Source organism: Schistocerca piceifrons, chromosome 7 (assembly GCF_021461385.2).
Source record: "Schistocerca piceifrons isolate TAMUIC-IGC-003096 chromosome 7, iqSchPice1.1, whole genome shotgun sequence".
NCBI lineage: Eukaryota > Metazoa > Arthropoda > Insecta > Orthoptera > Acrididae > Schistocerca > Schistocerca piceifrons.
Window position 1 is genome coordinate 291,808,994 of NC_060144.1, and position 72,089 is coordinate 291,881,082.

Below are 72,089 nucleotides of genomic sequence, written 5' to 3' on the forward strand. Positions count from 1 at the left end.
AGCAGCCCAGTGCGGTTGTGTGATGTAGGCGGTCGGCAACACTGGTCAAGATGGTGGATAAGGTATACTGTTAATTAATATAATCATTAGATAATGAAAAATTTTATTTATTGTAATTATTGTCCAACAAGTCCCCCAATAATAATTTTTATTTCAAAAGCATTTTTTCAAAAAATTAATTTTTATTGAACTAAAGATTTCGTTGCACTTCCCATTTCACTCCACTTCTTTTGAAGAAAAATTTCACTAAAATCAAAAAAAAAAAAAAAAAAGGAATATTATCATTTGCAATGCAGTTCCTCCAAGCGGTGCGCAACAACAAGAGCAGAAATGTGACATCCATTTATTCTGAGGTAAGACTTTAATTCTGATTGTTTTGCACAGGGCCAAAGACCGATATTTCGGTTTAATTGAATTTTCTTGTCACTGAATGGACTTTAATTTTTTTTAATGAAAAACTTATACTTAAGTCAGATTGCGATTCTCACTTTTATTGTCATTAAATTTAATTGCTAGGGGAGGTTACACTTGGGTCCCATTCATTATTATTTCTGTCTTAAAATTTCAGTGGAGAGGTTACACATAGAGCAATGTCCATTAGCATTCATAATTAAATATTGTCGTGTTTCTTTCTTTCAAATTTTTGTGGGGAGGTTACACTCGGCTCCCATTTCTATATAATATTGACATTTCAGTTCTTTTAAATTTCGGTGGGGAGGTTACACGCTTGAAGGCTATCGGTTTTGCGACGATGAATATGTCAGTATGCACTTCAGTGGGAGAGGAATGGACATTTGTAGAACAGGCAACCAGAGAAGTAGTAAAGAAAAATGACGGTACAAGAAGGTAACTGGAAAGAAACGATGGGTCACAGAAGAAATACTTCAGTTAATCGGCAAAAAAAGTACGTACAAAAATGTTGAGAGAGTAACTTAACGAAAGGAATTTGTAAGAAGTGCAGGGTAGTAAGATAAAACGGCTGCATGGAAAATGTGAAGAATTCGAAAAATAAATGATTGTCGGAAGGACTGACACAGCATACTGAAAAGTCAACACAACGTTCAGTGAAATTAAATACAACGGCGGTAACATTAACAGTACAATGGGATTTCCACTGTTAAGTGCAAAGAAACGTGCATATAGGTGGAAAGAGTACACTGTAGACCTCTATGAGGAGAGGATTTTCTCCGACATGAGAGAAGAGACAGGAGTCGAAAGGGAAGAGATGTGGTATCCACTATTAGATTCAGAATTTAAAGGAACTTCGGAAGATTTATGATCAAATAAAGCAGAAGGGAGAGATGACATTCCATCAGAGTTTCTAAAATCATTCGCCTATGTGGCAACGAAACGATTATTCAAGTAGGTGTGTAGAATTATGAAGCAGGTGACATGCCATCAGACTTTCGGAAAAAACGTCATCCGTACAATTCAGAAGAGAGCAGAAGCAGCAAGTGCGAGAATTATGGGACAGCTAACTGTTCACGAATCCAATCTGCTGACAAGACTACCAGACAGAAGAACGATAAAGAAAACTGAGGCTCTCTTATATAACGATTATTTTGGGTTTAGAAAAACTAAAGGCAGCCCAGAAGTTGTTGGTAATGGATTCAAAACTAAAGAAACATCAAGACACTTTCATCGAATCTGTCGATCTTGGTGAGAGATGTTCTAAATTCTGAGAAAAGTAGGGGTAAACTATAGGGAATGACGGGTTATATCCATTTTGTACAAGAAAGAAGAAGAAACTATAAGCTTGGGAGACCAAGAACGAAGTGCTCGGATTGGAAAGGGTGTACATCAGGGATACAGTTCAACCAGTACTTTGGAGACGCATTGTTGGAAATAAAAGAAAGATTCCAGAGTGTGATTAAAATTCAAGGTGACAAAATATCAATGATAAGATTAGCTAATGACATTGCTATCCCCAATGAAAGTGAAAAAGAATTACAGAACCTCCTTAATGGAATTAACATTCTAATGAGTACAGAGTACTGACTGAGAGTTAATAGAAGGAAGACGAAAGCGATGAGAAGTAGCAAAAATAATGAGAAAGAGCACAAATGATAACAGCGAGGAACTGAACATCTGAACGGGTGATCACAAAGCAGATGAAGGTATGAATTTCTGCTACTTAGGTATGGTTAGACAGAGGCTCCGAAATCAGATAATGGATTGTAAGGCGTACCAGGAGCAGATATTGACTCAGATCACAATGCAGTAGTGATGAAGAGTAGGCTGAAGTTTAAGAGACTAGTCAGCAAGAACAAATACACAAATAACTGGGATACAGAAATGGAAAGGAATGATGAGATACACTCGAAGCTCTGTAATATTATATATACAGCCATAAGGAATAGCTCAGTACGCCGTACCGTTGAAGAGGAATGGACATCTCTATAAAGGATAGTCACAGAAGTTAGAAACAGAACATAGGTACAAAGAAGGTAACTGCGAAGAGACTATGGGTAACAGAAGAAATACTTCTGTCAAGCGACGAAAGAAAGAAGTACAAAAAAATTCAGGGAAATTCAGGAATACAGAAACAACAGTCACTTAGGAATGAAATAAACAGGAAGTGCAGGGAAGTTAAGACGAAATAGGTGGGTGAAAGATGTGAAGAAATCGAAATAGAAGAGACTGTCGAAAACAATGACTCAGCACGTAGGAAAGTGAAATTAAAAGGAAGGGCGTTAACATTCAGAGTGCAGCGGGAATTCCACTGCTGAATGCAGAGGACAGAGTGGATAGGTGTAACGAGTACATTAAGGCCTCTACGGGGGAGAAGATTTGTCTGATGTGATAGAAGAAGACACAGGAGTCTATATAAAAGAGATGGGGAATCTAATATTAGAATCAGAATTTAAAAGAGCCAGATGTGCGTCGAGTCCAGATGCCGATAACACGGAAGCAAAACTTCTTTTTCGTCTCCATTTAAATAGGAGCAATTCAAAAGATGCGTCTTACAACTCAAATTGTTCTAAGATGGTACCAGCGTCGCATTGCTACTGTACTAAGCACGCCATACACGATATGTCATCCTTTATGTAGTGGTTTGTGGAACGCTCTGCCTAAGCATCCCTCCCTCCAACAAATTTTGGTGAAACGCGGCGGGGGATAGGAGCAGCGGCAGGTCTAGATATGCTTGCAACAGTATGGAACAAGCTTGAACGTCGTCCGAATGTTTGTCTTGCAAACAGTGGAGCGTACACTGAAAATTCAAGAATGACAACTGAAGCCATTGCTCCTAAACGCAATTAAATTTTTTCTAAATGCAACAACAGTCCTTCTTTCATATATTTATTTATTCAATTACCGGTTTCGATCTCCATACAATAGTATGTGTGTTAGCTATAAAAATTACATAATGGAATCCGGTTTCGATCTCCATACAATAGGGTGTGTGTTAGCTATAAAAATTACATAATGGAAGGGAATCAACTGTCATAAACAGTATCGTAATATACATAGACCGGAAAGTTCACAGAAAAGCTAGCAAAGCATACCTGCCTTCACAAAATTATCAACAAAATCAATTGAAATTTGTAGCCGTTAAGTGACATTCTCACACGCATTAAAACCGTTGTAAAATAATGACCACTCATGGCCATTAATGTCCGGTCATCGCTTCCGTACTGCGATTACAATGCCGGTGTAAACAGCCAAGGAGGTGTGGCGGCTAGAGGTCGTTGGCCAAATATAGTGTGCAACATCATGATACAAAGTTAGATAACATACCGTTGTAAAATAATGACCACTCATGGCCATTAATGTCCGGTCATCGCTTCCGTACTGCGATTACAATGCCGGTGTAAACAGCCAAGGAGGTGTGGCGGCTAGAGGTCGTTGGCCAAATATAGTGTGCAACATCATGATACAAAGTTAGATAACATGCCGTCACATTAGAAATGTGTCCAAACTTTGCATTATGCCGTTGCAAACTAAACACATCAAAACAAGTTGTGTATCACCCTGGTTCCCAGAACTGTGGATATTCTATCACAGACGCAGTCCCTTTGACTGTTCAGAGATGTCATGCATTAGATGGAGGGGGTCCGACAGCTAATCAGTTCCAGTCATTCCACCAGGAAGGAAGTACAAAATCGTGTTGTCTGTAGTTCAACCATGCCTAGACCTCATTACCACGGTTCGATAGCGCCCACATTCTTACTTTGCACCAGGAAAGGCTCTCAATAAGGGAAGTGTCCATGCGTCTCGAAGTGAACCGAAGCGATGTTGTTCGGACAGGTTGATGGCATGCCTTGCTGAGGCCGCCCGAGAGCTACTACTGCAGTGGGTGACCGCAACCTACGGATTATAACTGACAGTAAAGCCACCATGTTGAATAATGCCTTTCGTGCAGCCATAGGATGTCGTGTTACGACTCAAACAGTGCACAACAACCTGCAACTTAATGGTGAGGTCTATCATTGCAGTCACGATACCATGCAGCGCGATAAGGATGGACTGCTCAGGATTGACATCACGTTGTCTTCACCGATCAGTGTCGCACATGCCTTCAACCAGACAAGCGTCGTAGACGTGTTTGGAAGGCAACCCTCTCAGGCTGAACGGCTTACACACACTGTTTAGCGACTTCAGCAATGTGGAGGTTCCCTGATGTTTAGAGGTGACATTATGTGGGATCGACGAACGCCGCTGTTGGTAATGGAAGACGCCATAACGGCTGTAAGAAACGTAAATTCCATCCTCCGATCGCTAGTGCAACCATATCGGCAGCATATTGGCGAGGCCTTCCACTTCATGGACGACAATTTGGTCCCCCATTGTGAACCTCTTTTGAATGACTTCTTTCAGGATAATAACATTGCTCGACTAGAGTGGCCAGCATGTTCTCCAGACATGAACCCTATTGGACGTGTCTGCGATAGAAAAGGTCTGTTTATGTACGAAGTTACCCACCAACCACTCTGAGGGATTCACGCCAAATCACCGTTGAGGAGTTGGACAATCTGGACCAACAGTGCCTTGATGAACTTGTGGATAGTGTGCCACAACGTATATAAATGCGTCAACGAAGGAGGACGTGCTGTTGGGTATTAGTGGTATCGGTGTGTATAGCAATCCGGACCACCACCTCTGAATGTCTCGCTGTATGGTGGTACAACATGTGTGGTTTTCATGAGCAATGAAAGGGGCGGTAATGATGTTTATGTTGATCTCTATTCCAGTTTTCTGTACATGTTCCAGAACTCTCGGAACGAGGTGATGCAAAATTATTGTTGATGTGTGTATATTCTGACAACGATATCTAGCAGCCACGGCCCTTCAGCTGTTTTCTGTGGTACTATAAGCACAGTACGCAACCGACGACCGGACATTATGGGACAGGTGTAGTTAGTATTTTATCATGATTTTAATGCATGTGTCAATCCCATTTACGCATCCATATTTTAATTGCTTTCTCTGTAAACTTGAAGAAGACAGGTGTGCTTTGTTAGCTTTTCGGTATATCTATATCACGACACTATTTGTCACAGTTCATAGCCTAGCCGCGCGGGCTTAGCCGAGCGGTCTGGACGCTGCAGTCAGGGACTGTGCGGCTGGTCCCGGCGGAGGTTCGAGTCCTCCCTTAGGCATGGGTGTGTGTGTTTGTCCTTAGGATAATTTAGGTTAAGTAGTGTCTAAGCTTAGGGACTGATGACCTTAGCAGTTAAGTCCCATAAGATTTCACACACATTTGAACATTCATAGCCTAGTGTTACGTACATTTCTTATAACATATGCACGTTTCTGTAGTGAAATCAATTTGAAGATGATCAAACGATCGAGATGATAACTGAATAAAGATATATTTTTTGCGATCAATGACTGTTGTTCCATTTTTAAACAAATTGTAACAACGAAACATTGTCACCTTCACCATGAGTTAGTCACGCCTTATTTAAAGCTAGCTGTTAAAAGTAACACCCACTTTTCCCTAATTTCCCGGCTTCGATTCCCGGCGGGGTCAGGGTTTTTCTCTGCCTTGTGATGACTGGGTGTTGTGTGATGTCCCTAGGTTAGTTAGGTTTAAGTAGGGGACTGATGACCATAGATGTTAAGTCCCCTAGTGCTCAGAGCCATTTGAACCATTTTTTCCCTAATTGTAGAATAGATAGTTACGGCTTAATATATATCCAAACTGTTTTCATTCATGTAGAACAATACTTCTTAAAGTGTTAATCACCACTTGAGGGGTAAAACTAAAATATCTCAGGATAAATACAAAATGGGTTCGACAAAGGTTAAGTAACCACTCCAAATTAATTTGTTCAAAACAAGATTCCAGTTTACTCTAATACAGTTGTATTCTTCCAAAAGTATGGTTCGTTACTTTTGGTAGAGTACGTAAATGACGTCGTAAACAGCAGAATTAGCTGTGGTATTGGTAGCATTGCTAGTGGAAGAGACTTAATAAATCTATACGAGTAAAGTATTGGTAGCATTACTAGGGGAAGAGACTTAATAAATCTATGCGAGTAAAACAGAGAGCCGATTTCTTCTCTTTGTTTTTTGTTGTTTGTTTTTCCCATAGTTAGAATGGTACATCACTCTGTATTAGTCTATTGTGTATTTTATATCCATACAAAATGTAAATTGAATTTCTTAAGTAACAAAAATTAGTTGAACACTTACCTACTACGCTTTTACGTAACCGAAGCAATTACTTTCCACGCAAGTACAGTCTACATATGCGTACGTTAAAAGAATGTATATAATTATTGTTGTTATTTTGTACTCAATGGAATGTTCTTCATCATCATCAAAGGCAAGTATTTCCCATTATTACTGATAAGAGGGAAAGTTGGTTATGAATAACAGAAACACGTTTCATATAAGCTCGACAAAATATGAAGTGATGCCTGATATTTTTGTTTTGTGTTTTTTTAGTTTTACATTTTTGTTGAGGAAATTGCGTTTTCAAGTTTTACATATTAAATCTGTATCGCTTTGTGTTATTTTGGCTACAATAAGTCCGTTTCACATTAAATATTAGCAATTTTCGACTAAAACCCTTAATAAAACATTGAAAATTCCTATTGTGCTATAAATAATATTTATTTTTGAGTAAGATAAGAAGGATAACTAAGTAGAACAGAAATGTTCTCTAGGTTATGTGTTATATCTTCACTCAGTTTCTAGTCAGTTACTGCTGCCAGTCTCTTGGGTTATCTACTAAGATACTGGTCGCATACAGAAAGAAAAAGGTGGATCGAAATGAGGTTACACCTGATAAGTATGCAAAACACCTAACGTATAAGTAATGTAGTTATGATCTTTATTGACATGCTATTAGGAAATCTACTACAGTCTATGTTTACTTTTGATATTCTACGGTAGACTGCGGTAGTTTTTCAACTCCAATTCTAACATGTAACACCTTTCCACGATCGTCATCACCCATTAGATATCTGCTCAAAAAATGGTTCAAATGGCTCTGAGCACTATGGGACTTAACATCTATGGTCATCAGTCCCCTACTTAAACCTAACTAACCTAAGGACACCACAAAACACCCAGTCATCACGAGGCCGAGAAAATCCCTGACCCCGCTGGGAATCGAACCCGGGAAAGATATCTGCTGCTCATCTAGGCATTTCCATGCATAACAGTCTTCACCTAAATGAATCAATGTTGCTGCTGCATATCCTCCTATTGCACCTACACTTTTTTTACCTTCCATGATGTTCTCAGTCTTTTCTTATTTCTTGAAATGAAGAAAATATCTTGTTTGAGCCGTCTACCATCCAACTGCTGTGGTATCACCTAGTCCAACTCCATGTCTTCCATCACTATCATAGTTACATCTCCAAATTCAATCGGTGCCCAAATCAATTAATTTGATTTTCCACCTCTTCCAGTAAACCGCAACGTGTATCTCTCAAATGCCAGCCTCAAATTTTCATTGGTCTTCATGTTAAAAGACCACATACTACTGGCCAGCCGGGAGGGCAGAGCGGTTCTAGGCACTACAGTCTGGAACCACGCGACCGCTACGGTCCCAGGTTCGAATCCTGTCTCGGGCATGGATGTGTGTGATGTCCTTAAGTTAGTTAGGTTTAAGTAGTTCTAAGTTCTAGGGGACTGATGACCTCAGAAGTTAAGTCCCATAGGGCTCAGAGCCATTTGAACCCATTTGAACCCAAACTATTCATCTCATTATATTTTGGTTAAGTGAAAAACGTAGGAGACACATCGTTTTCAGTCGGTTGAACATTAACTATTATAAGTATTTAATCACATAAAACATAGAAGTGTTAATTTATTACAATTCAACGTACAATTAGCTCCCAAACTTTGTTCAAGGTATTGGGTGACATCTGATGTCGTTCAGGGGCAATAGTTCGAGAAATATTAAGGACCACAGATGTAGAAGATATGGACTTTTGATACCTTATGGCTCTTGTTTAAACGTTCCATATTTTCTGATCTGTTCACATCGTTTCGACTATGAGACAGGCTATGTCTCATCAGCTTCTTGTTCGATGAAGATCTCGCTTGGTACTTGACACGATATTTGCTCTCTTGCCAGTAGTATCGACCAAGAAGGCAAAATTTAACTTACCGGGGACAAAAAGAGTCATTGATTTTGCCTACGTTTCTCACTTAGTCGTATTAAATGCCGCTCAAATACCAAGCGTTCTCAAGCGTCTTCAATAAACCTAGGTTCACTTCTTTACCAGCATCTTGAGTGACATATGACAGTGGCACCCGCCGAGCGACATAGTTAACGCAATCGGCTGAAGAGGCAAGCTCGAATTCTGCCGGTACTGCATTGTGTGTCACATTAATTTCCTTCACTTTCTCCAGACGTCCACCAAACAGTTGGATCAATACAATCAATCATATTTTTTGAGAAAGGAAAAATGATATTTATACCCTCTGGACGGCGGTGTACAGTCGAGGAGCACAAGGAATCGAAACTGCAAAACTTGTCAGTGATAAATTTAAGAGTTTATGTCAATGTCCATTATTCACCGCAATGATTCTTTATAAAATATCCACAGATTCATGCCATTATCGAACGTTACAGAAAGCGGCTGTGCACTAGAGCAGCAGTGATTTAACTACTATACTTGGATGAATGTTGTTGTTGTTGTTTTGGTTTTTAATCCGAAATCTGGTTTGATGTAGCTCTCCACACTAGCCTATTCTGCGCAAGCCTCTTCATGTCCGAGTAACTGCTACAACTGACATCCTTGTCAATCCGCCTGCTGTATCATTTACTTGGTTTCCCTCTACAATTTTTTACCCCTCTCGCTATACTTTGCTCTATTACCGAACCTGAAGTCTTACGATGTATCCTGTCAAAAGATCCCTTCTTTTAGTCAAATTGTGTCATAATTCTCTTGTTTCCAGTTTACTAGATTTAGTATTTGGTTATTAGTTACTTGACCTATGCATTTAATTTTCAGCATTCTTCTATAGCACCACATTTCAAATGCTTCTACCCGTTCTTGTCTTAACTGTTTGTCGTCCACGTTTCACTTCTGTATGAGACTATACATCGACAAATACCTACAGAACGGCTTACTAACACCTAAATATTTATTACAAGAGGCAATCAAAACTTTTCTATTTAAGGGCGTTCTTGTATCTTAAATACAACGTAGCGTGAATCCTATGCGAGTATATAAACACCGACTTCAGGCAAGAGATTATTGTTTCATTCGTGTTTTCCGACGTGCGTGCATCCATCCCGACATTATTACCAAACGAATCAAAATAGCATCATCGTGCTGTTATTCTTTTCTTGGATGCCGAAGGACAAACAGCGGTAGACATCCATGGAAGAATGAAAAATGTGTATGGGACAGCATGTTATCGAAAACCACCGTTGGGGATGAAAAGTGAGCGAAGGGTTGCTGTGCTTCATGATAATGCACGACCCTGTATCGTAAATATCATTACGCAGTAGTTACGCCAACTCAAGTGGCGGACTCCCGGGCAGCCGCCCTATAGGCCTGATCTCTCCCCATGCGATTATGACGCCCTCACTCCTTTATAAAAGGCCTGGAAGGATCGACGATTTGTTGGACTAGGATGTGGAGCAGGCACTTACGGGCTTCTTCAGGCGGTAGCACACGTTGTCTTGCGAAACAGGTGTCCTCAACCTGATGGGTGGGTGGCTTGATTACTTCAGTGCTCGCGGGGATTATTTATGACTGTCATACCGATTCTGGACTGTGCGGCCCGTATGTATTTTGTATCTTCTCCGCTTTGGTCATCATCAGCTACATTCTGTCCAAACAGCAAATCCGATCTACCGCAGTTAATGTCCCATTTCTCAATCTACTATCCTAACCGTCGCACGATTTAATTAAGCTGCACTGTATTACCCTACCTATTCTTCTTCTTGGTTTTTATGTTACAGCTGTCCGCCCAATGGGGCGTCGAATGTATTAAAACCTGCACCAAGGCGGCCGGACCTGCCCCGCAAGGGGCCTCCCAGCCAATGACGCCAAACTCTCATTCCCATTTCCATGTTACAGCGTCTGTTGAAGACACTATCAATTCCGTTCAGCCGTTGTCATTTCCTCTTCCTGGACATTACGTACTGAATAACGTCGGAGATATTTATACAGATTGTAGCTCTGCTTTATCAATTACTACTTTATTTAAATGTCTTTCGACCATGTTACTGCAGCCCGGGTTCTTACAAGTTTTGTCCATGCTACCTTCAGAATTTGAAACAGAGTATTTGCGACAACATTTTCAAAACTTTTCTCCACATACGTAGGTTTGCCTCTCTTTATACTATCCGTTACACCCTGCGTATTACTAATGTGTTCTGTATTGCATTCCAACGGCGCCTGCTCATGATCTTTAGACCTTTGGACAGTCATCCTACATTTCTCCGGAACCGAAACTGATATTCCCCTAGGTCGCCTTCAAGCACTTCTTCCATTCATCTGTATATAATACGTGTCTTGCAACCGTGACGTTTTCCCTTTACGTAGCAATAATTCCATCACACGGAAGAGCGAGCTCGGGAGTGCAGCGGAGCGACACGCTGGCTGCAACTCCCTGGCGAGCGCGCCGGCCAGCCGGCGGTACTCATGCGCTAATTGGAATTCACGCCGGAAGCAGCCCTTTATTAAACACGGCTACACGGGAGAGAGCCGGGGTTTATTGATTGTCGACCCGCTTACCCCGGTAAACGTCCGCATCACAGGCGTGGCGGCGGGTGGCGTGGCGGCTGCGTCGACCCACATATCAGGCATCGCCCAGCAGTTTTCAACGCGTATTCAGCAAGGGGTGCTGCTGTCATCGCATCAGGCTGCGCCCACCATCCGAAAAGTGGCGGCCTTGTGTATCGGCCAGGCAAATGCTGATGCGAAAGTACTGTACGTAGAGCGCAGTAGCGACTCGTCGAAGGGCAACGTGTTAACACTCCAGGGAATCGGCCGGAAAACCCTAATAGAACAGTCACAGGAATTAGCAACAAATCTAAGATATTACGTGGGATTTGAGAATTTCGTGATGTATTCCTTAAAATGTCCAGAATTAGAACTCGAACTGGGATTGAGGTTTTACATGTTCCGTCTAAAGAAGTCTAATATGGTCCTCTGCCATGCACCTCCACTTCTAAACTCTAGTGACACTGGGTGAAGTCCAATAGGATTTGGTACAGTCCAGTGCACTACACATGGTACTTCGTGCAAATGGAAAGTTTTTACCTCTGTTCGATTAGCGAATTAAACGAGGAGTATGGTAACAGTTGGCAGTTACAAGAGTCGAGGGGCATGAAAGGGAATCAGTTGTTGGGAAGGGAGTGAGACAGGGTTGTAGCCTCTCCCCGATGTTATTCAGTCTGTATATTGAGCAAGCAGAAAAGGAAACGAAAGAAAAAATCGGAGTAGGAGTTAAAATCTGTGGTGTCACCGCCAGACACCACACTTGCTAGGTGGTAGCCTTTAAATCGGCCGCGGTCCGTTAGTATACGTCGGACCCGCGTGTCGCCACTATCAGTGATTGCAGACCGAGCGCCGCCACACGGCTGGTCTAGAGAGACGTCCTAGCACTCGCCCCAGTTGTACAGCCGACTTTGCTAGCGATGGTTCACTGACAAATTACGCTTTCACTTGCCGAGACGATAGTTAGCATAGCCTTCAGCTACGTCATTTACTACGACCTAGCAAGGCGCCATTATCATTTGCTATTTATCTTGTGATACATGTACCGTCAGACCGATGTTCACCAATTATGAATTAAAGTTAAGTAGTCCAGTAGTTACTTACGTTCTTTGCTACTATAAATTCCCTTATCTGTTCCAGACCTCACGCCAGCCTGCGTGAGCTTAAACGCGTACCTTTCGGCTACCCGTCATTGTGGATTGGCTGTCTTGCCAGTCCACAACAAAATCAACGGAGAAGAAAGAAAAAGATTGAGTTTCGCCGATGACATTGTAATTCTGTCAGAGACAGCAAAGGACTCGGAAGAGCAGTTGAATGGAATGGACAGTGTCTTGAAAGGTGGATAGAAGATGAACACCAACAAAAGCAAAACGAAGATAATGGAATGTAGTTGAATTAAGTAGGGTGCTGCTGGGGGAATTAGATTAGGACATGAGACACTTAAAGTACTAAAAGAGTTTTGCTATTTGGGTAGTAAAATAACAGATGATGGTCGAAGTAGAGTGGATATAAAATGTAGACTGGCAATGGCAAAGAAAGCGTTTCTGAAGAGGAGAAATTTGTTAACATCAAGTATAGATTTAAGTGTCAGGAAGTCGTTTCTGAAAGTATTTGTATGGAGTGTAGCCATGTATGGAAGTGAAACATGGACGATAAATAGTTTGGACAAGAAGAGAATAGAAGCTTTAGAAATGTGGTGCTACAGCAGAATGCTGAAGATTAGATGGGTAGATCACGTAACTAATGAGGAGGTATTGAATAGAATTGGGGAGAAGAGCAGTTTGTGGCACAACTTGATATGAAGGAGGGACCGGTTGGTAGGACATGTTCTGAGGCATCAGGGGATCACAAATTTAGCATTGGAGGGCAACGTCGAGGGTAAAAATCGTAAGGGAGACCAAGAGATGAATACACTAAGCAGATTGAAAAGGATGTAGGTTGCAGTAGGTACTGGGAGATGAAGAAACTTGCACAGGATAGAGTAGCGTGGAGAGCTGCATGTAACCAGTCTCAGGACTGAAGACCACAACAACAACAACAAGGTAACATACTCAAGGTTTTGAGTACACACGTAAGCAATTAATAAATTCATTTACTGGTATTTAGAAAACCTGTTTCCATACAAAACCCCAAGGGAAGTAACTCGTTACGCGCGGTGATCGTGGAGGCCAGGTGATGGGACCACCACGCCCCATCCATCCTCCCAGAAATGTTGTTTTCACAAAGGCACGAACAAATAACCATCAATGAAGTGATGCACTATTTTGTTGGCAAGTTAAGTCCAGAATATCTTGAATACGTATCACAACAAATAACTGCAACATATCGAGATAGGTGCTAGATCTAATTGTTGTTTCACTGAAGAGAAAAAAGTCTTATGATTCTGTTGTCCATAAGCCCGCACCACACTTCCAGCTTAGCACTGTCTGTGACGGTCTAAAACACGTGTATGGATTCTCCGACCGCCAGATCCTAGAGTTGTGTCGTTTGATAACATAGTTCAAATAAAATGTGACCTCATCTAAGAAAAGGGCACGTTTCAGACAATCATCATCTTCCTGAATCTCAGCTAACTTGGAGACAGCTAACGAGCACCGTAATCCGTTTTTTGGAGGGACTTTACGATTGGCGCATTATAGAGGTTGAGCAGTGACACGGCGCCCTGTGCTCGGCGGTGTGAATTTAAAGTCATTGTTACACCATCACAAAAATTCTTTGTAAGTGAACATGAAGGATATTAACGTGTTCATCAGCAAGGTTCTTTATAAAAACTATATATGTGTCACTGACTGGGTTGAAAATAAAATATTTTTTATGATGTATTTGTTTACATCACAGCTTTTATTACTATATTCCGACTGATTGCGGGCTGTTGCTGCTGCTGTCAACACCTCCACTTCCTGCTTCAGTTACAGATCTGCTAGCGCTGTAATAATGATAAAAATCCCTAAGTATAGCATCATACAAACTGAATAATAATAAAAATATAATAATAAAATAATAATGATAGTAATAATAATTGTTATAAATGGATGAATACTGAATGTACCCGCTGGTGTGTTGCGTGATGGGAGAATGGATAGACAAATCTGAAAATGCTATACAAGTCCAGCATATGCACTGTGCTACGTTGATGGACCCAATCAAAGTAAACATCTTCCCGTATTCTATTGTACTGCCATTATTTGTTGAAGAATATTCCTCTAGTTTACAGTCATACGCTATCGGTTATTGTGTTTTCTATTCTTGGCGTTGATAGCTGCGCGTAATATCTCCGTAAGACCTTTGCAACAATTAGACGTGGCACATTCCTCTTTGCTCAACTCATGTGTCTGATAAACTGACTCATGAGACATAAACATAAGTACAGACAGCTATGAAATGACGGCACTAACTTTGGAGTTACGTTTTTCGCATATTATTGTCATGGCGTTACACGCATAGGATGCTCGAAGTCACAGTTATCTACAACGCAGAGGTGGAAAAACTGAACTACATGCAACTGACTGACAGCACGATGACTTCTACAAGTGGGTGTGTAGGGATGCAAGGCCTGGGAACCCCGGGGAGAGATGTAGGGGACAGGGGTCGTTGGTTCGGAAGGCACTGTTGTGGCCATGATGTTAAGAGAGTGCAGATAATCACAGCAGCGAAATACAAGCACAGTCACCTGAGAACCGGTTACGATGATGTCATCACCTTGAAAATAAAAGAGTGGTTCAAAAATTAAACTTCCAGGCAGATTAAAACTGTGTACCCGACCGAGACTCGAACTGGTTCAAAAATGTTCAATTGTGTGTGAAGTCTTATGGGACTTGACTGCTAAGGTCACCAGTCCCTAGCTTACACACTAGTTAACCTAAATTATCTGTGGTGTGCGTACCCCCATGAACAATGGACCTTGCCGTTGGTGGGGAGGCTTGCGTGCCTCAGCGATACAGATGGCCGTACCGTAGGTGCAACCACAACGGAGGGGTATCTGTTGAGAGGCCATACAAACGTGTGGTTCCTGAAGAGGGGCAGCAGCCTTTTCAGTAGTTGCAGGGGCAACAGACTGGATGCTTGACAGATCTGGCCTTGTAACACTAGCCAAAAGGGCCTTGCTGTGCTGGTACTGCGAACGGCTGAAAGCAAGGGGAAACTATAGCCGTAATTTTTCCCGAGGGCATGCAGCTTTACTGTATGGTTAAATGATCATGTAGTCCTCTTGGGTAAAATATTCCGGAGGTAAAATAGTCCCCCATTCGGATCTCCGGGCGGGAACTACTCAAGAGGATGTAGTCATCAGCAGAAAGAAAACTGGCGTTCTGCGGATCGGAGCGTGGAATGTCAGATACCTTAATCGGGCAGGTAGGTTAGAAAATTTAAAAAGGGAAATGGATAGGTTTGAAGTTAGATATAGTGGGAATTAGTGAAGTTCGGTGGCAGGAGGAACAAGACATTTGGTCAGATGAATACAGGGTTATAAATACAAAATCAAATAGAGGTAATGCAGGAGTAGGTTTAATAATGAATAAAAAAATAGGAGTGCGGGTAAGCTACTACCAACAGCACAGTGAACGCATTATTGTGGCCAAGATAGACTCGAAGCTCACGCCTACTACAGTAGTACAAGTTTATATGCCAACTTGCTCTGCAGGTGATGAAGAAATTGATGAAATGTATGATGAGATAAAAGAAATTATTCAGGTAGTGAAGGGAGACGAAAATTTAATAGTCATGGGTGACTGCTATTCGAGAGTAGGAGAAGGGAGAGAAGGAAACATAGTGGGTAAATATGGATTGGGGGAGAGAAATGAAAGAGGAAGCTGTCTGGAAGAATTTTGCACAGAGCATAACTTAATCATAGCTAACACTTGGTTCAAGAATCATAAAAGAAGGTTGTATACATGGAAGAATCCTGCAGATACTAGAAGGTATCAGATAGATTATATAATGGTAAAACAGAGGCTTACGAACCTGGTTTTAAATTGTAAGACATTTCCAGGGGCAGATGTGGACTCTGACCACAATCTATTGGTTATGAACTGTAGATTAAAACTGAAGAAACTGCGAAAAGGTGGGAATTTAAGGAGATGGAACCCGGATGAACTGCCTAAATCAGAGGTTGTACAGAGTTTCAGGGAGAGCATAAGGGAACAATTAACAGGAATGGGGGAAAGAAATGCAGTAGAAGAAGAAGAATGGCTAGCTCTGAGGGATGAAGTAGTGAAGGCAGCAGAGGATCAAGCAGGTAAAAAGACGAGGGCTAGTAGAAATCCTTGGGTAACAGAAGAAACATTGAATTTAATTGATGAAAGGAGAAAATATAAAAACGCAGTAAATGAATCAGGCAAAAGCAAATACAAACGTCTCAAAAATGAGATCGACAGGAAGTGCAGAATGGCTAAGCAGGGATGGCTAGAGAACAAATGTAAGGATGTACAGGCTTATCTCACTAGGGGCAAGATAGAAACTGCCTACAGGAAAATTAAACAGACCTTTGGAGACAAGAGAGCCACTTGTATGAATATCACGAGCTCAGATGGAAACACAGTTCTAAGCAAAGAAGGGAAAGCAGAAAGGTGGAAGGAGTATATAGAGGGTCTATACAAGAACGATGTACTTGAGGACAATATTATGGAAATGGAAGAGGATGTAGATGAAGATGAAATGGGAGATACGATACTGCGTGAAGAATTTCACAGAGCACTGAAAGACCTGAGTCGTAACAAGGCCCCGGGAGTAGACAACATTCCATTGGAACTACTGATGGCCTTGGGAGAGCCAGTCCTGAAAAAACTCTACCATCTGGTGAGCAAGATGTATGACACAGGCGAAATACCCTCAGACTTCAAGAATAATATAATAATTCAATCCCAAAGAAAGCAGGTGGTGATAGATGTGAAAATTACCGAACTATCAGTTTAAAAAGTCACAGCTGCAAAATACTAACGCGAATTCTTTACAGACGAATGGAAAAACTGGTAGAAGCCGACGTCGGCGAAGATCAGTTTGGATTCCGCAGAAATGTAGGAACACGTGAGGCAATACTGACCCTATGAGGTATCTTAGAAAATAGATTAAGGAAAGGCAAACCTACATTTCTAGCATTTGTAGACTTAGAGAAAGCTTTTGACATTATTGACTGGAATACTCTCTTTCAAATTCTAAAGGTGGCAGGGGTAAAGTACAGGGAGTGAAAGACTATTTACAATTTGTACAGAAACCAGATGGCAGTTATAAGAGTCGAGGGGCCTGAAAGGGAATCAGCGGTTTGGGAGGGAGTGAGACAGGGTTGTAGCCTGTCCCCGATGTTATTCAATCTGTATATTTTTCAAGCAGAAAAGGAAACAAAAGAAAAATTCGGAGTAGGTATTAAAGTCCTTGGAGAAGAAATAAAAACGTTGAGGTTCGCCGATGACATTGTAATTCTGTCAGAGACAGCAAAGGACTCGGAAGAGCAGTTGAACGGATCGGACAGTGTCTTAGAAGGAGGATAGAAGATGAACACCAACAAAAGCAAAACGAGGATAATGGAATGTAGTCGAATTGAGTCAGGTGATGCTGAGGGAATTAGATTAGGACATGAGACACTTAAAGTAGTAAAGGAGTTTTGCTATTTGGGGAGCAAAATAACAGATGATGGTCGAAGTAGAGTGGATATAAAATGTAGACTGGCAATGGCAAAGAAAGCGTTGCTGAAGAAGAGAAATTTGTTAACATCGAGTATAGATTTAAGTGTCAGGAAGTCGTTTCTGAAAATATCTGTATGGAGTGTAGCCATGTATGGAAGTGAAACATGGACGATAAATAGTTTGGACAAGAAGAGAATAGAAGCTTTAAAAATGTGGTGCTACAGAAGAATGCTGAAGATTAGATGGCTAGATCACATAACTAATGAGGAGGTATTGCCGGCCATAGTGCCCGAGCGGTTAAGGGCGCTACAGTCTGGAACCGCACGACCGCTACGGTCGCAGGTTCGAATCCTGCCTCGGGCATGGATGTGTGTGATGTCCTTAGGATAGTTAGGTTTTAGTAGTTCTAAGTTCTAGGGGACTTATGACCATAGCAGTTGAGTCCCATAGTGCTCAGCGCCATTTGAACCATTTGAGGAGGTATTGAATAGAATTGGGGAGAAGAGGAGTTTGTGGAACAACGTGACAGAAAGAAGGGACCGGTTGGTAGGACATTTTCTAAGGCATCAAGGGATCACTAATTTAGCATTGGAGGGCAGCGTCGAGGGTAAAAATCGTAGAGGGAGACCAAGAGATGAATACACTAAGCAGATTGAGAAGGATGTAGGTTGCAGTAAGTACTGGGAGATGAAGTAGCTTGCACAGGATAGAGTAGCATGGACAGCTGCATCAAACCAGTGTCAGGACTGACGACAACCACAACAATAGCGTACTGTAAGACCATCAGATTGTTTGGCTTGTCGTTCTAACGAAGTAGGCGAGTGTCAGCAATATGTCTCGTGGTCTTATAGTGGCGTGTTTATCTTTTGCCGTTAGGTCTGACGATAGAAATGCCACTTGCATGCTTAGAGTAGCAGATTGACGGTGACCAACTTTAAACAGAACTTGATTAATTTTCAAACACATTAATTAAAATAATAAAAAGCATAGATATTACGTAACTTTATTGTGGATGCTGTTTACAATTGAGAATCTGAAGTTGTTTTGGTCTTCGTACGTTAATCTTATTCTCACACATCTCTGATACTTAACAAAGTGTCTATACGTTTCTCTTAATGGCTATGTACAGGAATATGGTAATCTTATGAGGCGCAGACTGAAACTTGACTACAGACTGCTACAGACAGGTGCAGATAAATGCAGACTAAAGCAGACTGACTAATCGGAGGTCTGTACACACGTAATAATACCTCGTGCGTTCAGGTATCACTGTGCGAGGTTGATCTGCAAGCAGTAAAGGTTCTACGTTAGCAGCAATCTCTTTGGCTGCATTACATATTAATACGCGGATCGGCGGCAGCAGAATTTGGTCGGTCTCTAAGGCAGCGCCATCTCGTAGTGCGGAGACGGACGAACGCTGCGCCTGCGCTGTTGTGCTTAGCGGGGTGCGCTCTAGTGGGAAAGTTGTGTACGCACTGACTACGAGGAACTATGTACGCAACATCATCCTAAGGACAATCACACACATCCATGCCCGAGGAAGGACCCGAACCTCTGCCGGGACCAGCCGCACAGTCCATGACTGCAGCGCCTCAGACCGCTCGGCCAATCCCGCTCGGCAAAAGAGTGGTGTTAGTTGCTGATTCCGATATGAGCGCACTTTGGTCGTCGTATCTTAGGTATGGTTCTTGTGTTAAGTGTAGTGGCTGGCATAACATGTCGCTAAAATTTAGTCTTTGAGTAATGAAGCACATGGTAGCAAGTGATTCTGGACAGACAATATTTCACGTTGAATTTTGTCTGACACTGTTACAGCTCTAGACCGTGTTAAGTCATATCTTAGAGAGCCGTTAGTGTTTCCTTGTTGAACTCTTGTTTTAATATCCCAAATATGTCCGTGCCATAAATCTTTCTTGAAAACATGAAGAAAAAATGAAGTTTTTCATAGTAACATGTAATTTAATTATTTATGTTTTTATCGTTGTACGCACATTTATCCGCGACGCTTGAGCATCAGTTGAAACAAGGTCGGTACTTTGGTGGTAGACATACACATACGTCTGGCACTGTCACGTTGCCGTTCTTGTATACTGTGTACATCAGGTAAAATCCAGCTGTTTCTAAGGGTGAGTCAGAACGGTCTACTGAACCACATTACATCAGTATTCATGTCATTTGAAGACCAATAATTGTAAAATGTAAACTTTCACGGCCGGAAGTGTCCCAATTATTAAATTATTCCGGGCTATTATGCCGTGGTCGAAGGGATTTCGCTTCATAACCCGACGTTTCGCCTCCATCTGCGGAGGATATTTTCAAAGGGGATCGTAGCTTTGTTGAACGTCCGAATGACACCCTGATTCGCTACTTATTGAGCCAGGGTATGAATCGGACTTTCAACGAAGCTACTATCCTCTTTGAAAAGTCCTCCGGAGATAAGGACGAAACGTCGGGTTTTAAAGTGAAATCCCGTCTAACACGGCATAATAGCACGGAATACTTAATTAACTGAGACCAATAATTACAGCTATTAGAAATCATACTTTTTTGTTAGTTGTTACCTCCAAATACATGAGGCAAGACGAAGATATTACTGCTTATTTTCCCGTGGGCAGCAGGTCAGGAGTTGGAATGAGGATACTTGGTCCCAAAATGTGTTAATCTACACACACAAGCGTAGTCCACTTTTTGGTGCAGTTACGACGGCGTAGAAAACATAATATGTTTGCTGGAAGACTGTTCGACGCAGAGAAAAAGCAACCAAAACCTTGATGTCGCTATATATTAAAATACCGCACATAAAACCCTTTGCGACCATATCCGTTACACTCTTTATATACTAATGTGTATATACTGCATTCCAACGGCACCTGCTCGTGATCTGTAGACCCTTGGAATGTCATCAACCAATGCACGCCCAATGGGGCCAGCTACATAAATCCTTCATGCCGTTTCTTCATCGGTTTTCGGCGCCGCCGTTGCTCGTCACTTGATATTTTAGGATTTTCAGATGGTTTTTGACGTAACTCTTTTCCTGATATGAGTTTTGTATAAATCTGTCTATACTGTATTTACGTATCGTTTAAGATTTAAGACGTCTTTCAATACTTTGTAATCTTCAGTTGAATGCCGATTATCATTCATATTGCAGAGAGTGTTTTTTTTTTTTTTTTTTTTTTTTTTGTGCCACTTACAATCGCACCTGTGATCCGCAAGATTTTCGCACTGACAATTGAAACTACGCGCTGGCTAAACATATTTCCACGCTACACCAATTTATACAAGCGGCGTTCAGTAAGTAATGCAACAATTTCTTTCTTACTGTAAGCAATTTGGTTTTGTACTGAATTCCAATAAGGCGTAATATTCTCAACACGTTTGGCTACAGAACTCTATTTTTCAACAAATTATCCGTTGAATACGACAGTCTTCCGCTACCTTTCTAGTACGCCCTGTATGCCAGAATGATACCACTCTAATGGTAGATGTCGGAGCCAACGTCTTGCCGCATCAAATAACCGACCCATCATCCATGCACTGCTTGCTGCGGAGTGCATCCTTCATTGCCCCAATAGATAGGAAAGTGTGAGATACGGGCTGTAAGGCGGATAAGAAAGAAGAACCCAATATAGTTTTATGAGCTCGTCTCGTGCGCAGACTTGGGTAAGGTCTTTCTCTGTCGTTTGCATTTTTGTGGTGACGAACACACTGAAGTCGCGTCTTCAGTTTCCTGAGGGTAGCACAGTACACTTCAGAGTCGATCGTTGCCCCATGGGAGAGGTCATAAACCAGAATCGCAGAAGATTGTTGCCATGACTTATCATTTTACCGGCTGAGAGTGCGGCTTTGAATTTATTTATTTATTTCTTTTTGATTAGTGGTAATGTGGTGCTGCTCCATGCTGTTTTGTTTTAGGCTCGAAGTGATAAACTCTGTTTCATCATCTGTTACGATTTCCGACAAAAAATTGCCTCGATTAGCCTCACAACACTCTCTCAGTTTCGCACAAATAGTTCTTCGTTGCTTCGTAAGTTTTCTGTTAAGGTGGAGAGGAACCCAGTGGATACACACTTTTGAGTACCTCAACTGGTGGGCTATTGTGCCAGCATTACCAACAGCGACTTCCAGTTGAGCAGCGAAGTGTACTACTGTTATCCATCGATTACTTCGAATGAGAACGTCCGCACCTTCCGGCATTGCAGGAGTCACAGATCTGTGCAGCCGGTCGACTCGTGGGAGATCGGACAGGTTTGCGCTAACATGTTGCGATGATGGCAGAAGCCCTCCCAACGGATCATCGTGCATTTGTTCACTGCCAGATCTTCGTAGACATTCTACAAGAACCTATGAATATCTTTGACGCTCTGGTTTTCGACCAAAGAAAATCTATAACAGCTCTCTGCCTGTGACGCACTTACAGTACAGACGCCATTTGACTGCTACGTATAGCACTTGTGACATTACAGCCTTTATCACTGCGATTTTTTAACATGTAAAAGTTTTTTTTGTATTTGCATCAGTATGTGCGAACTTCTAACATATACCAATGAATGTTGAAACCAGATATCTTTGCCGCGCTCCTGAAAAGCGCAGAATATCACGATAGCTATAAACTGTTATACGCTGCTATCGATCAGTAAAAAAAACCGATGCACCTATGTTTCAAAATAACAATTGCCAGTTTTTACTTCTTCAGGGAGCCGCGCCGCTCTCTAGCTGTTCTTCTGTGAATGTGTTGCGAGTCGGATGCAAAAGTATTGTGCTCCATACTGATATAATCATTTTATTGTAAATTTAAGAGTTTAAGTGATTGAAAAATATATGTAGCCACAAACAAGCGAGAATGTGTATCATGAAAATTCGCTCCACCGCCACAATGGGTGTCCATGTTAATGTACGTTTCCGTTTCATAATATAATACTTGAAGCCTTGAAGTTTATTTAATTTCAAAGAAAATCTCTCAACTTTATTTTCATTACTTATACTTGTGATAATCTTTTCTGTTTAAAAGATTTATGCAGCTTATTATCCAGCGTGTGTTCTGTCGGAACAGGAGGCTGTCGTGACGACATCGTTATAGTATTTATTCCAAGTTCTTTCAGTTCCGTTTATATGTTCGTACAAATCCAATTTGGTTGGTCCCTTAGGTTTCTTTCATGTAACTTCCATCTGTTTTCTCCGCGCGATCTTCCTCCGAAAAAAAATTTCTGTTCATTTTTTTTAGTAATTTTCGATATCGCGAAGGAGAAAAGACAGCCGCCTCCTGCTCCGAACGGAACAGCACGACTTTTCTAACGTCGGAGAGTACCGCACGAATTTTCCGCTAAAAGGTAATAGAATTTCTTAAAGCTGGGTCAATTACACATGTTGCTGCTGTTCTCCGACAAATCTGGTGTGATTAATAGTAATTTATTCTGTCACGACAAAAAGAACCAATTTTATTTTTACCAAAGCAACAAAGCTTTCAATTAAATTACTAGAAAAAAAATCATACCAGATCTGGCGCCCGAACAGGGACTTGACTAAAATATTGAAAGTGTCACGGTACTAATATATGTTTGTCTTATTTCATGTATCGCTCTTTGGAACCCAATGCTGGATAAAATTACGGATGAGCAATAAATATACGCAATCTTGAAGGACGCGGTATTTACACAAATATCTTGGGATTTAATAAGACGCAGATTTGCAGTTTTGAAGACAACGCCGAGTGAGTACCAAATTTTCGTTTGCCATAGTTCTGTCTAAAGAGTAGCTCATTGACCTTCAAATTCGACCTCACTCTATCCTTTCTGTAGCTTAACGTAAAAAACCATTTTTTTCCTATGTAAATATTTGAACATTTTCTGTAACCTTTTGCTTGGCCTATTTGTTTTATACTGTAGTTAGTATTCTCGTGTAAGTTCAAGATGGATGCCATTTCAGTCTTTTCTGTGTAACAGCGTTGGCAATCAATTGTTTCAACGGCGTTGACTCCATCTTGTCTTTTTGCTACAGACGTGTGTTAGTTATTACCCACGTAACATTAGACATTTGACGAACGCGCCGCGACTTTAACTTGCGCGGCAAGAATAATTGACAATCAGAATTTCAGTTGGCAGTACCCATTTTAAGTTGGCAATAGTTGAATTTCATTATGGCGGACGGACAATCGAGCGCGAACTCTGCAGACGAAAGCGACGGCACTGTTAACAAACATTACCGACTCCGCTCACGCGGAACGACGGCCAGGACAGACGACAGACAAGAGGTAGCTAACGTGGACGACACTCAGCAGGAAACACCCACCTCCCCGATAACGGTATCAGTTGACATTGTCAAAATGTTACAGGAATTGATACTAGACAGACAGGAGAGGGAACAGCGCGAACGTGATCGCGAACAACGTGAGAAAGACAGAGAAAAGTTTTTATCAGAGCTGAAAACGGATATGACAACACAGATTGACTCAGTTAGGAATGACGTAAATACCATAATTGATGCGAAAGTAGGTACCCTCACTACGCAAGTAGGCTCTCTCACAGCACAGATAGATTCGGTTAAGGGTGACGTCACGGCACAGATAGACTCGGTTAAGGGTGACGTCACGGCACAGATAGATTCGGTTAAGGGTGACGTCACGGCGCAGATAGATTCGGTTAAGGGTGACGTCACGGAGCAAGTAACCACTTTGACAACCAAGATAAGCACTCTGAATAACAAAATTGATAACATTGGTCAGAATCTCACAACTCAAATCGAAGCGTGTCGCAAAGAAACCGATTCGGTAAAACTTGCGTATAAAACAGTTGCACGACAGGTAGACGAGTTAGCGACAGCGGTAGCCACTGTAGAATCAAAAGTAAGTGCAATGGTGAATGACATTTCGGACCGAACTATTGACGAAAGAGTTAACAGTAGTGTTGCTTCGCACACTAAAGCACTTAATGAACATTACAAAGAATGGATTGATGTACAAGAGAAGCCAGTTGAGGAGAAGGTTACACGTGACTTGAAAGATGTTGTTAAATCCGCAACCTTAGACATATTATCTGCACCCGGCAGTTCAGGAGACACTGTTTGTACTGAACTAGGCCAAATTAGACGAGTGTTTACCCGGGATTTGCCGGAATGGCGGAAGCAAGTAACAGATGAGATATCCGACCTGAAACAGCAAATTCAAACACTACAGTATGATAACCAGAGTGACGGGAAACACTCACTACCTTCTGAGCCAGATGAACATCAACACCAGACAACACAACAACACAACACACCACAGTACATTCCGCGACTGAAAAATGAATTTAACGATTCACACAACAACAACACTGAACAATTGACACTCACAACCCTCATGAAAGAGGAGAGTGTATTGAAACACAGAGTTTTTCAACCATTCCAACCGGAAAAGCGAAATATTCATCCAGTCGTTTTCCTAAAGAACTTTTCAGGAGTCTTTCCAGCTGCCTGGAATGACAAACAGAGAATACAATTCATTACCGGATACATACAAGGAGAAAGTGCTATATGGGGAACCGAGATGGTTGATAAGTGCAAAACATTTAGCGAGTTTGAGAAAAACTTTTTAAGCAAATTTTGGAGCGCAGGTGTTCAGCAACGCCTACGCAAAGAGGTCTATAACGCCGAACCTTTCCATTCGAACAGTGGCGGACTTCGCCGGTACTTTGAAAAGTACTTGAGAAAAATACAATATTGGGACACTCCCATAACAACAAAAGATTTTATTATGATCCTTAAGTCAAAACTACCCATTTACATACGCGAAAAATTAGTGAACGTGTCAGAGAAAGATCAGGACGCATTTTTATCCGTCCTTGATTCGCTCGATCTTATACACGAAGACGCGCGTGCGAATGCTAACCGTAAGAACAACAACGCAGGCACGTATTCGAATGGAAACGGTAGTAATGGAAATGGTTCACACGAAAGACAATACGGAAATAAACAGTACAACAACCGCAATAGAGGCCGAAACAATGGTTATCGTAATGGTAAACACAAAAACAAGCATTACGGCAACCAACGGTACAATCCAAGATACAACACGCAACAACAGTATTACGGGAATGCCCCATACCAATCAAACAATAACGGTAGTAACTTCTACGAGAATGGGAACAAATACAAGGGAAAACGTTGCAATAATCAAAATTGCGGAGGTTAGCTACCTCCACCACAACCCTATGGGCAGCCACAACACCAGCAACAACAGCAATACACGCCTCAGCAACAACCATTCATGCAACAACAACAGTACACGCCACCACAACAGGACTTTAGATACAATAACAATAAACCAAGGAAACAATACAATCCACCGGTATATTTTACGCAGGCAAGTAATGTACCAATTTTTCAGACTGGTAATCAAGTGCATTACCAACAAAGGTTTGATACAAATCAACAAACACAATGGGTAAAAAACCAGCGAGAATGGTCAAGTGATGTGACAGAAGAATCAAATCAGTCGCATCACAAGAAAGCGGAAAACTAAAGGCAGCACCTTTTCGCCTCCTTGGGGATGCTGCGGGACATAATGGGAGCAAACTCGACCTTGAACGACTTAACGTAATACGTTATGATCGCGACACTGACTTGAGAGACGATTTGTTGCAGGAAAATATTGAGACAGACTTGAATGACGTATGGGAAGACGAAGTACAAGCAATGACTAAAATTTACATAGCCAATACACCAATAGATGCTATTATTGATACTGGTGCAAACGTAAATGCTTTATCACTATGTATGTTTAAGAAAGTTTCTGCAGGGATGAAAATTTTAACGTTACCAGTACAAGGTTGTTCAGTAACAGGAGCGGTAGGATCTTTATCACAGCGAGTCAATTTGCAAGCTCAGGTACCGATAAGGATTAATTCTACTTCTTTCATGTGTGTATTTCTAGTAGTTAAGAATTTGTCAGTGTCATGCTTATTAGGAATGGAGTTCCTGAGGAAGAATAAGGCAGTGATTGATATAGAAAAGGGTATCTGTACAATCCGAGTAGGTGAACAGGAGGTAACGCTGCAATTGTTGCGCGGCAAGGTCAAAAGAGTCAACACTGAGCACAAAGTTAAGGTACGCAGACTGGTACAGCGAATGTATTTGAACCAAGCACACATGACAAGACAGGGTAACACTTGGACGGATTTTGATACTGATGACGGACTTCCGACTAGAGAAGAGATTTTGAATAAAGTAAGCGAATCAAGTGAACTTGATCACATACAAAGGCAAGATTTACTGCACTTACTTATGAGGTATCTTCATGTCTTTTCTTCGAAACCTGGAGTAATACGTGACTACGAATATGACATGAAGGTCGCTCCCCATTCTACTTTTTGCAAGACAACGTACTCTGTCCCGTATGCAAGGCGCGAGGCTGTGAAAATTGAAATACGTAAAATGCTTAAGTGGGAGATCATTGAACCGTCAGACTCACCTTACAGTAGTCCGTTATTGCCAGTTTTGAAGCAGGATGGTAGTGTACGTATAGTTTTGGATGCAAGAAACATAAATAAAATAATTATTCCAGTAAGAACTCGACCTGAGGCTATGGATGAACAATTACAAAGGTTTCATGGAGTAAAATTCCTCACATCGGTAGACTTGAGATCGAGCTACTGGCAGGTCAAGATGACATCACAGTCTCGAAAATATACAGCGTTTATATTTGCAGGTAGATCATACCAATTCAAAGTAGTTCCATTTGGTTTGAATGTGAGTTCAGGCGTATTCATAGCTGCACTTGATCATGTATTAGGACCTGAACTGTTGGATCGAGTAACAGTGTATGTTGATGACTTACTGATTGCTACGAAATCTTGGGAAGAACATTTAGACATAATAAGCAAAGTTTTCCAGAGGTTTGTTGCCTATGGAGTCACAGCTAATCTACATAAGTCTAAATTTGGTAAAAGCGAGATTAAATTTTTAGGACATCTTGTATCATCACAGGGAATTACCCCAGATCCAGACAAACTAGCAGCTATTAAAAACTTTCCTGTGCCCTCTTCTAAACGCCAGTTGAAAGGCTTCCTCGGAATGACTTCCTTTTTCAGAAAGTTTATTTCGGACCAGTCGATGAACAGTCAAGCATTGCATGATCTTCTAAAGAAAAATACTCACTGGCATTGGACGCCAGAGTGTCAGGCAGATTTTGATCGCATTAAACAAGCACTTCTTAACAGCAACATTTTGTTCCATCCAGACATGGATAAAGAATTCTGTATTTCGTCAGATGCTTCATTGCAGGGGCTTGGTTCTTGTTTGTTTCAAATAGAAGTAACTGATGGAAAAGAAGAGATAAGAATTATCAGATTTGCAAGTAGGGTTCTCACAGAATGTGAGAGGTCATACTCGGTGACAGAGTTGGAGGCTCTGTCCGTTGTATGGTCCTTTAAAAGGTTCAATTACTACATCCATGGTCGGAAAATTAAGGTCTTTTCTGATCACCAAGCTCTTAGTTTCTTGCTCTCGTGTAAACTTCTTCATCCTCGTCTTACACGATGGAGTCTCTTCTTGCAAGAGTTGATTTCGAAATAGTATACATCAAGGGTAAAAACAACATTATCGCGGATGCTTTGTCACGCATGCCGCAAGGACTTCCCGAGTCCAGTGAACTTATCGAGCAGATGTCTAACTACCGAATTCTTCTAATGAAAGACCCACTACATAGAAAGTATTTCCTTCAGCTCTGCAAGCAGATGCGCATACTCCAAGAAACAGATCCCAAACGGCGTAAGATCAGACAACTTCTTCTAACAAAACCCGATCACCACTTGTCCAAATTTTATAAACTACACAACGATGTTTTATTCCATCGAACTTCTCTCCTCTCTGGTAGATGGTGTGTGTGTATACCACACGCATACGTTGAACACCTTATCTGGTACACACATCTTTCCTGGGGTCATTATGGACCTGAAAAATGCAAACGAAAGATTTCTGCGTATTGCTATGTACCAAACTTGCACCATCGAATCCACAAGTTGTTACGTACATGTCTTATCTGCCAGAAGGCAAAACCCTTCAACCATTCGAACCTAATTCCTCTGAATCCAATTATTACTGAGAGACCAAATCAAGTTCTGGCCCTTGATCTCGCCGGCCCCCTGCCGCAAGGGAGGGGAAGGGTGAAATACCTAGTCGCATTGATGGATCTTTTCACAAAACATGTGAGACTTTATGCAGTGAAATCATCCAGTGCACTTCCGATCATCCGTCGAATCGAACAAGACTATTTTCCTCGATTTGGCAAGCCGGAGGCCATTCTATCAGATCATGCATCGAATTTCACTGGCAGACAATGGCGCAATTTTCTTGCCAGACATGGCATCAAACAAATACTTATATCTCGTTTCAGACCGCAATCTAATCCCACCGAACGTATCTTCAAAGAGTTCAATAGATTCATTCGAACCTACATACCTAATAGACAAACCCGTTGGACTGACTTTGTATCTTCATTCCAGCAGATTGTCAACAATCTTCCACACTTCTCAACTGGATTTACACCTGCGGAATTAATGACGAGTCATCGGGAAAGAAATGAATGGTTAGATCCCATACCTAAAATTGTAGAACCAGAATTAGATTTAGGTGCAAAACTTAGGCAGGCATTGGTATCCTTAGCTGTACAGGCGAATCTACGCAAGAAGTCTTATGACAAGAAAGTATCTAAGGCTCTTACATATGATATTAATGAAAAGGTGCTTTTACGGACACATTTTAAGCCATCGAAGTTGTTCAAAAGAAATCAGAAATGGAGGCTATTGTACGACGGACCATTTGTAGTAATTAGAAAACCACATACAGGATGTTATCTAATAGCGGATCCAGCATCTGGCAGAATTAAAGGATTGTATCACCACCAGGATCTCAAGAAGTATAACGAGGCAAAGTAACGAGAAAAGGAACATTAGCCTAAGGTTTAACCTGTGAAACACCTCGGTATTCAAACACACCAATACGAGTACTCACACTTTGGCGAAAAAACTATGGAGGTAATTGAAGATTTGATTTATTATGGCGTACGAAAAAGAAAGCACATTCCATTTGAGAGGACAGATTCTCAGTTAGTTTTAAGTTAGTCATAGGTGTAAGCAGTCCAAGTTGGCTGTTGGCATTGAGGAATGCCGTTATTGGTGAAAGGAGATACGGAAGGAAGTAGCAGATTGCCACCTTCCAACTCCAATGAATATATATGTATGTGAAATATTAGGTTAAGCAATTTCTTTTTCAGCCCTCAAGATGGAATGTTAGTCTTTAAGTGTACAGAGTACAGCCTATTGCGTGTAAACTGTGCGTTATTGTAACACCGCCATGAACTATACCTTTTGTTAGCGCGATCTTTAGAATTAAACAGATTTGTGTAGCCAAGTGTTTGAACTGTCAAAAGCAGTAAATAACAGAGAGAGTATCACGTAGTATTTGATAGTTTTCAGGAGATTCAATCTCAGATTCAAAGTATCATCTACGAACAGTAAGCCTCTTAAAGATTTAATAGCTAAGCAACAAAGCATTTCCTTTATTGTGTTTTACAACAGCTGTTAGGTCATGTAGTCGAGAGTGCCACTACATCGAAACATATACGTCGTACTGACAAGCCTGAAGTATTCCTGATGGTAAACGTTTCTTCTTTAAACATGTTAGGTGCTCTAAAGTAATTAGTTATTTCACAGCCAAGCCCGACAAGCGCCCAGAAGGAAGCGTGATAAACTAGAAAGCTGTCACCAGATATGACTCACATTATAATAATAAAACTAAGATCTGATATTAGATTAAAGAATAGCCACTTGAAGGCACATGTCACGCATGTCATGCATCTAAGGTCACAAAAAAAAATATCCTAGTGTAGTTGTGCTAGAATTTGTATATGTATATAGTATATTTATGTTCATATTTGATCCTCTCCTCTTCCACTTCCCCATCCTATCCCATTAAAAAAAAGTGAGGATTAGAATTTGACAGGCTCATCTGAGTGCTCTTTAGACGGTTGAAGTGGAAACGAAATTTGTGGGAGAGATCCGTTAGCGAAAGTTTTGTTCTAATCGCGTATCGCGAGTAGCAATGTTGAGAGATTATAATACATTCCGCGAGTAGTACTTGCAGCCAGTAACTTTATGAAGCATGAATCTTCCGGAGAGAAATGCATGAGTATGCTCGACCAGTAGAGACAGAATTGGTTCAATCTGTGCTCTACATAAACAGTGACACTAAATTTTGAAGAGAAACGAAATAACAAGCTGCTTAAAAGATTTGTTTAAAAAAAATTTTTTTACCTTTATAAAAGGGAGAGAGAATAACCGAAATAATCGTGCCTTGATGCACAAGTAGTGGTATTCAATACACTAATCCGGCGTGGCGTGACTGAAAAGGTTAACAGAATTTTGTGACTGTAAGCAAACTTAAGAAATGTATGTATGTATATATGTAATTTATGGACATTGTTTAATCTTGTAATGTATTTACCTGGGAGTAACTTGAACTGTGAACTTTGAAATCACAATGTGAGATGGGAGATGTGAATTTGCAGACACTCTAAGACGTTCTAAACAAAATGCGAGTGATAAAGTGTACAAAATACGTGTGCAGTGACATGTGTACACGCAAGTGCAGGTAGTGACAGCGATCACAGCAAAGCATTTTGCAAACTATATGTAAAACGTTGGCTTCACTTACCTGTGTGTAAGCAGCATGGCAGGTCGCAGGGACTGTCGTGTGAAATCCTCGAAACAGACGGTGGTATTTTCTACCCAAGTTTTCGATACGCCGATCGACGATGGAGAAAGGACACTAGACGTGTGTTTTCCGCGTGTTCTCATTTTAGCAGAGCGCGAGTGACACACGTTAAACTTCATACGAGCATACACGAGCGCGTGTTGCACTGGACTAGTAACTGGCAACAGCTCGGAGCTGCTTGCAGTTGAACTCAACAATTAACATTTGAAACACAACCGACGCGCGCGCTGTGGAGGCGTGTCATTGACCTTAGAATGTTTTCCGTCTCACAACTACGCAAGAGGCATTGCTAAAGCTATCACAGTGAAACCTAATTATGAACTTTATTTATTCCGTAAAAAGAGAAGTCTTAGCTTCAAATTAATTTCCATTTAATCAGTCACGTCGGATATTTTGCGATAGATAGTTAAATAAAGACAAGGCATTACTGAGCACTGAAACGTTAACTGGAAGGGAAGGTTATCAATCCTGTCCAGAATCCTATAAAACCTTTACCTGTAAGTCTACATTATAGCACGAACCTAACACAGGTTTCTTTCTGTTTATTTGCATGTAAACGACATGACGCTTGATGCGGGACACTAGAGAGGCAACACGAGCGAACACAAAAATGACGCTACCCAGGGTCGTGACCTCTCGGACGACGCCGCTCACCGAACGAGAATAGACGTTGCAGACTCCGGTTAAGTGAGCGCGTGACAAATAAAAGTGTACAGTGTAGTGTCAAGTGAAACGTCCTGATTAACAACGACATTCTAAAAGAATCTAATGAAACGGATAAAAAACATTACGAGAACAAACAGGTCACAGACAATTTTAGAGGACTGCTTAAGTAATTATTTCAATGTATCTGTGTATGTTTGTCTACTGACATGTTTTGTTTTCTATATAAGTATTATTCGCTTATCTTTGTGTGTGTTAGACTTAAGATTGTTTCTTGTCATATTTCGTTTCACAGTAGCAGCAATTAGGATGACAGTGCAAGGACACCTTAAAATGAACTGAGAGAAGTGCCAAAGTGCACAAAAGACACTGAAAGACTTTATTTGTTTTCATAACTGTACTGGAAGCATAAAATAACTAGATGACAAACTCATTCCAATTTTATGTTAGAACTAAAGTAAACAGATGATAAAACACAGTAATGTCTTGAAACCACATGCGAGTCCTGATGATCCTTCCGGAATCATCATGCCTCACATGGGAGGCATTGTGACATTACAGCCTTTACCACTGCGATTTTTTAACATGTAAAAGTTTTTTTTTGTATTTGCGTCAGTATGTGCGAACTTCTAACATATACCAATGAATGTTGAAACCAGATATCTTTGCCGCGCTCCTGAAAAGCGCAGAATATCACGATAGCTATAAACTGTTATACGCTGCTATCGATCAGTAAAAAAAACCGATGCACCTGTGTTTCAAAATAACAATTGCCAGTTTTTACTTCTTCAGGGAGCCGCGCCGCTCTCTAGCTGTTCTTCTGTGAATGTGTTGCGAGTCGGATGCAAAAGTATTGTGCTCCATACTGATATAATCATTTTATTGTAAATTTAAGAGTTTAAGTGATTGAAAAATATATGTAGCCACAAACAAGCGAGAATGTGTATCATGAAAATTCGCTCCACCGCCACAATGGGTGTCCATGTTAATGTAAGTTTCCGTTTCATAATATAATACTTGAAGCCTTGAAGTTTATTTAATTTCAAAGAAAATCTCTCAACTTTATTTTCATTAATTATACTTGTGATAATCTTTTCTGTTTAAAAGATTTATGCAGCTTATTATCCAGCGTGTGTTCTGTCGGAACAGGAGGCTGTCGTGACGACATCGTTATAGTATTTATTCCAAGTTCTTTCAGTTCCGTTTATATGTTCGTACAAATCCAATTAGTTGGTCCCTTAGGTTTCTTTCATGTAACTTCCGTCTGTTTTCTCCGCGCGATCTTCCTCCGAAAAAAAATTTCTGTTCATTTTTTTTAGTAATTTTCGATACCGCGAAGGAGAAAAGACAGCCGCCTCCTGCTCCGAACGGAACACCACGACTTTTCTAACGTCGGAGAGTACCGCACGAATTTTCCGCTAAAAGGTAATAGAATTTCTTAAAGCTGGGTCAATTACACATGTTGCTGCTGTTCTCCGACAAATCTGGTGTGATTAATAGTAATTTATTCTGTCACGACAAAAAGAACCAATTTTATTTTTACCAAAGCAACAAAGCTTTCAATTAAATTACTAGAAAAAAAAAATCATACCAGACACTGTCAGCTATCTCAATTTCATGAAACTATAGGGGCTGAAGGAGGAATATTCCACAGTGTCCCACAACAAATTCCGCATCTGTTTATCCGAAACGGGCAGAGAAAAAAAGTGAGTTGCTTTGCTTCTTGATGCGGCCCGCCACGAATTCTTCTCCAGTGCCAACCTCTTCATGTCGTAGCACCTATTCCAACCGACATCCTCAATTATTTGTCGCTTGTATTACACTCTGCATTCCTCTGCGCTTTTTACCCTCTACAGCTCGAGTTAACACCATGGAAGTTTTACGAGTCCCCACGAGAAAAAGTCCAGAGGCGTCAGGTCTAGCTAACGAGCCGGCCATGACACATCTCCTTCGCGTCCAGTAGAACGGTTTGTGAATTGTCTCTGCAACTCATTGCTAACCATCAGCGAAAAATGTGCCGGACACCCATCTTGTTTATACAACATTCTGTTCCTTGTTCCCAAAGGTATTTCTTCCAATAACAGACCTAATGTTTCTTGCAGCAATTTGATGTACTTCATACCGTTAAGATTTCCATCGATGAAATAGGGGCCTATACTTCTGTCTCCCAGAAACTCATCCCATACATTCACCGACCACGGTTTTTGGTATGCAATTTGCCGCAGCCAACATGGATTTTCAAATTTCCAATAATGCATGTTATGCAAATAAACATTCCCATGATTCGTGCATGTAGCCTTGTAAGTAAACAAAATCAAATTAATAATTGTGTCATCCCTCTGAATCTGAAGTTGAGCCCATCGGCAGAATTCAATGCGACGCACACAATCCGTACCAGTCACTCCTTGGTGGGGATTGATATGGTAAGGATGATATTTATGGCGATGCAGAACACGAACAGCACTATTCTGGCTCATGCTAGATTCCCTTGCGATTTGGCGCGAAGTAACACATGAACCTCGAACCACAGTGGCATGAGTATTAATTTACGTTTTCTCGTTAGTAACTTTCCTTTGATTGATATGTATCCCATGCGTTAAACGTCCAGTTGTTCTCAATTTATCACACATATATTTAAATGTAGGATGTGTAGGGTAAGTACGTTGAGGATATCTTTCAGCATATAAGTCTGTAGCTCTCAATCAATTTCGTTGGCATTCTCCGTAAATAAGAAACATAGCGACTTGTTCTTCGAAGGAATACATCTTTCACATTCTCTTGATTCGACGATACTTTTCTTACCGTTCCTATTAGTGTTGTATTGTGAAACCGTCTAATGGTGTTTACATGCCAATAGCACGTTAGATGCATACGCAGTATTGGACGAATATTTACTACTTGTACGATATACGAGAGAGAATTGTCAGAGAATGTGCTTTGATGAGAGCCGAAGTGATATGGAATACCACTCTATCCACGATAAGAAGATTGCAGCACTGCACTGATTCCAATGGTCATCACTTCGATCACCTTATATAAATGGACGTTATGCCACCTTTGTGACCTTCGTTGACATTCAAAGACCTTACTGTTACACATCATCGGATTCGTCTCGATAGCCGCTACGAGAAAATAAGTATCAAATTATAGCATACCATTTAAAAATAAGCTCGTTTACTTCATATGTCTGACGCGACCCCACCTAGCAACAAAAAACCAACGTCATATTGTGGCCCCCGTTGTCCCATGCAACATTTGTCCCACAAACGTTTCAGCTGCTATGATTCTTTCGGAGTTATTTTAGGTGGCTATAGTAGGTGACTCACCATGTATAAGGCAAAAAAAATTGCCCTTCAAACCAGTGACGTTCTGGAAGAATTTCTAAATTTTTTAACTGCGTTACACCTTAGCTTGGCATCATAGGTGCTACTATTCCGATAATTTCTGGTGTATTTGTGGAACACACGGGCTTTCGGGAAAACACAGGTAAATAAATCTAACACGCACGCGTTCCGTGGCAAGGCAGGTGAAACGGTCTGCAAACTTTGTTTTATGTGATTTCTATTTAAATATTTTTGGCACGTTAGGTGTCAAACGGTCTCCTTCATGAATTTCAGGAATTGATCGGCACTGAAGCGGTAATTTATATTTATCTCCTGGCTGAATGACTTAGTGGTCAGTTCGTGCAAGGACTAAGGATTTGACAAATTCTGCTGAAGATTAAATCAATGTCTGCGATGGAAAGACGAGTTTGGTGTTTCCTGTATCCCTGTTGTTACTCGAGAGATTAGTAAGGAAACGAGAGAGCGAAATTTTCGAACAGTCGGCAATACTCAGTCACGCCGAAATATGAGCAACCGCTAGCAGGGAAGGTAAACATCTGAATACCGCTCCGCGATCAGGAGGACCACAACCTCGACCCTGTCGAGCGAGACCGCAAGAGGGCTCAGTAGAAATTCGGTAGAAGAGGGCAGAGCGAACTGCCTTCTTAACGATATGTAAGAGGCACTAGGTAGTACATAACCACACCTACCAGGAATATCATTAAGCAGTAAAATACTGTAACAACATCCTTAAGCAAACGTAGGGGAACTAAAGCCAATTGACAACTCGAGAAGAGCAGAAACATTCACTCAACATGAATGTCGTGAAAAAACGGATCCGCTATTCGACCACATAAATACTCCACCTCCAATACCTCAGAGCACTTGACGAGTAGTATTAATGGCGTTCAGGTCATTGACACCCGATTCTCTCGTTATGGTACGGTAACATTTGTATATGAGGGTGTTCCATTGTTGGACTTACAACACTTGCTGCCTTAGGAGAAGGTCAGCGATCCATAATCATGGGCAATGAAATCTAGCCTACAGTACTGAACTGATCACCGCAGCTTTTACTGATGGGTAGTCCATGGGTCTACCAACACGGCAGTAGTCCAGCGCAGAAGCTACCCTATAACGGGCTTTGCATTAATCTGACGGCCTACTGTACTGGTGGGCCAGGTTCAGCATTCAGCAGATATAATGGCATCCAACATCGCGCCACCTGATAAGAAAAATTGGGCAGTGATCTAGACGGGACCGAGTACTCCCCGAAAAGGCACACACACACACACACACACACACACGTACGCGCGTGCGCGTCGAGGTCACCGCGATCTCCAAAGAGGGCGGCAAACCGTAGCCCCAGTGGGCATCGACTTCCGCTCCAAAGTGACGCAGCGTCCTCAGCTGGGTTGAGCCCATTGTTGAATTCAGCAAATTACTTTCTGTGTGGAGTCGTTAGACGCAATAGAACAGTATTCATGATTATTTCATTTCTTATTCAGAATAAAAGTCTTTGCCGTGTCTTCTGTGAAAGTTGGTGGCACATAATTTAGGTTAGATAACATTACGTTGGATGCAGTTTTCGTTCCATAGGCCCAAAAGTGAGACGATTCTAGTGGCTGTGGAACACGTCAGAAAACATAACACAAAAAACATAGATCAACTAAATATAATACTCACATCCTTCATCATTTGTCAGGATATTGCACAGATACGTTAATACATTACAGTATACTGAAACTGACGGAATTAATACACTGCCAGAATGAAACATAGTAATGTACTTTTAATGAATGTATCATACACAGTAGACCTAATCTTGGCTGTTGTGACGATGTCAAACCTGAAATTTAACAGACATTTATCCTCAAGCTGGTCTAACAGTCCTTGTGAAGATATTGATCTATAGAGTAGAAGGAGCTGACTACCAAAAGTTTTTCAAACTCTGGTGTCAGATAAAGCACATGTAGATGAATATCATGATAGGGTCTGTTAGAACAGCTTAAGTAAAAATGTCTGTTATATTTCAGTTATGACAGCATTTGGTCACAACAATATAGCTTTATTATTTTGTGTATGACAAATTTATTAAAAATGTATCTATATGTTTCATTCTGACAGTACATTAATTCTGTTAACATTAGCAGTTTCCTTTTACTGTAATTTGTTCACATATCTCGACAATATCCTGAGAAATGATCGGGGAAGTGAGTGTTATTTTAAAATGTTGTATGTTTTTTATGTTATATTTGCTGAGATGTGCCACATCAAGCCAGTATCTCATTTTTCGGTCTATGGAACGGAAACTGAATATAATCTAAATTGCGTAGCCACAAGCTTTCGCAGAAGACACGATAACGACTTTTATTCTGAGCAATAAATTAGATAATCTTGAATATTATTCTATAGTGTTTAACGACGCCATAAAGGTCATTGGTCTGCATCGTGGCGAAACATTAGAAGTTTCCAGATTGCAGTGAGTGACCCCTACACTATAAATCAGGAACTGTTTTATATCTAAAACTACTGGCTGTTAGGGATGTCGTCCGCTCTGACTTCGTCACCTGAGAACAGCACTCCCAACAGCCCGCAATATTTTCAACACATTCAAGTCTCTGCGTGTCCTACAGACTTTGCCCTCTAAGGTTACCTGTCCATATCCGCTCTGTCTCAACCCATATCCTATTATCGTATCCCCTCTTCTTGTCAGTTTGCTACATTCCTTGTCAGTTTTGGGAAAGGCCTTCTCATTAACATACGTATCCGCTTAATTTTCAGAATTCTTGGGCAGTGCTGTGCTACAGACGTACACCGTTAGAAATTAAGCGATTTAAGCTAGCAGACTTCACCTAACAAGGAATTCCCTTTCTGCTGGTGATAGTCTTCTTTCTCTGCTCTCACACCTTATTTTACTGACTAGGTATAAGACTTTCTTCATTTAGTCTAATAGGTGGTTCCCAACTTTGCTGTTAAGTAGCTGCTAATTGCATTTCTAAAGCTACTGACTACTATTGACCGGGTTTTATGACCTAAAGAACAGCGTAATATGCAAGTACTTATGTCCGAAAACTTACATAAATATGAAATTTTATGTAAGCTTATTTGATAATATTCTTGTTGAATTTCTTACACACTGCGAAGTAAAAAAATGTTGTGTCGTTCCGAGAAGGACTGCACACTTTAGAATATCCAGGATTCCGCAAGAGAACTCTATGGAATTTGTCGTTCACTGTGCTAGCCAAGTGACCACGAGATCGACCCACCTCTCTCAGCAGATGTTGCATAATATTTAGAGCGTCACACGGTTGAGTAGCGGCAGCTTCCAGTCAAATCAAATGGCTCTGAGCACTATGGGACTTAACTGCTGTGGTCATCAGTCCCCTAGAACTTAGAATTTCTTCAACCTAACTAACCTAAGGACATCACACACCTCCATCCGAGGCACGATTCGAACCTGCGACCGTAGCGGTCACGCGGCTCCAGACTGTAGCGCCTAGAACCGCACGGCCACTCCGGCCGGCAGCTTCCAGTCGTGTGATGGCTTTGACACCGCCGAGAAGATGGGGTTGTTGTATGTTATGTTTGCAGAAAGGTATCGGTGAAAACTTCCTTCACATATTTGGTCGCACTTGATTCATTGCTATCAAGCTCTCAAAAGACGGTCTTTGTTTTGGTGTAGATGGTGTAGTAATACAATGAAGCATTAAACTAAGAACGCCATTGTGTAAGACGAAGCAGGCGGGTGTGGGGAGGGGAGGGAGCGTAGTGAAGGTCCTTGATCCTTCAGTTCTGAGCCCATAGCAGACCTTTCACACTGATTTTCGTGCCGTAGGAAATTAATTTGTCCTAATCAGGGTGATCTGATCGCACCTCTTTGGCAACTGTGTGTAACACATCTGTTAGGTAAGTGACGTACACCATATTGAGGCAGATAATTTGAAGCCCCTTTTCCGCTTTATCCATGTATGAAGCTTCATCTGCTACTATTAGTCACAAGTTGCCTCTGTTCACGCAGTTCGCCCACAGTAACTTCAGTTGTTAAACAAATTGACAGTTGTCGAGTTGTTTACTCTCTTGAGAGGGTCAGACGTTAGGAGGAGAATTTCTCCAGGTCTGTCCACATTTTGGATAGCAAACAAAACATTCCAACATAACGCCCATCCACATCAGCGGTTTCCTCTACTCTGTTGAGCACCTCCTCGTACCACACGGGTAAATAATTATTTCTCAGTGTAGATTCATCTGAAACAGAATGAGTTGTGAACGTCTGTAAGAAGCTCCAAGAACAGCCTGAAGAGTGAAATTTTCAACATCTCCACTGGGATGTTGCAAGACACCATCCTCTTCCTCAGGTCCTGAAGAATGATTGCACGGTTGAAGATTGACCTGTCTATTCAAATAACAGTCTTTGTCTGCTGTGATTTTCAACAATTCTCTAGTCACAGAAGTTGTGTTTGGCGGTCTTACGGCGTTGTTGAACATAAAGGAGCTTTTCTGCACGAAATTTAACTGCACGTACTTCACAAAATAACATTTCCCTATCATTGCTCAAGAACTTCGCGAACTGACTAATGTGTTACTCTGTTAATGCTACAGTCCTGATAAATAAAGATTTGTAGTAACTGTTGTGTTTAATTGTGACAATATCACCTGAAAAATTATCCTGTGAGCAACATTTCTTATTCTGGTGTTCTTCAAGATGCGACAAGTACGAGTATATGCACTTTTGGTGGTCCGAAATATGACCTATTATGGCAATCGTTAGATGAAATACGTTCCATTAGCAAGAATGGCGTAAATGAGTCATTATATGCAAAGTAAAGTTACATTTTTCTTCTCTACAATGCATCGATTCGTGCGTAAATAGTTGTAAAATTCAACCTTAGGTTCAGGTGAGGTTATTGCACTGTTAACGTAATTTAATAATCCTTGTAATTAAGATAACAATGCCATCATCCATTATTGTCATGTGTACACGATTACACTGAAACGTTCACTTATTTCGATAACATTTTCTTCGAGCACGTACCAGTAGAGAGCATTTAACTTACGCTCTTTTTAATCCAAGCACTCCCATTTTTCCTTTGCTTCCATGTTGTTACCGTGTTCTTACACATACTACATATTCAACAGCGCCCTTCAGTAGATTATTCCTAGTTTTACGATAGTTTTGAAATTTTGTTCCATTATACATTGCCCAGTGATTTATCTATGTAGGCAAATCTATGAAACACTTGCTATGTAGCCTCCAAAATCTCAACACTAATTTCCTTGTCTCATTATGATTCTAGACGTCGTCCTGGCTAAACTTGACGTTTCATAATTTGAAGTCAAAGGTTTCTCCCGGTAACTTCTGCGTAGCCAAATTTTAGAAAATAGAGCTTATAGTAAGTTCTGACTTACGGTAGTGTGACATGGTTTCACATTTCTGGTACTACTCCAAATCCATCACAATTACATTATTTTTAGTGCTATTATAAGCGGTAAAATGTTTGACTTTCTGGTTACATTGTTCAAATGGAAGAAATTCATAGTGTTACTAAGTGATGCAATGAAAAGCCACGAAAAGTGGAGGTGCCAATACAATCACACTCTTCTGTAAGTTGTGTATCGGACACTAGTATTTCTACAGAATTTCAACTATACATAAACCAGATGTTGCCTGCCACAGTAGTACGCTTCTATTTAATAATATTCTAATGTCATAAGCTCGTTTCTGTGTTCTGTTATAGACAACAACGTCTTGGTCCACATAATTTTCTTTGCTATTGAGATGCTTTGCATCAAACTCCATGTGACATTCTAGGCATTGTAGCAACGTAATATCGCTACTGTTTCTGGCATTGATCTAAGTCGGTCGGACAATCAGTATGCAGATGATCTTATTACGCTGCCTCCCGTCAGTAGTAAGAGAATTTCATTTTTTTTACCTTTTTTTCCAGTCATCAGTGCTCTGACTGGTCTTATGCGGCTCGCCCCGATTTCCTCTCCTGCGTGAACCTTTGCATCTGAGAGTAGAGCTTACAGTCTACGTCTTCACTTATTTGCCGGATGTATTCCAATCCCTATCTTCCTTTATGGCTTTTGCTCTGTACAGCTCCCTGCAATATCACTGAATTTTTTCCCTGATGTGTTAATACTTGTCATATCATCCTACCCTTCATTTTTGTCAGTGTTCTCTACATATTCCTTTCCTCGCCGAATCTCCGGAGAACCCCGTCATTCCTTATCAGTCCTACCAATTTCCAACATTCTTGTATAGCAGTACACCTCAAACTCTTCGATTATCTTCTGTCCAGATTTTTCCACCGTCCATGTATCACCATCACACAATGCTGTGTTCCAAATGTACTTTCTTAGAAATTTCTTCATCAAATTAAGGCCCTTGTTTGATTCTCTTGGCGAGAAATGCTATTTATCTCTATACTAGTCTGATTTTTATATCCTTCTTGCTACATCCAGCCGGCCGAAGTGGCCGTGCGGTTCTAGGCGCTGCAGTGTGGAACCGCGAGACCGCTACGCTCGCAGGTTCGAATTCCGCTTCGGGCATGGATGTGTGTGATGTCCTTAGGTTACTTGAAAAAAGAGATAGCATTGGTCGTATATTTTTTACTATTGCAAAATCGATTTTCTGTCACTGAGTGACCATCTTCAGTGCTATATTGTATAACTTAAATTGGGATGCACTGTTGTCACTAAGCTATGTGATTGCCGTAAGCTTAGTGACAACAGTGCATCCCAATTTAAGTTATACAATGTAGCACAGAAGATGGTCACTCAGTGACAGAAAATCGATTTTGCAATAGTAAAAAATATACGACCAATGCTGTCTCTTTTTTCAAGTATACCTGTTATCTGGTCGTAGTGCACGAGACAACATGGAGTCGCCAATCAGTCCTTAGGTTAGTTAGGTTTAACTAGTTCTAAGTTCTAGGGGACTAATGACCTCAGACGTTGAGTCCCATAGTGCTCAGAGCCATCTGAACCTTGCTACATCCAAGATGGGTTACTTTGCTACCTAAGTAGCCGAATTGGTTATCGTCATCCACTTGGTGATCACCAATCTTGATGTTAAGTTTCTTGCTGTTCTCATTTTTGCTACTTCTCATTACTTTCGTCATTTTCGTTTATTCTGAATCAATATTCTGTACTCGTTAGACTGCTGATTCGATTCAACACATCCTGTAATTCTTCTTCACCTTCACTGAGAAAAGCAATGTCATCAGCAGATCGTATCATTGGTACCTTTTCACCTTGACTTTTAATCCCACTGTTGTACAGTTCTTTTATTTCCGCCATTGCTTCTTCGATGTATAAATTCAGCAGCTCGGGCGAAAAACTACATCCCTGTGTTACAGCCTTTTGTAATACGAGCACTTATTTCTTGATCTACTACTTAGTAATAGCACACTACGCGTAACTTACAGTATGTTTTGAGTGCACTCCCCTCTGCGATGTCCTGGTAACTGCTGCCGAAGCTCATGCGCTATTGAATACAACGGAAATAGCTATTATTGTTTTATCATTACGATGAACTGAGAACTGTAAAGGACGAGAAAGCTGATTTAGCATTCCGCTTTAAGTGGAATTGACGATCACTTAATAATTGATATGAAAATCTTTCAGAAGATAGAGAACGGTGTGCACGTGGAAGCAAACAGACAACTTGGATCAACTGTAAACAGTAGCAGCGGTATCTCTCCGGGAGACGGCACTTGGAACTTAGTAATTATTTATTTGGTAATTAAACGTGGTATTGATCGAATGATGAGCGACTCTCAGTCTGTAATGTCACAGCTATTTTCGTGCCAAATGTATCCACACAAATTGATAGTTCCAGTTTCTGGGTAGATATTGTTCCTCGATTACGACGTCCGAAATGAGATTCGAGTTGCAGGTTCATATCAGACTAACACGTGTGTGTGTTCCGAGTATTAGAACATATATTCGAGTATATTAAATGAGCCGGTCTCGGTGGCCGAGCGGTTCTAGGCGCTTCAGTCCGGAACCGCGTGACTGCTACGGTCGCAGGTTCGAATCCTGCCTCGGGCATGGATGTGTGTGATGTCCTTAGCTTAGTTAGGTTTAAGTAGTTCTAAGTTCTAGGGGACTGATGACCTCAGATGTTAAGTTCCATATTGCTCAGAGCCATTTGAACCATATCAAGTGAAATGCATTCAGCGGTAACACATGTTATAGCTATCTTTGTGAGAGGGCACACACTATAATTACGTAATGTTGTTGATTTGCACTAAATCTTAGCAGAGTTAGTAGTTGCGTTTTAAGCACCAATATGTTTCGACTCAAAGACGGGTGAAGTTTAAAATGTAATGAATTACATGAATATACAGAAAAAGTAGACGATAAGAAGGAGTGGAAGGTGAACGTAACTTTCTAATATATTTCCGCTAATAGTTTTCCATTGTAAACTGAATCATTCTTCTCTACACTACTTCTACTTCGTTGGTATAGTCGCACGAACAATGCGTGTAATACGTGGCACAGGTGTTAAAAGCACGCAAGGTACGACCAAGACTATTTCTGACGAGTTTACTGTGTCAGTTGTTGCCGGTTACTTTAATGCAGGAACGTCACATGCATATCTTACTTTGTCACCCTTCTTAGAACCTGTGAGGTCCATCAATATTTTCCGATAGCGAAACGGTACTCTCACACCCTTCGATTATAATTAACAACTGATAAATTATTTAGTTTTAAATCCTTTATCCAATGTTTTCCTGATAGTTCATACTTTGCATCATAAGATATACCAACTGACAGCTTCTGTTCTTGCGACTGCCGTTTTGTAAATAAGATAGAAGTTGGATAAAGCCAAGACAACTGGTGACAATATAAAATGAAATTTTTTCGCTCCGGTGTTTGCCTAATATACAATGCAGTTATTTTTGTTGAACGCCAATCTATCTGTACTAGGATCTTATGGAATCATCTGTTTCTAAAGTTGTCTCTCACTGTGGATCTTCATTGTGTACGTTATTTTAAAGTCTCGATGTTCTGCATGCACAACTGATTTGGACACCATATGGACGATCGAAAAGGGAATTAAATATCTAAGAAATTGATGACTTTTTAATTATGAAACTTCCAGGTAGTTTAAAACTGTGTGCCGGACCGAGACTCGAATTCGGAACCTTTGCTTGTCCGTGTTCCAGAGTTCGAGTCTCCATCCACCACATAATTATAACATGCGAGGAAATTTCATATTAGCGCATACTCTGCTGCAGAAAGGAAGTTTATTTCTGGAATGTATTTAAAATAGGACTATGAAAAAGACAATTGAGTGGAATATTCAAAAAATTATAGTATCCAGGAATGCTAGTATCTAAGAGTGTACCCCAAAGAAGTGTAATAGGACCATTATTGTGTACAACGTATTAAAGTGATGTAGTAGAAAGTGTCGTAAGCTACTTAAAACTGTTCGTAGATTCTGTCATTGTTTATAACAAAGTATCAACGCCAGAATACAGCATCGATTTGCAGAATGAGCTGCATAGTTTTAATGATAGGCTCTACCAGTTGACCCTGAACGTAAATAAACGTGGCATATTGAGTACACATAGGAAAAAGAAACCCACTGCCATACAACTATACTACTGGTGACTGTCTGCTGGTAACAGTATCTCTCGTAAAATATCTAGGAATAACTATCCATAGCCATCTTAAGTGGAATGACCACATAAAACAGATAGTAGGAAAAGACGATGTCAGACAGATTCATAAGAAGAATATTAAGGAAATGTAGGCAGGATTTGTACTTCATTTACTACTGAGACTTCAACTCAGCACTTTCCCGGAAGAGGCGGATATTACTTCGTCCAATGTACATATGGCGTAATGTGCATGTCGAGAAAATAGAACCAATAAAATGGTTCAAATGGCTCTGAGCACTATGGGATTTAAGATCTATGGTCATCAGTCCCCTAGAACTTAGAACTACTTAAACCAACTAACCCAAGGACATCACACACATCCATGCCCGACGCAGGATTCGAAGCTGCGACCGTAGCGGTCACGCGGTTCCAGACTGAAGGGCCTAGAACCGCTCGGCCACTCTGGCCGGCCAGAACCAATACGGAGGCTTACCGACAACCACTCTTTCCATGCATAGTTCGCGAATGGAACAGGTAGGGGGATCAGTTAATGGTAACAGAAGTCCCCTCCACCACACATCATTAGGTAGCTTCAGAAGTATGAAGCAAATGTAGATGAAAGAATTTCGGAGAAGCATGGTTTGTTATTGCTTTAGTGCCACTGCCATCAGTAAAACTGTCATCAGGTATTAGATGATAAACTAATACTTTTAACTAATCTTTGCGAACGCATTTAGATCTTAATTTAAAATGGTAAAACATTCAATTTACATAGCATCTGTCTCTTTCTTTAAGTATTTATATTCTAGTTGCTCACGGTTGCTCGTATACTCTCTTACAACAGTTAGTGAAGACGCCTAGAATATAGCTGGAAGTTTAGAGATAACAAAGGTTATTATTACACGCACATAACTTGTTTCAGTGTACCTTTCAGTTAGAAATGAATCGCTTACTGTAGAGAATCGGGGAGAGGAGCGGGATTTTCATTCATTCATACTGATTCGAGTTCCAAATTTGTTTTTGTTTGCATACTCAGAACTATACAAAGCTTATTCATTTCAAGCTTAGCATTCTTGTCTTTTTCTCAGCTCTGTATTTAGTTTCACAGCATACACGATTTATCCTAGCCCGTCACTCAGTATCTTCTCGGTCCTTGATCTTTTTTCCAGTAACAGTTCCTTTTCATTCATCCTTCATTACTCAGTCCGTCTCAGCTGATTTACTTTCTACTCTACATTCCCATTACCTGTTTTATACCCTCGTTAGCGGTATTTAATATCCCTACACTTTTCATGTTAACTTTCCAGATCACACTTACGTATTGCACAAGCATCTTTTTTCGTGGGTATCTTCGCACATTGTGAATGCTCTAGAAATTTACATGAACACTCCACACGAAAATATTCTCTATAATTTTTCTTAGCTGCTTACCTAAGTCCACATAGAAAATTGTCTTATTCGTACGAACAACTTCTCTTGTTAACATAATATGCAAACGATCTAGGTCGGCTGCTTTCCACAGTAGGAGTATACTTTCACTGTTACCCAGTGTTCATAAAGACTGCTAAAAAGCTTTAACACCCAGCTTAAGGAACATCACGAGCAGTTATCGTCTGGCAAACACGGAGAAATCGGCAGTAGCAGAACATGTAATGGGACTAGATATCCACCAATTTCGGATAAAGTACACTTAAGTGTCGGCGGATTTTCATTGCGTGCTGCTCTTGGCAATTCGTATTCGTTGATAGTGGGCAGGAAGGTGACAGTTGGCGACAGCCAAAGAGAAGCACTCAGCCTTGTAATTTTGCATATTGCAAATGTATTTTTTTCCGAATAGTTATGATTTCCGAACTTTCGGTTAGGTTGTGACCTAGCAGCACAGATTAAATTGCCGTAAATGAAAAGAGCAGTAATCAAGTTTATTATATTGCTTATCACAAATTTGTGTGTGTCTTTAGCGAATACGTCACGATGTTCGAGTGTATGTTAGGTAGAAACCTAATATACGATGACACCGTAAATGCACTTTTCTCAAACATTCACTTCTCCCATACTGTCATTTTATCAATATCGAGTCACACCTTTGCCAGAATAGAGAGCCCCTTAAATTTCATATGCTCAAAAACAATTTCAATACAAAAGAACAAGGTTTGAAAGTAGACCAGTTATGATGCTCAGGGCCAAATCTAAATACGCTAGCTATTCCGCAAGACCCGTTACAGACGACTGCGTGAGTCCTAATGTGTATACAGGTCGGATTTCAGATTTTTTTTTATATTTATTCTTCTATCTGAATCATTAGAACCTCTGATGATGTGTTCAGCACTCGAAGACGAAAAGTGAGACAGAGAAATATGTCTTGGACCACACTAATGCCCATACAAAAAAACACCGCAAATTTTCTGTTGCTTCTGCCATTATTGTTTTCGGCACACGTGCCATCAGCCAATATTATAAATATTTATTTATATATTTTCCACCTACTAATACTATTTATTATTCCTGAGGTCAGTTCATTACTATTTATATCAGGCGGATGTGGCACAATTTCTGCGATGAATATCTTTGCCTCATACTCCATTGATTTTAATTCTCTATGTACATTCCTTTTGCTGTAATCTTATTTATTTCTCCGTGTATCGGTTATTTAATAATTACATTTCGATCCACCAAAAATCATCTGCAGATATGCTATCAGCGTTGTAAATTTCAGTGAGTGACGAGCGTAATAAAATGAGCACGCTTTGTCATTATACACATGAAAAGCGCAAGCTAATTTTACTGTCACACCTCATTCTTTCATGTTCTCAATCCACAATAGTTTTCGCCCAGCACCTCTCAAGTTTAGTATGTTGACTCCGGTTCAACAGTAGTACTGTGTAGTCACATGAAATATCAGACTACAAATTCGTCGGTACTACCATTTTCCAGTAATACTTTCATTTGAAATGTCACCACGCTCGTATCGGTGAATCGTCAGTTTATATTTCTTTCTCATTAATGTCCTTAATTCAGTGAATTTTCAGTCTCTTATGTCTTATTTCTTACATTTAACATGTTTCATAAGAAATTAGGCCTTTAACGCTATTATTTTTATTTTTCTCAATTCTTTAATAGCTGTCTCTTTCAAGAGCATTAGAATATCATTTCTAATTCCATTAAGCGTTTTAATACTTCAGTTTTCTGACTGCTGCTTCACTCTTCGTACTATAGAATTATTCGACATAAACCTTTTCGTCAGTAAGTCCTTCTTGTTCTCGGGCAAGTAACTCAAATTTTCATCTTATGTAATGTGGGAAATTAGCTTTCCGTTTTCTTGTTAACACAGTCTAATAACTTGAGATGATCACATTTATATCAAAAATTTTGATGACTTATATAAGATCGAAATTTCGTCAAAATAAAATTCCAAACGTTGGGTTGAAGACTATATTCCGCGGGTATTTATGCCCATCTGTTTTCTGATTCAGAGCACCCCTGTAACGATGTTAACGACGTACCACTCAAATCGATCCCCATTCCATTTCCAGCAATCAAACGAGAGATCGACTGAATCTCATTTTTACGAGAGGTCTCGTCACAGGCCGGAAATGGGGTGTGAAATCTCATATCCTGTCCAAGCGTTGTTTCAGAGGGGAAGGTCCTTCGATTTCATCTCCTCTTCTGTACATGTGGTGCATCTGCCAACAGAAATGATTATCCGAACACGTACTCGAAAAGCTGCCGCTGGTAATGCTCCATTGATGGTTATAATGGGCGATTGGATGTGGTTTCCATGTCTTCCTCCTACATTTTCTGGTAGTAATTACGCTTATCAGTATGAATATTTCTGATTCTTATACTTCTGTGGCTGGTGTGCAGAGATTACAGTCTGAAAAATTTGGTTCCTGATAGAATAAATTAAAGTTTCAATAGAGTTAAGTGGTAAATACACGTAATAGCATTGAATGTGAAAAATAGAGAACTAATTTTTTTGTCTATCTTGGATATAAATGGCATGAAACAAATGGAGAAAACCGTACAATGTACAGAATTTCTATTATTTGTTATATTGGGAGCTGAAACACCTTACCAAAGAACGTCAGTGGTAGCAACGATAGTGGACATGAATCATGTTCATACAACAAAATTCAGAAGTTCTTGTGATGCAACAATCAAGTTAACTATATTTATGGGGAAATATTCGCAAATATCTTTAAAGTCTCATAAAATATGGACTTACTAATGTGGCCACACCAATTAGTCAATAATCTCCGTAACATGAAAGAAACTACACAGAAACAAGTATCAAAAGGTGAACTAATGAATATTACTGCCAGTTAGTCAAAATCAAGGCAGAGTTGACATCACAAAGACGAAAAGTCTCATTTTTCACAAGATCTACACTATTTTGTTGAAGTTACAATGGTCAGCAACTATCTCACCGGTATAGAAATACTGGCTCACTAAGACAGCGAATAGGAGAGCGAATGATTTTTCTTAGAATACATTTGTGAAGAGTGAGGAGCAATAGTAACAAGAAGTACAAAGAGGATGAATATAATAGTCAGACAGTCTGCAAGAATGCTGGAGCACAACTAAGAGACTCCAATGGCAATTATGAGAGGGACTATATAATCAATAGTTATACTTGCGACGGCCCCGAGGGCCTTTGTGCTTTTTGGAAGTAGAGGTGATGAAGCCCCATTTATTCTAGCTATCTACACCAAATGAACAGTCGAACACAGTTTTAACGACTACCAGAGCAGGTGGAATGAGGGAAGAAATCGTGCAGTCGCAAATTTTTGTGTAGCGATAAGAGGAAGTGGGGAGAGAGCTTGGGTGCTCGGAGGGTGTTAAAAGGTCACGTTTTTACGCCTTTCTCGAGTATCTGGAAAACTGTGGTTTCTTGCGAAAATGTTTCACAGTATACATGTAAACTACATTAAACTATCGACTAGAGAATGCCCCATTCATTTTCTTCTCTAGGACTAATTGTTTCCGCGTTAGATGTGATGGAAAAATCACACTGTTAAGTAGACAGGGTTAAGAACAAATATTAAAAATCTGTACCACATCCAACTACAGTGGAGAGGTATTAATTGATAAATTGCGTTCCGGGAATGTAGCAGTGTGGAGCGGAAGCGGGGTGGAGGGTAAAATGGAAGGTTGCTTTACAGTTTGTTGCCATTCACATCTCTTCTGCGTTGATTTGTAAAGAAAACAGGGAACAGGCCATGCCCTACTCTCTCTACTTCAGAACGTCGCAAGAACGAACTGCAAGCTGTTACACAAAGTTATAACGACCTTCCACTGTGCGCTTTATGAATCGCTGGTCCGGCAGTCCGCTGACTTGGCCGGAGGGGTTTATTTTCCACAAAGTGCATTAACCCTTGAGGGAATATAGATAAGAGTTTATCAATAACACTAAAGCAAGAAACGCGTAAACGTGCAAATTTATGCACACGGTTTTGCGCTGCTGTAGGGAAACTATGACTTATTCATCCAGTATGGCAGCTGTAGCATACTTCCTTGAAAGGCAGCTTCTTGCACCTTCAGCGTTACTCGCTTTTCATTTTCCATAAGGAGAAAACCTATCCAACATCGCCTGTCGAGTTTTTTCATGTGAGTAGATAAAGAAACTTCATCTTGCTTGTGTTTATGTACACTACTGGGCATTAAAATTGCTACACCCAGAAGAAATGCAGATGATAAACGGGTGTTCATTGGACAAATATATTATACTAGAACTGACATGTGATTACATTTTCACGCAATTTGGGTGCATAGATCCTGAGAAATCAATACCCAGAACAACCAGCTCTGGCCGTAATAATGGCCTTGATACGCCGGGCATAGAGTCAAACAGAGCTTGGATGGCATGTACAGGTACAGCTGCCCATGCAGTTTCAACACGATACCACAGTTCATCAAGAGTAGTGACTGGCGTATTGTGGTGAGCCAGTTGCTCGGCCACCATTGACAAGACGTTTACCACTGGTGAGAGATCTGGAGAATGTGCTGGCCAGGGCAGCAGTCGAACATTTTCTGTGTCCAGAAAGGCCCGTACAGGACCGGCAACATGCGGACGTGCATTACCCTGCTGAAATGTATGGTTTGGCAGGAATCGAGTGAAGGGTAGAGCTACGGATCGCAACACATCTGAAATGTAACGTCCACTGTTCAAAGTGCCGTCATTGTGAACAAGAGGTGACCGAACGTGTAACTAATGGCACCCCATAGCATCACGCCGGGTGATACGGCAGTATGGCGATGGCGAATACACGTTTCCAACGTGCGTTCACCGCGATGTCGCCAAACATGGATGCGACCATCATGATGCTGTAAACAGAACCTGGATTCATCAGAAAAAATGACGTTTTGCCATTCGTGCATTCAGGTTCGTCGTTGAATACACCATTGAAGGCGCTCCTGTCTGTGATGCAGTGTCAAGGGTAACCGCAGCCATGGTTTCCGAGCTGATAGTCCATGCTGCTGTAAACGTCGTCGAACTGTTCGTGCAGATGGTTGTTGTCTTGTAAACGTCCTCATCTGTTGACTCAGAGATCGAGACGTGGCTGCACGATCCGTTACATCCATGCGGATAAGATGCCTGTCTTCTCGATTGCTACTCATACAAGGCCATTGGGATCCAGCACGGCGTTCCGTATTACCCTCCTGAACCCACCGGTCCCATATTCTGCTATCTAACAGTCATTGGATCTCGACCAACGCGAGCGGCAGTGTCGCGATACGATAAACCGCAATCGTGATAGGCTACAATCTGACCTTTATCGAAGTCGGAAACGTGATGGTTCGCATTTCTGATCCTTACACGAGGCATCACAACAACGTGTCACCAGGCAACGCCGGTCAACTGCTGTTTGAGTATGAGAAATCGGTTGGAAACTTTCCTCTTGTCAGCACGTTGAAGGTGTCGCCACCGGCGCCAACCTTGTGTGAATGCTCTGAAAAGCTAATCATTTGCATTTCACAGCATCTTCTTCCTGTCGGTCAAATTTCGCGATTGTAGCACGTCATCTTCGTGGTGTAGCAATTTTGATGGCCAGTAGTGTAATAAACAGATAAAGGATACCCCGCGATCAGGGATGAAAACACCGCCGTGGTCGACCGACCGCTGTGTCATCCTCGTTATTCATCATCATATGAGGTATGGACGGGCCTGGGCTCAGCACATCACACTCCGTTATCGACTTTCATAGGATTTTCTGATCTGGAAATATTGTTCGACAATGTAAATGATGCATGATGTTGCAGGTTCTGAGAAAGATAGGAGTAAGCTAAAGGGAGAGACGGGTAATATGCAATGTATATACAAGAGGGAACAGTAAGACCGGAAGACCAAGAACGAACTGCTCGGATTTAAAACGGCGGAATACAAGGATGAAGCCTCTCGCTTCTACTGTTCGGTCTATATATCGAAATAGGAATGACGGAAATAAAGGGAGGTTTCAAGAGCGGGAACTAAATTTGAGGTGAAAGGATATCACGATAAAGTTCGCGGATGACACTGCCATCCTCAGTGAAAGTAAAGAAAATCTATTTAATGGCTTGGGTATAGAATTTGGATTAAGTATAAATCGAACAGAGCCTATACTGGTGTGAACGATCAGGAAAGAGGATCTTAACAACAGAATTAGGGATCACGATGTACATAAAGTTAGGGAATCTTGCTACCTATGTAGGAAAATAACCCATGACGGACAGAACAAAATGGACATAAAAAGCAGGCTAGCACTGGTAAAGAGGGCATTCCTAGCCAAAAGTCTACTAATATGAAAAAAAGGCCATAATTTGATAAAGAAATTTCTGAGAATATGCGACTGGAGCTCAGGATTGTATGGCTGTGAAATATGAATTGAAGTCTAACCTGAAAAGAGGAGAATGGAAGAATTTGTGATACGATGCTGCAGAAGAGTGTGGAAAACTATCTGGACTGATAAGTCAAGGAAGGTGGAGGTTCTACGCAGAACTGGTGAGGAAAGGAATATATGGGAAACTCTGACACTAATCAGGGACAGATTAATGGGACAAACATTGGAAGCATGAAGGGACATATACCAGGTGATCAAAAAGTCAGTATAAATTTGAAAACTTAATAAACCACGGAATAATGTAGATAGAAAAGTAAAATTTGACACACATGCTTGGAATGACATGGGGTTGTAGTAGAACAAAAAGAAAATGCAATGCTCCACGCCATACTGCTAGACGCGTGAAAGATCTCTTGAGCACGTCGTTTGGTGATGATCGTGTGCTAAGCCGCCACTTTCGTCATGCTTGGTCTCCCAGGTCCCCAGACCTCAGTCCGTGCGATTATTGGCTTAGGGGTTACCTGAAGTCGCAAGTGTATCGTGATCGACCGACATCTCTAGGGATGCTGAAAGACAACATCCGACGCTAATGCCTCACCATAACTCAGGACATGCTTTACAGTGCTGTTCACAACATTATTCCTCGACTACAGCTATTGTTGAGGAGTGATGGTGGACATATTGAATATTTCCTGTAAAGAACATTATCTTTGCTTTGTCTTACTTTGTTATGCTAATTACTGCTATTCTGATCAGATGAAGCGCCATCTGTCGGACAGTTTTTGAACTTTTGTATTTTTTTAGTTATAATAATATCTCATGTCATTCCAAGCATGTGTGTCAATTTGTACCTCTCTATCTACATTATTCCGTGATTTATTCAGTTTTCAAGTTTATACTGACTTTTTGATCACCCGGTATTATGGCATCACGAAATAGCTTCTACGGTATTAGAGGGAACTACTGGCTGTAAAAACTGTAGAGGGAAACAGAGTTTGCAATATAGCCGGCAAATAATGGAAGAAGTACCATGCAGTTGCTATTGTGAAAGATCCCAATTTGATGACAAATGATAGGTTAAGTTTCCTCTGCACAATTTCCGTAGAAAAAAAACTGAATAAACATCTTATCAGTGACCTTAAACTGAAAGATAACATAATTGGTGACTTCGATAGTAAGAAGAGTAGAAGCACAGTTCTGTATAAAAGAATGTAAGATAAGCCTATCCGCATTTAATCCGGTAAATTCGACACAGCTGATGACATAAGAAGAAAAAGATGAAGTGATTCAAGAAATAACAGAGAAAGATGCCCAAAGCGTTTGTTGAAAATGGTGGCGCGGGGGGAGGGGGCTGGTAATTGATAGGAAGCTGAGTTAGCTTATCGAGTGTAGGAACGGCTTGGTAGGGAACTGTGGAGCAGTGTGTGAAAAATTTATAGACAGGTACTAAAACATACATTTTTGCTCATTTTTCGCGCTTTTAGTATCCACATCACCAAGCGCCACGCGAAGATGTAACACTACAACCGCGTAGTATACACTTTTCACAGTTTTCCTTATCGCATCTTTTATTGTTATTCTTTGATCAAAAATTTATATGTCTTTAATGTTTCCTTGTCAATGGTAACATAGTGAGGTAACTCTATTGCAAACTGTTGAAAACAATTTTGAAATTGATGTAACTGTACGCCAGTGAGCGAGTGGAACGTGGAAATTAACAGTGGATGAGGTGAGAGCGAATGCAGAGAAGTGGATGTACTCAGTGTGCTGACTAAATGTATACCGAGGCTTTGTGGATGTGATGGGCGTGAAGCTTTATGGGCCCAGTACTACGTTCAGAGAGCGGCTTCAAGAGGATTATGGGAAGAAGAGTTCTGCGGTAGCCAGGTTTATTAAAATACACAGGAAAAGTGCATTTACGTTATCAACGGCTTTTGCGTTGCATACTGGAGTTTGTAAATGCTTGCGCATTGAATGGCGTGAAGTGAACACTGTTAATGATAAGATAACAATTTTGGATAAGCGTCATTAGTGATACGGAGTGTATGAAATTTCGTGGCGGCGTAATGGAAATATACTACGCAGGATGCTCACATATGAGAATATTTTATAAAATTAGATTCCAATGTAGCCACTACCTAATAAACTGGGACATGTAGAAAACGTCCCATAAAGTTTTCGAAACAATCACTGGCCAGTCGGTCACCAGAAACAATTTCCTCACACTCACGTATGTTGCCTTCGAGAACTCACAACTAGCGTAGGCCTTGAGCTGGGATACAGATCAGTCCGTTACCACACTCAGTTTTCCTCCAGCCACCAACCATTCATAGTGCGAGCAACATCCAAGACATATGTACGGAAACCAGAAAATAATTTACAGATCAGTAATCGTCAGTCCCGCGCTATCCATGTCGAAAGCAGAACTAATTGGTTCATATTTCTCTCCGAAATAAGTCATTAGATACAACGATTCTCAATTTCTACTGAAAGAATAGACTTTGCCTAGATAATTCTTACCGCAAAGCCATTACGTGGCACCAGCGGCAGTAACATTGTATTATTTCAGATGCTTAGAAATGCAGAAGACTTACCAGTATCGTAGAATCGCTTTTTTTGGACAATGGAAAGTGTACGTTAAACTTTAACCTTTCATCTGTGTTAATGATTTTTCCTGCTTCTGTATTCCCACCAGGAGGATCTGTTTCCTACCACTGCAATAACGGAGTGTCAAAATGATAAAAAGAAGACTCCTACATAAAATTCCTGAAAGTGTCAGGAACTAAAACTTACAATTTGCCCATCCAATGAAAGATCACTTTTACTCGGTGATTGAAAGTTTAGAGAGTGAAAATATGATCCAAGCCGTATATTTTTTTATTATCTGTGCAATTGGCCATTTTAAACCAAGAGTAATTTTGAAGCACATATTTATAGCTTCAGTCTTCATTTCACATTCTAATACATCGCTGGTGTATGTGATCAGATTATCTCATATACCGACAATGTATTACAACGTGATATGAGCGTAAAGCTAAGGTATGTTCTTGGAAACGAACCACGGTTGCAACTGGTCAATCGCACAAATAATGAAAAGGGTATATCCTGCTCGGATCTTTTTTCACTCTCAAAACTTTCAGTTATCCAGTGAAATTTACACAGGTAATAGAAAGAATACAGCCTACTAAGGCCATCTTTTCATTCTAAAAGCACGTTCTTGCTGTGCACTCTGACATTAAAAAAATTTGATTGAAAGCAATACGTCAAGTGTATATTTAAATTACGTTTATGGTATTATTTTAAAAAGAAGTTCATTTACTAAATTATTAGTTGTATCAATCTGTAGTAATAGTTTATAATCCGAGGCAAAAGTGTTACTCAAATATCATGTATTCATTAATTTTCTGTGTCGACCTTCTGTAATTTTGGCGTGGCTTCATTTAACTACTCCCTACTGTGACGTTTTTCGTGCATACCTGCTATATTTCCTGGTAATGAATTTTGATCATTAGGAAGAGAATGTTAATAAAATATATAGGCAGTGAACATCATTGAGAGGTTACGTTCCCCAGTCATTACCACACCACGCACTGCAATTAGTACATAAGTTTCGGTTGCAACTAATTCTAAAATGTTCACTGTAATGGTGAAACCTTATAATCACTTAGAAAACCAGTATAACTCCTTGTGAGTAATGAACGTTGTCGCCCACGTACGTTTCGTCGGTTGAAACATAACCTCAATTTCAACCAGAACGGTTAGTTTCATAAGTATTGTAATTAACCTGACTGACGACCGTATTATTTCATCTAGTAACTACAGTTTCACGAAATTTCAGTTACATTAATAACAAATCCAGCTAACGAATCAAAATTAATCTGTTCGTTATCAGTACTTTATATTACTTTATGAGTATAGCCGCCAGTAATGCACTTCTCGGCATTCTGTCGGTTCATATTCTTCGGGACATACGTTAAATCAAAACTAGGTACATTAGAATCATGGTCGATTGTTAATGTACAGAAGAGTGCATGTAGCTCTGACGTGGTTGTTGTGCAACAGGAAATCATTTGTTGTAGTCCTAAACCTTGCAATAATGATGTTTAGTTTTAGTAAGTAAGTTAGTTATTTTTGAACAGTTCGATAACACGCAGTGGAAGCTACCACTAGAAAGACACACAGTAAGCCCGGAAATGTTTAGTCGATTGGAAGATAGTAACTAAGAGAGAAATAATAACGCAGTTCTGGTAACCATAAACTGCGTGACCATAACAAAAGAGGAAACAAAAGTCCGAGCAGCATGTTTCGGGAAAGACAGTCACAGATTGTTTAGACGAGGTTGATACCAAAACAGAATTAGGATCGAATCCGATGTGCGACAGCAGCGCAGTCATGAAGACGTTACATACAACAGTGATTTGGCAGCTTTTTAACCTAAAGAATGGGAAACATGGAAAGTAGAATGCCTGATGTGTTATATGATATAGTGGATACTTAGGACAAGGAAATCGTCACTAAACTCAATATTGAAATAGATTTGATGACCAAATCAGAAGGTATTAAAATAAATTCCTTTAAAAAAATCAGAAAGTAGTGAATTACCAACTAGAAGAGATTCTTCTAAGCAGTTGAATGGACAATAAGGTGAAAGAGATAAGTGACAAATTGTTGGTAAGGCGGCTGCCAGGTAGAGATTCATTGGGAGAGTCCTTAGAAAATGTAGTCCATCAACAAAGGAGGTGGCTTACAAATCACACTATATTTGAGTATTGCTCATCAGTGTGGGATCCGTACCAGGTCGGGTTGACAGAGGAGATAGAGAAGATCCAAAGAACAGCGGCGCGTTTCGTCACAGGGTTATCTGTTAAGCGTGATAGCGTTACGGAGATGTTTAGCGAACTCAAGTGGCAGACTCTTCAAGAGAGGCGCTCTGCATCGCGGTGTAGCTTGCTGTCCAGGTTTCGAGAGGGTGCGTTTCTGGATGAGGTATCGAATATGTTGCTTCCTACTACTTATACTTCCCGAGGAGATCACGAATGTAAAATTAGAGAGATTCGAGCGCGCACGGAGGCTTTCCGGCAGTCCTTCTTCCCGCGAACCATACGCGAGTGGAACAGGAAAGGGAGGTAATGACAGTGGCACGTAAAGTGCCCTCCGCCACACACCGTTGGGTGGCTGGTGGAGTGTAAATGTAGATGTAGATGTAGACTCATATGTGAAAGTTTTAGAAACTGTTCGTCGTAATCTTGAGGAAAAATAATATCGTGAAATTAACATTCTTAATGAAAGGCAAGGAGATATAAGCAATGGGGATCGTTCTCAGCTGAAACAGGCGGTAGGCACTGTGAAGACACACATTTGGCCAAGTTCAAAGCATCACAGAAATGCCGTTACAACATTTCCAAATTGACAGCTGATAACCAATTACCCAATACCGTAACAGTAATTAATGCAGACATTCATGTTAAAATCACCTACTTGGAAGCTAACATACACCAACAGGTCACACAACTGAAACATAAAGTGGTATAAAATATGAAACACACATTATTAGGATAAAATCAGAGAGATTAGAGCCCACACAGAGGTATACCGACAATCCTTCTTTCCACGAACAATACGAGACTGGAATAGAAGGGAGAACCGATAGAGGTACTCAAGCTACCCTCCGCCACACACCGTCAGGTGGCTTGCGGAGTATGGATGTAGATGTAGATGTAGATATCAAAATTTAATGAAGGCGATGCAGTTTTAGAAAGTATTAAACATGTGGTAGCAGGGCATGCTATAACCTGATTAGTGCCAAACTAGAAAATTTCGACCCACATTGATTCGTGTAAGAAAATATTTCATACTGAACTCTCCGAAAATAACCGCTCATTGATTGCGGAAACAACACTCAGAGGAGATGTATGTAATTGCGCTGTTCGCACCACAAAATGGTGCAAAACCTTACACGAATTTCTGAGTAGATTCGAAGCCCAATGCTGATCACACAGTAAAAACAGCGAAATATATCAGGAGTTCGTGAACGCTCCAGCATTCCTGCCACAGAAAATAAATGAACATGAGGTCTTACTGTGAATAAATGTGCAGAGAATTTGAACACGTAAGGGGGCTTGTAACAGATGAATATGTTACACATGCTACATAGAAAATTACGTTGTCACTTCCAGTATTATATGAGATTAGAAGAATGTAGACGAATCTAAGCAATTCTTCTATCTAGGAAGCGAAATAACTCACGATACGCGGTGCAAGGGCGACATACGAAGCAGACTAGCTCTGGCGAAAAAGGGCGCTCGTTGCCAAGAGGAGTTTACTAGTCTCAAACCTAGGCCTTAATTAGAGGAAGAAATTTCTGAGAATATCGAAGACATAAGAAACAGACTAGTGCCTGGCAAAAAAGGCCATTCCTAGCCAAGAGAAGTCTACTGCTCTCAAATATAGGCCTTAATTTAAGGTAGAAATTTCCCCAAATGTGGTAGTGAAACATGGACTGTGGGAAATTCTGGAGATAGTCGAAGCATTTTTGATGTGGTGTTACAGATGACTGTTGAAAATTAGATTGACTGATCAGGTATGAAATGAGAAGTTTTCCGAAGAATCGTCAATAGAAAGAGTATACGGAAAACACTGATAAGAAGAAATGTAGTAACACCAGGGAATAACTTCCATCGTACTGGAGGGATCTGTAGAGGGTAAAAACTGTTGAGAAAGTCAGAGATTGAAAAACATCCAGCAAATAAGTGAGGACTTAGGTTGCAAGTGCGACCTTGAGAAGGGATTGGCTTAGGGGAGGAATACGTGGTGAGCCGAATCAGTCAAGAAGACTGATATAAACAAATAATGTTACAGAAGCACCTTTTCGAGACCAATAGACGAAATCGATATGTTGTATAGGAACAACGAGAGCTATAAAAATAGTAACAGTCAAAACAGGCTCATCCACAATAACATTTATCCTTTTCTTATTCTGCGCTTTAAGGCCTAGACAATATACCTGTTCCGACTTTCTCGGCCTTCCTACTCATCTTCTTCCTGATGGCTTGCATTTGTTTACAATTACTGGAATTCTGTCTTTATCCACCCGCCGGATGTGTTGTCTCCATTCTCCCCTGCGCTCTATAATAGTCATTCTAAATTATAAATTGGCAGTTCTGAACGGATGTCTTCACTGTTTACGTAGTTCCTCGTTCATTGACGTTAAATCTTCGCCTAAGTAACTGAAACAGGGCACTTGCTCAAGTACTTAGTTTTCGATAGCAATCTTAGAACAAACCACGAATTTTCCATAGTGGGCGACAACGATGGTTTTAGTAACAGATTTTCCTGGTTATAAAGTTTTCTTCCATAAAAGTCAAACAGAGGATGTTATAAACCTGCCTCTGTATTTTATAACACATCTGCATCATCTGCTTACAGCATAGTATTTAGACGGTAGTCGCTTTTTAACTGTATACCTTCAAGGATATTCTGGTTTAGTTTATTATGGGGTCTTCGATATAGATGGTAAAAAGAGTCGGTGACATATAACTTACCTATATGTTACCTTGGTAGATTGTCATCTTATCTGTTTCTGAAGAGCCTGTATATGTGATTAATTTAGTATCTTCACATATGCTCCTGGTTAACTGCACAGGATGCATGGGGAGTCCTCTTATTGTCCATAGTCCATTTCTAATGACTGAGTCAAACGTTTTCCGAAGTCCACGAAAGCGATATGTGTATCTGAATTCACTTTTCTTCATTTTTCTAAAATTCTCTTAATACTAAAAATATTATAGGTGCACGAACTTCCTTCCAGAAACCCACTATGCTCCTCTCCCAAACATTGATGTGTTGTTACTTTCAAGAAACAATGTATTCTTTTGAGTTAAATTTGTAAACTATCTTCGTGAGACGTATACTCCTGTAAATGTCACACGTATTTCTCTGGCCCAAATCAATATTGAAATTACTGCGGTGGTTCTTCAATCATCAGGTTCTTTTTTTTTTCTTTAACTTCACCAGCATTCAATAAATAAAGGTAACAATCCTTTCAGAGCCTGCTGAAACTCATTTGACGTTATTTAACGAACCACTTTCTTATAATAGCGTGTCAAGTACTCCGTATTTATTGCAGCGGTTCCTCAATACCCTAAATTATTGTATTATTGTACTCACTGTCCTTCATTAATTATGCTTCATAAATTACGTTAATTCCAGCAATATTTCTTTCTTTAACGTTGGACGTGCGAAGTTCTGTGTTCCTTATATATAATGTTCCATTTTGTAGTAAATTTATTACAAGGATCTTGACGTGCTTTTCTTATCATTTTCTTGGCGTGGTTTCGCTTTTTATTATCCTGATGTCCCGTTTCTTGTGTTCACTCTTGTAGCAGGAGCTGGGAAGCCTTTTGTTTTTCCTTCACAGACTTTGTGACATCAGTATTCCATGTTTCGCCTCTCTTCTCCTTCTTAACTTTTGCTTCTTGGCAACTGCTTCAAAAGATGCCCACTGAACACAGTCTTTTATATAATAATATAACAATGATAATAACAGAACCACCGAAGGTGATACGAGGTTTGAAAGAGTAGACCAAGTTCGGAGAGGAGAAAGAGGCTCTGACTTTAGAGGTGACAAGTGTGACAAATTTAGAAAGACTACTGTTCGCTAAACAGAGCATCAACTGTACCATGGTGAATTATTATCTTATCCCAAAAAGATTAGGTCAGCTATCAAAGAAAATTAAGGCGTTGTTGAAGCTACAACGATTCGTGTGTCCACAGGTGGTGCATATTCGCCAATAACGCTTAAGTAGGCGACAGCGACAAATTAAGCTGTCAAAAATGATGATGGATTGGTATAAATTAGGAAGACGCGAAGCTAGAGAAGTGGAATAAAGGGAGAAATAGCATGAGATTTTATAGACGGCGTGGTTCGAATATGACATCTATCAGCAATTATCAAGTTTGCGAAACTAAAGGAGCGAGCATCCGAGAAAAGTGCTGTGCAATCGTCATATAATTGTAGCGGAAGCGGGAGGCACGAAAGGTGCAAATGACTCCCCAATTAATTAATGCCATTTTAGCACGTAATGAAGTTAGTAAAAATGTGCAAGTGGGCGGACGCTGTAACGCGGTACAAGACAATTCAATATTCGATAGTGATATCAATTTAATGCAAGAAAAGGTATATTATAGTATACGAAGTTGACCCAGATGTTACACTCTCGAACTTCGTCGAGGAGGAATATAAAAATACTACGGCATTATATGGGACAAGAAACGCAGCTAATGAGAAACTGAAAAAAAATACAGATAAAGATGGTGATGAGTTAAGTCGGTACATCATTACCAGTTGAAAAATATTGACGATATAAAAGAAAAGAGGCTGAAAAGTCTCTATGCAAATAACCGCGCGATTCTAAGGATTTGGCCAAGAAGAAATGATTTGGAAGTAACATTTAAAATAATGTATTTCACATTTGTTGAAGTACAAAGAAAAGTGTCGTCTGTTTGAGATAAGTAAAGACGAAAACTGACAGTAAAGGCAGTGATGGTGAGAAATTAAGAAGATAATACAAAATTTATCATGGTATAGTATACTTGCGAAGGAGTGAGATTAGGGTAGTGTGGAGTCCTTGCATGCAGGGGAAGTACGTGTCTGAGCTGATTTTTATTTAGGTTTGGCCATTGTAGACCGAAAAAATGAGTAGGTAAAATGGCAGAGTCTGAAACTTTTATAAACATGGTGACCAAGGTGAATGAGATAATACAAATCTGCAATAGATGTGAAAAAGTGTATGTGACAAATAAAACTAGCCATCGCCCAATTCAGAGTACTCAACCAAAAGGTGTGTTTAAAATATGGGAAGGTGGTCATTACAGACCGATGCCTAACATAGTATTTGACACATTTTCCCAATTCTCTAAGCTATTGATTTACATAAAGCCACAGGCAAAGTTAATGAAATTGTAGACCATTTTATTGAAATTGGGATACTAAAATCAATATTGTCTGAGACCTCGGTCTACGCATCAAAGCGATTCAGATATTTGCTTCCTACCCTCTGAACAAATCTGCTGAGAGTTACACACATCAGATAGGAATACAGGTCCCATCATATTAGTACTACAGTCACAGAGCTTGGGGCAAATACGTAAATTAAACTGAAAACATGAAATATTTATCACATGAAGAGTTAACCGTTAGTGAGATTATGTTTTCCGTTTAACCAAAAAGTATAGTGGAGAAATTAATTAATTTTCCACCAAAGCAATTGCTATACCTTTTATAGAAGGAAGAATTCTTGATGTAAAAAATGTGCAAGCAAGCTGAAGTAAGAACTAAAATATTTGATACATATCTGTAACCAGGAAAATTCGAGTTAGGAAGTATGATACGCGATGAAATACAGGAAAACTTGAGATAGGCAAAAAAATTTCGAATTCCAAATTCATTTATGACTGACATTTCCATGCCGAGAGCATTTCTCACAATAATACTTTCTGTCTGGTGTATCACATTCCGACAGAATATTAGATGTGCATCACATTATAGACCTGTAGCATTATTAGAGCTGAAATAATTTTGTGTGCCATACAGTATTATATATTTGTAAGTTAACATAAGTCCATGGATATTTATGATTCTTTTGACTGAGTCTACGGAAAGTTTTCAGTAAAAAGGAAACAACTCCTTGCTGACAAACAAGCAATGGTAGATATGAAGCTAAGACTTTCTAATTTTACTGTGGTTTGTCGAAAGACATTTAATTGTTCAGTGATTACTAACCATGGTTGATGATGAATGAGAAGTATAAATTCAGATATTAAGAGACTTTTTGTATAAGTTGCAGGATATAAAAAATAATGTAAGTATAAAGGATACAAATGAAATAATTAATTGGTGAATGGGCCAACCAAGGGCATGAAGTGAATGTTAGGAAAATGTTCAAAGGAACATGGCTACCATTCATCCTAAAATATTTTGGATACGTGGAGTTAGGGAAAATGAAAATACAGAGGTGATTTATCTTTCTTACAGGAAACTTTAATTTCAGATATATTGTGTATAACTGTGTAAATGATCCAGAATGAGATTTTCACTCTGCAGCGGAGTGTGCGCTGATATGAAACTCCCTGGCAGATTAAAACTGTGTGCCGGACCGAGACTCGAAATCGGGACCTTTGCCTTTCGCGGGCAAGTGCTCTACCAACTGAGATACCCAAGCACGACTCACGCCCCGTCCTCATAGATTTACTTCCGGCAGTACCTCGTCTCCTACCTTCCAAACTTTACAGAAGCTATCCTTCTGACCTAGACCATGCAAACAAAAGGTATATATTGTGCCGCCAGAGGCTACCGCACCAATATAGTAACTTAGAACACGATAAATACAGACGAATGTCATTACTTACAGGCTGGACGTCTGTACAGCCAAATTATACTTCCGAACCTCCGTCTGATTCAAGAATATTCTCTTCTAAGACGTCTATCTCTCCATCACTAAACAAGGTCAGAATCTGTATCACTGATACCACTATTAGATTCTCCACAGAAAGGATTATCTTGTAGTAATGTTTCTAGCACTTCCTTTCCAGAAAAGTAACTAGCCTTTTAGAACTAAATGCAACAGACACAGAAAAAGTCTCAGCAAGAATGCAAAAATAATTGAGCATATGAAGTCCTGCCAATAATCACAATTTTCAACAATATTTCCAAGAATGTAACAAATCAATTACAGCAACGATTTTAGAGTGTAAAACTACATTATTGTGCTACTCACTCGTTTTATCACGACTTACTGCTAAAGTGAATGCATTCAAAACGTTATGAAGCTATTAATTATTTCTGCTTTCTCCATAATTATGAAGAATACAGAACAAACATTTATTTCAGAGAATATTACTCTCTTAGGTCATTACAGACTCCATGGTATTAGGAGGTCTAATTACGCTCACTCTGTTCACGGCAATTGAAGCTATTCTCCACGAGCCAACGAGAGAGAGAAAAATTGCAGTTTCGCTGCAAAAAGGAAACTGTAGTTTCTGGTTTTCGCTGAATACTTGATCCTCACAGTGACTACACGAGCTAAGGCATTACCACCTGACGAAAAGTCCTGGTTTGCACTCGGTTACCTGTTATAGGCGACCAGATACCAAACGAAGAGCAGTTGAAAGAAAAAGTAAAAGCAAATAAAAAAGAAAATTTGATGATGAAAATGGATCAGAAAGGATTTGAAATGGAGCAAGTGATCGAACAACACCACGCACACTTTTTGAAGCGATGCCGGTTTCAATTCCAGTAATTTCCTTTGTTGTGGCTTACAAAACACTTTACACAATCACTCATCATCCATCGTCGCCACATGCAGAATGCAGGTGTCTCACACTCGTGTATAGCCACAGAACGGTGACAGTTATATTTAGCAAATCCTAACTAGTGCCACAATTTCACTGATAAGACATATTCTACTGCGAACAGCGGGATCTCCACCCGACACGCAACCGCTCGTCACCGCCTTCCCTTCCCTACTGCCGGTTTGCTACTTTAACACAGGATATCAAAGTGCTTCTTTGTGTTTCCGCCAATCAGAAACCTCCGTTTTACCTTCTTTGTTTGACCAATGTCCGTCCTCTTATGCGACTGGTGTACTGCCACGTTACCACGGATGCTGCATAGGACGCCCTCTGTCACCCAGTTTATTTATCTCTCTCTCTTACACACAATCCGGTAGCAACATTACATTGCGTAATCTTAGATATCGCTCACTGAGTACCCCATATTAACATGATCTTCGTAACGGGATCATGTAGACAGCCGTTCTGCCCTAGCGCCATTGGCGAGACGAATACGGATGGAAATGACTTTGTACTTAAGGTATCCCCCGCTATGTACCGTAACCAGATCTATGTGTACGGCTGGTGTACGCCAGTACTTTTACCTGCCGGACAGTATCAGCGGCGGACAATGGCCGTAAGCAGGAACTACTGAGCGGAGCCCTCGTGAACATGTACGACCAGTTTGCTGCTCGTTCGCGAACGACGACGCGGTGTGCCTGGACCGCCCCCGCACTGCAGAGCGGCACTTTGCGTGCTACGCGGTAATTCCGGCGCATTCCGCCCGCTAATGTCTGCTGCGGCACGTGTCGCGTCCGTACAAATCTCGGCGCGGGGTTCCATCTTGACTGGCCGCACGATAAACTGCGTCGCGCGCACCAGCCTATTAACCCCGGCGGTCGCGCCGCCGCTTCCATTTGCGTGGATTACTGTTCGGGAGGGCGAGAGTGGGAGCCGGCGGAATCTCAGGCCTGCGGTCCGCACAGATCCGAACAGCGGCAGATTCATCACGTGGACAGATCGTTCTACCAGCTCCCAAAGCAGCAGCGACGGTGCGACGCGACGGCCAGTTTCGTAACAGGAACCGTATATGTTATTTGTGATTGCAGCATACAACCATTAAACCACCAGCTAAAAAATGCTGATTTCAGAGCACAAAAAAGGCGAATACTCTGACACAAAAGTAGGCAACCAGTTGCCTCATTTCTTTTTGTATTCCTCACCAGAACTTTTACCATGCGAACATACTCGTGCTCCTTTAACGCAGAAAGTTCTGCGTCCCTTTTCCCCTTCCTTCTCTTTATAGTGTATTCATAGATACCATCTCCCTCTTCCAGTCTCCCACTGTCTCCTTTTTCACCCATTCTCATTTACTCCTGTATGTTTTTCTCACTGTCACTATCTTCCTTACAACAGTCTCCTTCTCTGCCACTTTTACTGGCTCCCTGTCTCATTGTCACTGTCTTTGTCCCATTTTTTTTCACTCCCTTTGCCCACTGTCTCTTTCTTCCCCGCTTACAGTCTGCTGTCTTTATCTTTAATCACCATTGCCTCTTCTCCACATACGTTTTTGGGGATGATTCGCTAGGAATTTTGACCCCAAGACAGCAAACTCTAACACTTGGGTATGGGTATAGGGACTGTGTAAAAGTGGGTATATTTTGTCGTGTTGGGCGCTGGTCTGGAGGTCCAGAGTCCCAGAAGTATATGCGTAGTCTCCACTAATCTCTCCTTCTCATTTACACTGTATCCTCTTTCTTTTGCTCCCTCTTCAACTATCTCTATCCGTCTCAATGTCTCTTTTATTGCCACTGTCTCTCACTAATACCACTATCCCCTTTCACTTTGGTTCCCACGGCTGTTGTCTTCACACATCTGTATAATTCTTTCACTGCCAGTTTCTCTATCCCACCACCACTGTCTCCCCTCACTTTTTATCCCACTGGCACTGTCTCCTCTCTCTTCCTCCATCATTCTCTCTCTGATTCTTTCGCCACAAAACTGTGCGAATACTTTCGCAGGCCAAAACTTTCGGTGAGGAAGGTGGAATGAAGCTTGAAGTAGTTGGTTTGCCAAATTTCTGTCTGTGTCTTTTAAAGTGGATGTGCTCCGATATAAGCATTTTCTCAGCTGGTTCTCTTCTATTTCCTATTGCATCAGGTTGTGCTGCTTATATAAAACGTAGTGTGTTGGTCAGTACAGTTTTGACAGTTTATTTTACATAATTTGACAAATATAAGCGACAAATATGTAAGCGTATTATAAGGTTAACGCTTAATCGTCTTCCGTCCAACGCAAATTCATTTTACTCTATGTTACATAAAAATGCACAACATTTTTACCTACAATACACCAAAAAATGTGGTGTAAAAAGAATTTCGTCTGACAAATAATTTTTTGTATTGAGCTTACGCCACACTAGGTGGTACCATCGAATAATTTCCTTATCAAGGCAGCCTGCATTGGCGTGAAGTTCCCGTTAAACAGAGAAACCGCCTCATGAAGTTTTATTGGCGAAGAAATGACGACTAAGAATATAGTTTTCTGACACCAAAGCACTTTCGATGACCCCAAAACCGTTTCCATGTGTTCAGAACGTCAGTTAAAACTACATTTACGACATAGGCGGGATGTGACGTGTATAACCACCGTAGTTTTTGAACCTCTAGATCTCGGCAACGGATAATGATATTGAATAGGGTTTCGAAGTTCCCCGAGAACAAAGTGTTTAAAAATTTAAATTATTAGCTATGAATGCAGATTACAGAAGTGACTATCCCCACAACTAGAACTTTTGGTACAAAAAATTAATCTTTTAATGTGGTTCTCCCAGGAACCGCTCATGAACATATGGGGAATTTATAAGCTGACTGAGGTCCACACTCGATCGCACATAATGGATAGAAACGAACCGATCTTCTCAATTTTCTTTAAGTGTGTTGTATATAACGTTGAAAGTTTGATCCTGTACTGTAGGGTAACTACCATATGTCCGTTCTTCCAGTACGTTCACTAGCCTAAGAGTTATCCAGAACACTTGATCTCTTACCGGCGGTATTAACAGAACCCCAGATAGGCCCCGAGAAAACATGTTTTCCTGGGCGGCTTTTTCGGAACATAATGGTGTCGTGCACTGCCGTAGACATACCGATGTCATTAGCAAGGTATTAATTGTTATCCGTTGGAACAGTTGGGGAGAAAGTTGTCTCGATTCTTATGCTACCGAAAATCACTTCAAGGATATGCTTGCCAAACAAAATACTTGTCATCCATTTAAAAGAATGTAATAGTGTATTGGTGGTGGCAAGGCAACGAAATTATCTCCCCTGAGAAGACTGTTGCCTTTCCTCAGGCCAGTAAAGGCTCCAAACCTGCGTAGCCTGGTGCTGTTGAATGCGACCAAGAAGACTCTTTCAACGTTGCGATCTGACGTAATGTTCCCCTAACGCATCTTTATTCCTTCATTACGGTTACAACTTGGCAATAAGAAACGGGTTTGCTAATTGTAGAAACCGCAGACAGTTCACAATCGGACTCAACATTTATTTACTGTCAGTTTCACAGATGACTATGGCTTGGATTAATGGACAGTAGTGCGGATGGGAGCGCGAGTAAACAGGCTCTGCAAAGTAGCGTGATAAGTAGCCAGACATTTCAACACAAAAGATTTTCATTGTACCTTAGGTTAGTATGCGATCCATAGTTATAAGTGAGTCTAAGATAAGTTATGTGGAGCAAACCTTACGTCTATCTCTCGGTCAACATTCTTAAGAACAAGGGAATTTGGTACCGGTCTTCCTAAAAGCACATACACACATCCCAAGATTTCTTGGTTGTCATCTTAAGTAGAAGTAAGTTTTCAAAGTTCACTAGACTTGTTAAAGGGGTCTGTTGAAACTTTATCTTTTTATCACCTAAGCGTATCATTAATTAGTTACACTTTAGAAAAGCTTCAATTAGAATGACTCAGTGTTCAACATCTTAAAATTCGTAATATAAGGTGTACAGATATTGATTATCAAATTTCACCATGTTCATGTCCAATAAATAAAGTGATCACAATTCAGTTTTGCCTCATATTTATGACTTTTGTACTCGGTTATATGGGAAACTGACTAAAGCGATTCATAAAAAAATGAAAAATATATAATTATAAGTTATGGTAATGGTTTGCGCATTTTTCAAGTCATTTAAAAAGTACCGTTGCTGCAGTGATCGATCATAAACTACTTTCAGAGGAACTTTAAGTTCCTTCGCAGATACAGAATCATATATTTGTCTCATAAGTTCCAGTAGATTATCCTCTCTCGAGCGGCGTTGAATTTCAGTTTCGAGTTCATTCATCTCAATGCCTGCAATTTATGCCATGATTGGAAAGATGAACTACATAATATCTTCCTTCCTAATGTTTTCTTGCGTTCCAGAGATTATTTGATTACTGAGGAACTGTGGAGATCATTAACATTGGTTTACAAACGTTACGTAAGACAAAAACATCTTAGGATCTTTCAACAGGTCGGTCAACAAAATGTTACTCTGTATTCAATGAACACATCCCACATTTCACTCCATATGGTCATTCCTTAACACTGTTTTGACTTTGCTTAAGGAGGGAGCCCTCTTTGAAAGCAGGAAATATTGGAGATTTTCATGATTTCTTCTAGTTAAAAAAATTAATCCAAATATGACGATTTATACTTCTTACTTTTGTCTTTAAGAAAACATTTTTGTATCCACATCGTAACTATCCCTGTGACCACGGAATCAGTTGGAAGGACCTCTCGCAGCCAGAACACCGGTCTTCGGCGAGAATTCCTGAAGCCCTCCTATCGGACCTATAACCAAAATAATTTTCAGCAGGTCGTTCTCAATATATTTTCTATGAGCATAGTCTGTTCCCAAACAGGCCATGAAGGCCCAACGGTACCGCCTGGCCGTCGCGTCGTCCTCAGCACTCAGGCGTCACTGGATGCGGATATGGAGGGGCATGTGGTGAGCACTTTACAATCCCGGCCGTATGACAGTTTCCGTGACAGGAGTTGCTACTTCTCAATCAAGTAGTTTCTCATTTTGCCTCACAAGGGCTGAGTACACCCCGCTTGCCAACAGCTCTCGGCAGACCGGGCGGTCAACCATCCAAGTGCTAGTCCAGCCCGACAGCGCTCAACTTCGGTGATCTGACTGGAACCGGTGGTACCACTGCGGCAAGGCCGTTGGCAGCAGCATATACAGGATAATTAAAAAATATTAAGTTCTGATAAAATGGTAACCTGATGCAACTATCTTTATTTTCTTCGCCCAAAAAATCGGGATCACAGAACGGCTTCGTAAGCTGATACAGAATTCAATCTAGAATGACTGAATCAAATTTCGATTAATATCTTACGTACTGTTCTCGCTTTACGTTTCCCGCCAATTTGTACAATACTGATTTGAGGAAAACGCGTTTAAAGTTCTCCTTTGCATTACTTTCTGTTACATTAAAACGACCAATTGTCAGTCGTACGTGGACCATTCGGAAATCCTTCCAGATCCAACAGGACGTTCTCCATCACCTACATGGAGTCATGGTAGTCCTGCGGGCCTCTTAAGCAACGTTTCATCTGCTACCCAGATCAGATTACATCATGGTCAGACAGAGATTCCGAAATCAAATACTGGATTGTAAGGCGTACCCAGGAGCAGATATAGACTCAGATCACAATATAGTAGTGATGGAGAGTAGGCTGAAGTTCAAGACATTAGTCAGGAAGAATCAATACGCAAAGAAGTGGGATACGGAAGTACTAAGGAATGACGAGATACGTTTGAAGTTCCCTAACGCTATAGAAATAGCAATAAGGAATAGCGCAGTAGGCAGTACAGTTGAAGACGAATCCACATCACTAAAAAGGGCCATCACAGAAGTTGGGAAGGAAAACATAGTTATAAAGAAAGTAACTGCGAAGAAACCATGGGTAACAGAAGAAATACTTCAGTTGATTGATGAAAGGAGGATGTACAAGCATGTTCCGGGAAAATCAGGAATACAGAAATACAAGTCGCTGAGGAATGAAATAAATAGGAAGTGCAGGGAAGCTAAGACGAAATGGCTGCAGGAAAAACGTGAAGACATCGAAAAAGATACGATTGTCGGAAGGACAGACTCAGCATAAAGAAAGTCAAAACAAACCTTTGGAGACATTAAAAGCAACGGTGGTAACATTAAGAGTGCAGCGGGAATTCCACTGTTAAATGCAGAGGAGAGAGCAGATAGGTGGAAAGAATACATTTAAAGCCTCTATGAGGGTGAAGATTTGTCTGATGTGATAGAAGAAGAAACAGGAGTCGACTTAGACGAGATAGGGGATCCAGTATTAGAATCGGAATTTAAAAGAGCTTTTAACGACTTACGGTCAAATAAGCCAGAAGGGATTGATAACATTCCACCAGAATTTCTAAAATCATTGGGGGAAGTGGCAACAAAACGACTATTCACGTTGGTGTGTAGAATATATGAGTCTGGCGATATACCATCTGACTTTCGGAAAAGCATCATCCACACAATTCCGAAGACGGCAAGAGCTGACAAGTGCGAGAATTATCGCACAATCAGCTTAACAGCTCATGCATCGAAGCTGCTCACAAGAATAATATACAGAAGAATGGAAAAGAAAATTGAGAATGCGCTAGGTGACGATCAGTTTGGCTTTAGGAAAAGTAAAGGGACAAGAGAGGCAAGTCTCACGTTACGGCTAATAATGGAAGCAAGGCTAATGAAAAATCAATAGGATTTGTCGACCTGGAAAAAGCATTCGACAATATAAAATGGTGCAAGCTGTTCGAGATTCTGAAAAAAGTA